Genomic DNA, 72,089 nt, shown 5'->3' with positions numbered 1-72,089 from the left:
TGAAAAGCAATTTATGTTGAAATACTATATAGCGAGTTTTTGAGCGCGAAATTTGACAACGTATCGAGTACTTTTTTAATACTATCTAGGTCAAAAATTCTTTCTCTCTCAGACTGTACTCGGGCAGTGACACTCCTCTCTAGACCCTCAATTCATTTGAATAAGTCCTTGACTAGGTTGAAAAGCAATTTATGTTGAAACACTATAAAGCGAGTTTTTGAGTGCGATATTTGACAACGTATCGAGTAGTTTTTTCGTATACCATCTAGGTCAGAAATTCCTTCCCTCTCAGATTGTACTCAAACAGTGACACTCCTCCCTAGACTCTCAATTCATTTGAATAAGTCCTTGACAAGGTTGAAAAGCAATTCATGTTGAAACACTATATAGCGAGTTTTTGAGTGCGAAATTTGACAACGTATCGAGTACATTTTTTCGTATGCCATCTAGGTCAAAATTTCTTTCACTCTCAGATCGTACTCAAACAGTGACACTCCTCCCTAGACCCTCAATTCATTTGAATAATTCCTTGACTAGGTTGAAAAGCAATTTATGTTGAAACACTATATAGCGAGTTTTTTAGCGCGAAATTTGACAACGTATCGAGTACTTTTTTAATACTATCTAGGTCAAAAATTCTTTCCCTCTCAGACGGTACTTGGGCAGTGACACTCCTCCCTAGACCCTCAATTCATTTGAAATAGACCTTGACTAGGTTGAAAAGCAATTTATGTTGAAACACTATATAGCGAGTTTTTGAGTGCGAAATTTGACAATGTATCGAGTACCTTTTTTGTATACCATCTAGGTCAAAAATTATTCTCCTCTCAGATTGTACTCAAACAGTGACACTCCTCCCTAGACCCTCAATTCATTTGAATAATTCCTTGACTAGGTTGAAAAGCAATTTATGTTGAAATACTATATAGCGAGTTTTTGAGCGCGAAATTTGACAACGTATCGAGTACTTTTTTAATACTATCTAGGTCAAAAATTCTTTCTCTCTCAGACTGTACTCGGGCAGTGACACTCCTCTCTAGACCCTCAATTCATTTGAATAAGTCCTTGACTAGGTTGAAAAGCAATTTATGTTGAAACACTATAAAGCGAGTTTTTGAGTGCGATATTTGACAACGTATCGAGTAGTTTTTTCGTATACCATCTAGGTCAGAAATTCCTTCCCTCTCAGATTGTACTCAAACAGTGACACTCCTCCCTAGACTCTCAATTCATTTGAATAAGTCCTTGACAAGGTTGAAAAGCAATTCATGTTGAAACACTATATAGCGAGTTTTTGAGTGCGAAATTTGACAACGTATCGAGTACATTTTTTCGTATGCCATCTAGGTCAAAATTTCTTTCACTCTCAGATCGTACTCAAACAGTGACACTCCTCCCTAGACCCTCAATTCATTTGAATAATTCCTTGACTAGGTTGAAAAGCAATTTATGTTGAAATACTATATAGCGAGTTTTTGAGCGCGAAATTTGACAACGTATCGAGTACTTTTTTAATACTATCTAGGTCAAAAATTCTTTCTCTCTCAGACTGTACTCGGGCAGTGACACTCCTCTCTAGACCCTCAATTCATTTGAATAAGTCCTTGACTAGGTTGAAAAGCAATTTATGTTGAAACACTACATAGCGAGTTTTGAGTGCGAAATTTGACAACGTATCGAGTACTTTTTTTTGTATACCATCTAGGTCAGAAATTCTTTCTCTCTCAGATTGCACCCAAACCATGACACTCCTCCCTAGACCCTCAACTCATTTGAATAACTCCTTGACAAGGTTGAAAAGCAATTTATGTTGAAACACTATATAGCGAGTTTTTGAGCGCGAAATTTAACAACGTATCCAGTTCTTTTTTCTTATACTATCTTGGTCAAAAATTATTTCTCTCTCAGATTGTACTCGGGCAGTGACATTCCTCCCTAGACCTCAATTCATTTGAAATAGACCTTGACTAGGTTGAAAAGCAATTTATGTTGAAACACTATATAGCGAGTTTTTGAGTGCGAAATTTGACAACGTATCGAGTACTTTTTTCGTATACAATCTAGGTCAGAAATTCTTTCCCTCTCAGACTGTACTCGGGCATTGACACTCCTGCCTAGACCCTCAATTCATTTGAATAAATCCTTGACTAGGTTGAAAAGCAATTTATGTTGAAACACTATATAGCGAGTTTTTGAGTGCGAAATTTGACAACGTATCGAGTACTTTTTTCGTATACCATCTAGGTCAGAAATTCTTTCCCTCTCAGATTGTACTCAAACAGTGACACTCCTCCCTAGACCCTCAATTCATTTGAATAAGTCCTTGACTAGGTTGAAAAGCAATTTATGTTGAAATACTATATAGCGAGTTTTTGAGCGCGAAATTTGACAACGTATCGAGTACTTTTTTAATACTATCTAGGTCAAAAATTCTTTCCCTCTAAGACGGTACTTGGGCAGTGACACTCCTCCCTAGACCCTCAATTCATTTGAAATAGACCTTGACTAGGTTGAAAAGCAATTTATGTTGAAACACTATATAGCGAGTTTTTGAGTGCGAAATTTGACAATGTATCGAGTACCTTTTTTGTATACCATCAAGGTCAAAAATTATTCTCCTCTCAGATTGTACTCAAACAGTGACACTCCTCCCTAGACCCTCAATTCATTTGAATAATTCCTTGACTAGGTTGAAAAGCAATTTATGTTGAAATACTATATAGCGAGTTTTTGAGCGCGAAATTTGACAACGTATCGAGTACTTTTTTAATACTATCTAGGTCAAAAATTCTTTCTCTCTCAGACTGTACTCGGGCAGTGACACTCCTCTCTAGACCCTCAATTCATTTGAATAAGTCCTTGACTAGGTTGAAAAGCAATTTATGTTGAAACACTATAAAGCGAGTTTTTGAGTGCGATATTTGACAACGTATCGAGTAGTTTTTTCGTATACCATCTAGGTCAGAAATTCCTTCCCTCTCAGATTGTACTCAAACAGTGACACTCCTCCCTAGACTCTCAATTCATTTGAATAAGTCCTTGACAAGGTTGAAAAGCAATTCATGTTGAAACACTATATAGCGAGTTTTTGAGTGCGAAATTTGACAACGTATCGAGTACATTTTTTCGTATGCCATCTAGGTCAAAATTTCTTTCACTCTCAGATTGTACTCAAACAGTGACACTCCTCCCTAGACCCTCAATTCATTTGAATAATTCCTTGACTAGGTTGAAAAGCAATTTATGTTGAAATACTATATAGCGAGTTTTTGAGCGCGAAATTTGACAACGTATCGAGTAATTTTTTAATACTATCTAGGTCAAAAATTCTTTCTCTCTCAGACTGTTCTCGGGCAGTGACACTCCTCTCTAGACCCTCAATTCATTTGAATAAGTCCTTGACTAGGTTGAAAAGCAATTTATGTTGAAACACTACATAGCGAGTTTTGAGTGCGAAATTTGACAACGTATCGAGTACTTTTTTTTGTATACCATCTAGGTCAGAAATTCTTTCTCTCTCAGATTGCACCCAAACCATGACACTCCTCCCTAGACCCTCAACTCATTTGAATAACTCCTTGACAAGGTTGAAAAGCAATTTATGTTGAAACACTATATAGCGAGTTTTTGAGCGCGAAATTTAACAACGTATCCAGTTCTTTTTTCTTATACTATCTTGGTCAAAAATTATTTCTCTCTCAGATTGTACTCGGGCAGTGACATTCCTCCCTAGACCTCAATTCATTTGAAACAGACCTTGACTAAGTTGAAAAGCAATTTATGCTGAAACACTATATAGCGAGTTTTTGAGAGCGAAATTTGACAACTTATCGAGTACTTTTTTTTGTATACCATCTAGGTCAAAAATTATTCTCCTCTCAGACTGTACTCGGGCAGTGACTCTCCTCCCTAGACCCTCAATTCATTTGAATACGTCCTTGACTAGGTTGAAAAGCAATTTATGTTGAAACACTATATAGCGAGTTTTTGAGTGCGAAATTTGACAACGTATCGAGTAATTGTTTCGTATACCATCTAGATCAGAAATTCTTTCCCTCTCAGATTGTACTCAAACAGTGACACTCCTCCCTAGACCCTCAATTCATTTGAATAAGTCCTTGACTAGGTTTAAAAGCAATTTATTTTGAAACAATATATATAGCGAGTTTTTGAGCGCGAAATTTGACAACGTATCGATAAATTTTTTTATACTATCTAGGTCAAAAATTCTTTCCCTCTCAGACTATAATCGGGCAGTGACACTCCTCCCTAGACCCTCAATTCATTTGAATAAGTCCTTGACTATGTTGAAAAGCAAATTATGTTGAAACACTATATAGCGAGTTTTTGAGTGCAAAATTTAAAATTTGACAATGTATCGAGTACTTTTTTTGTATACCATCTAGGTCAAAAATTATTCTCCTCTCAGACTGTACTCGGGTAGTGACATTCCTCCTTAGACCCTCAATTCATTTGAATAAGTCCTTGACTAGGTTGAAAAGCATTATAAATTGAAACACTATGTAGCGAGTTTTTGAGTGCGATATTTGACAACGTATCGAGTACTTTTTTTCGTATACCATCTACGTCAGAAATTCCTTCCCTCTCAGATTGTACTCAAACAGTGAAACCCTCCCCTAGACCCTCAATTCATTTGAATCAGTCCTTGACTAGGTTGAAAAGCAATTTATGTTGAAACACTATATAGCGAATTTTTGAGCGCGAAATTTGACAACGTATCGAGTACTTTTTTCTTATACTATCTAGGTCAAAAATTTTTCCCTCTCTGACTGTACTCGGGCAGTGACACTCCTCCCTGGGCCCTCAATTCATTTGAAATAGACCTTGACTAAGTTGAAAAGCAATTTATGTTGAAACACTATATAGCGAGTTTTTGAGTGCGAAATTTGACAACGTATCGAGTAATTGTTTCGTATACCATCTAGATCAGAAATTCTTTCCCTCTCAGATTGTACTCAAACAGTGACACTCCTCCCTAGACCCTCAATTCATTTGAATAAGTCCTTGACTAGGTTTAAAAGCAATTTATTTTGAAACAATATATATAGCGAGTTTTTGAGCGCGAAATTTGACAACGTATCGATAAATTTTTTTATACTATCTAGGTCAAAAATTCTTTCCCTCTCAGACTATAATCGGGCAGTGACACTCCTCCCTAGACCCTCAATTCATTTGAATAAGTCCTTGACTATGTTGAAAAGCAAATTATGTTGAAACACTATATAGCGAGTTTTTGAGTGCAAAATTTAAAATTTGACAATGTATCGAGTACTTTTTTTGTATACCATCTAGGTCAAAAATTATTCTCCTCTCAGACTGTACTCGGGTAGTGACATTCCTCCTTAGACCCTCAATTCATTTGAATAAGTCCTTGACTAGGTTGAAAAGCATTATAAATTGAAACACTATGTAGCGAGTTTTTGAGTGCGATATTTGACAACGTATCGAGTACTTTTTTTCGTATACCATCTACGTCAGAAATTCCTTCCCTCTCAGATTGTACTCAAACAGTGAAACCCTCCCCTAGACCCTCAATTCATTTGAATCAGTCCTTGACTAGGTTGAAAAGCAATTTATGTTGAAACACTATATAGCGAATTTTTGAGCGCGAAATTTGACAACGTATCGAGTACTTTTTTCTTATACTATCTAGGTCAAAAATTTTTCCCTCTCTGACTGTACTCGGGCAGTGACACTCCTCCCTGGGCCCTCAATTCATTTGAAATAGACCTTGACTAAGTTGAAAAGCAATTTATGTTGAAACACTATATAGCGAGTTTTTGAGAGCGAAATTTGACAACTTATCGAGAACTTTTTTTGTGTACCATCTAGGTCAAAAATTATTCTTGTCTCAGACTTTACTCGGGCAGTGACACTCCTCCCTAGACCCTCAAATCATTTGAATAAGTCCTTGACTAGGTTGAAAAGCAATTTTTTTTGAAACACTATATAGCGAGTTTTTGAGCGCGAAATTTGACAACGTATCGAGAATTTTTTTTTATACTATCTAGGTCAAAAATTATTCTCCTCTCAGAGTTTACTCGGGCAGTGACATTCCTCCTTAGACCCTCAATTCATTTGAATAAGTCCTTGACTAGGTTGAAAAGCAATTTATGTTGAAACAATATATAAAGAGTATTTGAGTGCGAAATTTGACAATGTATCGAGTACTTTTTTGTTTACAATCTAGGTGAAAAACTCTTTCCCTCTCAGACGGTACTCGGACAGTGGCACTCCTCCCTAGACCCTCAAATCATTTGAATAAGTCCTTGACTAGGTTGAAAAGCAATTTATGTTGAAACACTATATAAAGAGTTTTTGAGTGCGAAATTTGACAATGTATCGAGTACTTTTTTGTTTACAATCTAGGTGAAAAACTCTTTCCCTCTCAGACGGTACTCGGACAGTGGCAGTCCTCCCTAGACCCTCAATACATTTGAATAAGTCCTTGACTAGGTTGAAAAGCAATTTATGTTGAAACACTACATAGCGAGTTTTGAGTGCGAAATATGACAACGTATCGAGTACTTTTTTTTGTATACCATCTAGGTCAGAAATTCTTTCCCTCTCAGACTGTACTCGGGCAGTGACACTCCTCCCTAGGTCCTCAATTCATTTGAAATAGACCTTGACTAAGTTGAAAAGCAATTTATGTTGAAACACTATATAGCGAGTTTTTGAGCGCGAAATTTGACAACGTATCGAGTACTTTTTTCTTATACTATCTAGGTCAAAAATTTTTTCCCTCGCAGACTGTACTCGGGCAGTGACACTCCTCCCTAGGCCCTCAATTCATTTGAAATAGACCTTGACTAAGTTGAAAAGCAATTTATGTTGAAACACTATATAGCGAGTTTTTGAGAGCGAAATTTGACAACTTATCGAGAACTTTTTTTGTGTACCATCTAGGTCAAAAATTATTCTTGTCTCAGACTGTACTCGGGCAGTGACACTCCTCCCTAGACCCTCAATTCATTTGAATAAGTCCTTGACTAGGTTGAAAAGCAATTTTTTTTGAAACACTATATAGCGAGTTTTTGAGCCCGAAATTTGACAACGTATCGAGAATTTTTTTTATACTATCTAGGTCAAAAATTATTCTCCTCTCAGAGTTTACTCGGGCAGTTACATTCCTCCTTAGACCCTCAATTCATTTGAATAAGTCCTTGACTAGGTTGAAAAGCAATTTATGTTGAAACACTATATAAAGAGTTTTTGAGTGCGAAATTTGACAATTTATCGAGTACTTTTTTGTTTACAATCTAGGTGAAAAACTCTTTCCCTCTCAGACGGTACTCGGACAGTGGCACTCCTCCCTAGACCCTCAATACATTTGAATAAGTCCTTGACTAGGTTGAAAAGCAATTTATGTTGAAACACTACATAGCGAGTTTTGAGTGCGAAATTTGACAACGTATCGAGTACTTTTTTTTGTATACCATCTAGGTCAGAAATTCTTTCCCTCTCAGACTGTACTCGGGCAGTGACACTCCTCCCTAGGTCCTCAATTCATTTGAAATAGACCTTGACTAAGTTGAAAAGCAATTTATGTTGAAACATTATATAGCGAGTTTTTGAGCGCGAAATTTGACAACGTATCGAGTACTTTTTTCTTATACTATCTAGGTCAAAATTTTTTTCCCTCGCAGACTGTACTCGGGCAGTGACACTCCTCCCTAGGCCCTCAATTCATTTGAAATAGACCTTGACTAAGTTGAAAAGCAATTTATGTTGAAACACTATATAGCGAGTTTTTGAGAGCGAAATTTGACAACTTATCGAGAACTTTTTTTGTGTACCATCTAGGTCAAAAATTATTCTTGTCTCAGACTGTACTCGGGCAGTGACACTCCTCCTAGACCCTCAATTCATTTGAATAAGTCCTTGACTAGGTTGAAAAGCAATTTTTTTTGAAACACTATATAGCGAGTTTTTGAGCGCGAAATTTGACAACGTATCGAGAATTTTTTTTTATACTATCTAGGTCAAAAATTATTCTCCTCTCAGAGTTTACTCGGGCAGTTACAATCCTCCTTAGACCCTCAATTCATTTGAATAAGTCCTTGACTAGGTTGAAAAGCAATTTATGTTGAAACACTATATAGCGAATTTTTGAGCGCGAAATTTGACAACGTATCGAGTACTTTTTTCTTATACTATCTAGGTCAAAAATTTTTTCCCTCTCAGACTGTACTCGGGCAGTGACACTCCTCCCTAGGCCCTCAATTCATTTGAAATAGACCTTGACTAAGTTGAAAAGCAATTTATGTTGAAACACTATATAGCGAGTTTTTGAGAGCGAAATTTCACAACTTATCGAGAACTTTTTTTGTGTACCATCTAGGTCAAAAATTATTCTTGTCTCAGACTGTACTCGGGCAGTGACACTCCTCCCTAGACCCTCAATTCATTTGAATAAGTCCTTGACTAGGTTGAAAAGCAATTTTTTTTGAAACACTATATAGCGAGTTTTTGAGCGCGAAATTTGACAACGTATCGAGAATCTTTTATACTATCTAGGTCAAAAATTATTCTCCTCTCAGTGTTTACTCGGGCAGTGACATTCCTCCTTAGACCCTCAATTCATTTTGAATAGGTCCTTGACTATGTTGAAAAGCAATTTATGTTGAAACACTATATAGCGAGTTTTTGAGAGCGAAATTTGACAACTTATCGAGAACTTTTTTTGTGTACCATCTAGGTCAAAAATTATTCTTGTCTCAGACTGTACTCGGGCAGTGACACTCCTCCCTAGACCCTCAATTCATTTGAATAAGTCCTTGACTAGGTTGAAAAGCAATTTTTTTTGAAACACTATATAGCGAGTTTTTGAGCGCGAAATTTGACAACGTATCGAGAATTTTTTTTATACTATCTGGGTCAAAAATTATTCTCCTCTCAGAGTTTACTCGGGCAGTTACAATCCTCCTTAGACCCTCAATTCATTTGAATAAGTCCTTGACTAGGTTGAAAAGCAATTTATGTTGAAACACTATATAGCGAATTTTTGAGCGCGAAATTTGACAACGTATCGAGTACTTTTTTCTTATACTATCTAGGTCAAAAATTTTTTCCCTCTCAGACTGTACTCGGGCAGTGACCCTCCTCCCTAGACCCTCAATTCATTTGAATAAGTCCTTGACTAGGTTGAAAAGCAATTTTTTTTGAAACACTATATAGCGAGTTTTTGAGCGCGAAATTTGACAACGTATCGAGAATTTTTTTTATACTATCTAGGTCAAAAATTATTCTCCTCTCAGTGTTTACTCGTTCAGTGACATTCCTCCTTAGACCCTCAATTCATTTGAATAGGTCCTTGACTAGGTTGAAAAGCAATTTATGTTGAAACACTATATAAAGAGTTTTTGAGTGCGAAATTTGACAATGTATCGAGTACTTTTTTGTTTACAATCTAGGTCAAAAACTCTTTCCCTCTCAGACGGTACTCGGACAGTGGCACTCCTCCCTAGACCCTCAATACATTTGAATAAGTCCTTGACTAGGTTGAAAAGCAATTTATGTTGAAACACTACATAGCGAGTTTTGAGTGCGAAATTTGACAACGTATCGAGTACTTTTTTTTGTATACCATCTAGGTCAGAAATTCTTTCCCTCTCAGATTGCACCCAAACCATGACACTCCTCCCTAGACCCTCAACTCATTTGAATAAGTCCTTGACAAGGTTGAAAAGCAATTTATGTTGAAACACTATATAGCGAGTTTTTGAGAGCGAAATTTCACAACTTATCGAGAACTTTTTTTGTGTACCATCTAGGTCAAAAATTATTCTTGTCTCAGACTGTACTCGGGCAGTGACACTCCTCCCTAGACCCTCAATTCATTTGAATAAGTCCTTGACTAGGTTGAAAAGCAATTTTTTTTGAAACACTATATAGCGAGTTTTTGAGCGCGAAATTTGCCAACGTATCGAGAATTTTTTTTATACTATCTAGGTCAAAAATTATTCTCCTCTCAGTGTTTACTCGGGCAGTGACATTCCTCCTTAGACCCTCAATTCATTTTGAATAGGTCCTTGACTAGGTTGAAAAGCAATTTATGTTGAAACACTATATAGCGAGTTTTTGAGAGCGAAATTTGACAACTTATCGAGAACTTTTTTTGTGTACCATCTAGGTCAAAAATTATTCTTGTCTCAGACTGTACTCGGGCAGTGACACTCCTCCCTAGACCCTCAATTCATTTGAATAAGTCCTTGACTAGGTTGAAAAGCAATTTTTTTTGAAACACTATATAGCGAGTTTTTGAGCGCGAAATTTGACAACGTATCGAGAATTTTTTTTATACTATCTGGGTCAAAAATTATTCTCCTCTCAGAGTTTACTCGGGCAGTTACAATCCTCCTTAGACCCTCAATTCATTTGAGTAGGTCCTTGACTAGGTTGAAAAGCAATTTATGTTGAAACACTATATAGCGAATTTTTGAGCGCGAAATTTGACAACGTATCGAGTACTTTTTTCTTATACTATCTAGGTCAAAAATTTTTTCCCTCTCAGACTGTACTCGGGCAGTGACACTCCTCCCTAGACCCTCAATTCATTTGAATAAGTCCTTGACTAGGTTGAAAAGCAATTTTTTTTGAAACACTATATAGCGAGTTTTTGAGCGCGAAATTTGACAACGTATCGAGAATTTTTTTTATACTATCTAGGTCAAAAATTATTCTCCTCTCAGTGTTTACTCGGGCAGTGACATTCCTCCTTAGACCCTCAATTCATTTGAATAGGTCCTTGACTAGGTTGAAAAGCAATTTATGTTGAAACACTATATAAAGAGTTTTTGAGTGCGAAATTTGACAATGTATCGAGTACTTTTTTGTTTACAATCTAGGTCAAAAACTCTTTCCCTCTCAGACGGTACTCGGACAGTGGCACTCCTCCCTAGACCCTCAATACATTTGAATAAGTCCTTGACTAGGTTGAAAAGCAATTTATGTTGAAACACTACATAGCGAGTTTTGAGTGCGAAATTTGACAACGTATCGAGTACTTTTTTTTGTATACCATCTAGGTCAGAAATTCTTTCCCTCTCAGATTGCACCCAAACCATGACACTCCTCCCTAGACCCTCAACTCATTTGAATAAGTCCTTGACAAGGTTGAAAAGCAATTTATGTTGAAACACTATATAGCGAGTTTTTGAGCGCGAAATTTGACAACTTATCGAGTACTTTTTTTTATATACCATCTAGGTCAAAAATTATTCTCCTCTCAGACTGTACTCGGGCAGTGACACTCCTCCCTAGACCCTCAATTCATTTGAATACGTCCTTGACTAGGTTGAAAAGCAATTTATTTTGAAACACTAAATAGCGAGTTTTTGAGTGCGAAATTTGACAACGTATCGAGTAATTTTTTCGTATACCATCTAGATCAGAAATTCTTTCCCTCTCAGATTGTACTCAAACAGTGACCCTCCTCCCTAGACCCTCAATTCATTTGAATAAGTCCTTGACTAGGTTGAAAAGCAATTTATGTTGAAACATTATATAGCGAGTTTTTGAGCGCGAAATTTGACAACGTATCGAGTACTTTTTTCTTATACTATCCAGGTGAAAAACTCTTTCCCTCTCAGACGGTACTCGGACAGTGGCACTCCTCCCTAGACCCTCAATACATTTGAATAAGTCCTTGACTAGGTTGAAAAGCATTTTAAATTGAAACACTATATAGCGAGTTTTTGAGTGCGATATTTGACAACGTATCGAGTACTTTTTCGTATACCATCTACGTCAGAAAATCCTTCCCTCTCAGATTGTACTCAGACAGTGAAACTCCTCCCTAGACCCTCAATTCATTTGAATAAGTCCTTGACTAGGTTGAAAAGCATTTTAAATTGAAACACTATATAGCGAGTTTTTGAGTGCGATATTTGACAACGTATCGAGTACTTTTTCGTATACCATCTAGGTCAGAAATTCTTTCCCTCTCAGATTGCACCCAAACCATGACACTCCTCCCTAGACCCTCAACTCATTTGAATAAGTCCTTGACAAGGTTGAAAAGCAATTTATGTTGAAACACTATATAGCGAGTTTTTGAGCGCGAAATTTGACAACTTATCGAGTACTTTTTTTTATATACCATCTAGGTCAAAAATTATTCTCCTCTCAGACTGTACTCGGGCAGTGACACTCCTCCCTAGACCCTCAATTCATTTGAATACGTCCTTGACTAGGTTGAAAAGCAATTTATTTTGAAACACTATATAGCGAGTTTTTGAGTGCGATATTTGACAACGTATCGAGTACTTTTTCGTATACCATCTAGGTCAGAAATTCTTTCCCTCTCAGATTGCACCCAAACCATGACACTCCTCCCTAGACCCTCAACTCATTTGAATAAGTCCTTGACAAGGTTGAAAAGCAATTTATGTTGAAACACTATATAGCGAGTTTTTGAGCGCGAAATTTGACAACTTATCGAGTACTTTTTTTATATACCATCTAGGTCAAAAATTATTCTCCTCTCAGACTGTACTCGGGCAGTGACACTCCTCCCTAGACCCTCAACTCATTTGAATAAGTCCTTGACAAGGTTGAAAAGCAATTTATGTTGAAACACTATATAGCGAGTTTTTGAGCGCGAAATTTGACAACTTATCGAGTACTTTTTTTTATATACCATCTAGGTCAAAAATTATTCTCCTCTCAGACTGTACTCGGGCAGTGACACTCCTCCCTAGACCCTCAATTCATTTGAATAAGTCCTTGACTAGGTTGAAAAGCAATTTATGTTGAAACATTATATAGCGAGTTTTTGAGCGCGAAATTTGACAACGTATCGAGTACTTTTTTCTTATACTATCCAGGTGAAAAACTCTTTCCCTCTCAGACGGTACTCGGACAGTGGCACTCCTCCCTAGACCCTCAATACATTTGAATAAGTCCTTGACTAGGTTGAAAAGCATTTTAAATTGAAACACTATATAGCGAGTTTTTGAGTGCGATATTTGACAACGTATCGAGTACTTTTTCGTATACCATCTACGTCAGAAAATCCTTCCCTCTCAGATTGTACTCAAACAGTGAAACTCCTCCCTAGACCCTCAATTCATTTGAATAAGTCCTTGACTAGGTTGATAAGCAATTTATGTTGAAACACTATATAAAGAGTTTTTGAGTGCGAAATTTGACCATATATCGAGTACTTTTTTGTTTACAATCTAGGTCAAAAACTCTTTCCCTCTCAGACGGTACTCGGACAGTGGCACTCCTCCCTAAACCCTCAATACATTTGGATAAGTCCTTGACTAGGTTGAAAAGCAAATTATGTTGAAACACTATATAGCGAGTTTTTGAGTGCGAAATTTGACAATGTATCGAGAACTTTTTTTGTGTACCATCTAGCTCAAAAATTATTCTTGTCTCAGACTGTACTCGGGCAGTGACACTCCTCCCTAGACCCTCAATTCATTTGAATAAGTCCTTGACTAGGTTGAAAAGCAATTTTTTTAGAAACACTATATAGCGAGTTTTTGAGCGCGAAATTTGACAACGTATCGAGAATTTTTTTTTATACTATCTAGGTCAAAAATTATTCTCCTCTCAGAGTTTACTCGAGCAGTGACATTCCTCCTTAGACCCTCAATTCATTTGCATAAGTCCTTGACTAGGTTGAAAAGCAATTTATGTTGAAACACTATGTAAAGAGTTTTTGAGTGCGAAATTTGACAATGTATCGAGTACTTTTTTGTTTACAATCTAGGTCAAAAACTCTTTCCCTCTCAGACGGTACTCGGACAGTGGCACTCCTCCCTAGACCCTCAATTCATTTGAATAAGTCCTTGACTAGGTTGAAAAGCAATTTTTTTGAAACACTATATAGCAAGTTTTTGAGCGCGAAATTTGACAACGTATCGAGAATTTTTTTTATACTATCTAGGTTAAAAATTATTCTCCTCTCAGAGTTTACTCGGGCAGTGTCATTCCTCCTTAGACCCTCAATTCATTTGAATAAGTCCTTGACTAGGTTGAAAAGCCATTTATGTTGAAACACTATATAAAGAGTTTTTGAGTGCGAAATTTGACGATGTATCGAGTACTTTTTTGTTTACAATCTAGGTCAAAAACTCTTTCCCTCTCAGACGGTACTCGGACAGTGGCACTCCTCCCTAGACCCTCAATACATTTGAATAAGTCCTTGACTAAGTTGAAAAGCAATTTTTGTTGAAACACTACATAGCGAGTTTTGAGTGCGAAATTTGACAACGTATCGAGTACTTTTTTTTGTATACCATCTAGGTCAGAAATTCTTTCCCTCTCAGATTGCATTCAAACCATGACACTCCTCCCTAGACCCTCAACTCATTTGAATAAGTCCTTGACAAGGTTGAAAAGCAATTTATGTTGAAACACTATATAGCGAGTTTTTGAGCGCGAAATTTGACAACTTATCGAGTAATTTTTTTTGTATACCATCTAGGTCAAAAATTTTTCTCCTCTCAGACTGTACTCGGGCAGTGACACTCCTCCCTAGACCCTCAATTCATTTGAATACGTCCTTGACTAGGTTGAAAAGCAATTTATGTTGAAACACTATATAGCGAGTTTTTGAGTGCGAAATTTGACAACGTATCGGGTAATTTTTTCGTATACCATCTAGATCAGAAATTCTTTCCCTCTCAGATTGTACTCAAACAGTGACACTCCTCCCTAGACCCTCAATTCATTTGAATAAGTCCTTGACTAGGTTGAAAAGCAATTTATGTTGAAACAATATATATAGCGAGTTTTTGAGCGCGAAATTTGACAACGTAACGATGATTTTTTTTATACTATCTAGGTCAAAAATTCTTTCCCTCTCAGACTGTACTTGGGCAGTGACACTCCTCCCTAGACCCTCAATTCATTTGAATAACTCCTTGACTAGGTTGAAAAGCAAATTATGTTGAAACACTACATAGCGAGTTTTTGAGTGCGAAATTTGACAATGTATCGAGTACTTTTTTTGTATACCATCTAGGTCAAAAATTATTCTCCTCTCAGACTGTACTCGGGCAGTGACATTCCTCCTTAGACCCTCAATTCATTTGAATAAGTCCTTGACTAGGTTGAAAAGCATTTTAAATTGAAACACTGTATAGCGAGTTTTTGAGTGCGATATTTGACAACGTATCGAGTACTATTTTCGTATACCATCTACGTCAGAAATTCCTTCCCTCTCAGATTGTACTCAAACAGTGAAACTCCTCCCTAGACCCTCAATTCATTTGAATAAGTCCTTGACTAGGTTGAAAAGCAATTTATGTTGAAACACTATATAGCGAATTTTTGAGCGCAAAATTTGACAACGTATCGAGTACTTTTTTCTTATACTATCTAGGTCAAAATTTTTTTCCCTCTCAGACTGTACTCGGGCAGTGACACTCCTCCCTAGACCCTCAATTCATTTGAAATAGACCTTGACTAAGTTGAAAAGCAATTTATGTTGAAACACTATATAGCGAGTTTTTGAGAGCGAAATTTGACAACTTATCGAGAACTTTTTTTTGTGTACCATCTAGGTCAAAAATTATCCTTCTCTCAGACTGTACTCGGGCAGTGACACTCCTCCCTAGACCCTCAATTCATTTGAATAAGTCCTTGACTAGGTTGAAAAGCAATTTTTTTTGAAACACTATATAGCGAGTTTTTGAGCGCGAAATTTGACAACGTATCGAGAATTTTTTTTATACTATCTAGGTCAAAAATTATTCTCCTCTCAGACTTTACTCGGGCAGTGACATTCCTCCTTAGACCCTCAATTCATTTGAATAAGTCCTTGACTAGGTTGAAAAGCAATTTAAGTTGAAACACTATATAGCGAGTTTTTGAGTGCGATATTTGACAACGTATCGAGTACTTTTTTCGCATACCATCTAGGTCAGAAATTCCTTCCCTCTCAGATTGTACTCAAACAGTGACACTCCTCCCTAGACCCTCAATTCATTTGAATAAGTCCTTGAATAGGTTGAAAATCAATTTATGTTGAAACACTATATAGCGAGTTTTTCAGCGCGAAATATGACAACGTAACGATGATTATTTTTATACTATCTAGGTCAAAAATTCTTTCCCTCTCAGACTGTACTCGGGCAGTGACACTCCTCCCTAGACCCTCAATTCATTTGAATAAGTCCTTGACTAGGTTGAAGAGCAAATTATGTTGAAACACTACATAGCGAGTTTTTGAGTGCGAAATTTGACAATGTATCGAGTACTTTTTTTGTATACCATCTAGGTCAAAAATTATTCTCCTCTCAGACTGTACTCGGGCAGTGACATTCCTCCTTAGACCCTCAATTCATTTGATTAAGTCCTTGACTAGGTTGAAAAGCATTTTAAATTGAAACACTATATAGCGAGTTTTTGAGTGCGATATTTGACAACGTATCGAGTACTTTTTTCGTATACCATCTACGTCAGAAATTCCTTCCCTCTCAGATTGTACTCAAACAGTGAAACTCCTCCCTAGACCCTCAATTCATTTGAATAAGTCCTTGACTAGGTTGAAAAGCAATTTATGTTGAAACACAATATAGCGAATTTTTGAGCGCGAAATTTGACAACGTATCGAGTACTTTTTTCCTATACTATCTAGGTCAAAATTTTTTTCCCTCTCAGACTGTAATCGGGCAGTGACACTCCTCCCTAGACCCTCAATTCATTTGAAATAGACCTTGACTAAGTTGAAAAGCAATTTATGTTGAAACACTATATAGCGAGTTTTTGAGAGCGAAATTTGACAACTTATCGAGAATTTTTTTTATACTAGCTAGGTCAAAAATTATTCTCCTCTCAGACTTTACTCGGGCAGTGACATTCCTCCTTAGACCCTCAATTCATTTGAATAAGTCCTTGACTAGGTTGAAAAGCAATTTTTTTTGAAACACTATATAGCGAGTTTTTGAGCGCGAAATTTGACAACGTATCGAGAATTTTTTTTATACTATCTAGGTCAAAAATTATTCTCCTCTCAGACTTTACTCGGGCAGTGACATTCCTCCTTAGACCCTCAATTCATTTGAATAAGTCCTTGACTAGGTTGAAAAGCAATTTAAGTTGAAACACTATATAGCGAGTTTTTGAGTGCGATATTTGACAACGTATCGAGTACTTTTTCGCATACCATCTAGGTCAGAAATTCCTTCCCTCTCAGATTGTACTCAAACAGTGACACTCCTCCCTAGACCCTCAATTCATTTGAATAAGTCCTTGAATAGGTTGAAAAGCAATTTATGTTGAAACACTATATAGCGAGTTTTTGAGCGCGAAATTTGACAACATATCGAGTACTTTTTTTCTGATACTATCTAGGTCAAAAATTGTTCTCCTCTCAGACTGTACTCGGGCAGTGACACTCCTCCCTAGACCCTCAATTCATTTGAATAAGTCCTTGACTAGATTGAAAAGCAATTTATGTTGAAACACTATATAGCGAGTTTTTGAGTGCGAAATTTGACAACGTATCGAGTACTTTTTCGTATACCATCTAGATCAGAAATTTTAATCCCTCTCAGATTGTACTCAAACAGTGACACTCCTCCCTAGACCCTCAATTCATTTGAATAAGTCGTTGACTAGTTGAAAAGCAATTTATGTTGAAACACTTTATAGCGAGTTTTTGAGCGCGAAATTTGACAACGTATCGAGTACTTTTTTTCTTATACTATCTAGGTCAAAAATTCTTTCCCTCTCAAACTGTACTCGGGCAGTGACACTCCTCCCTAGACCCTCAATTCATTTGAATAAGTCCTTGACTCGGTTGAAAAGCAAATTATGTTGAAACACTATATAGCGAGTTTCTGAGCGCGAAATTTGACAACGTATCGAGTAATTTTTTCGTATACCATCTAGGTCAAAAATTCTTTCCCTCTCAGACTTTACTCGAGCAGTGACACCCCTCCCTAGACCCTCAATTCGTTTGAATAGGTCCTTGACTATGTTGAAAAGCAATTTATGTTGAAACAGAATATAGCGAGTTTTTGAGCGCAATTTTGACAACGTATCGAGTAATTTTTTCGTATACTATCTCGGTCAAAAATTCTTTCCCTCTCAGACTGTACTCGGGCAATGACACTCCTCCCTAAACCCTCAATTCATTTGAATAAGACCTTGACAAGGTTGAAAAGCAATTTATGTTGAAACACTATATATCGATTTTTCGAGCGCGAAATTTGACAACGTGTCGAGTACTATTTTCGTATACACCCTAGATCAAAAATTCTTTCCCTCTCAGACTGTACTCGGACAGTGAAACTCCTCCCTAGACCCTCAATTCATTTGATTAAGTCCTTGACTAGGTTGAAAAGCAATTTATGTTGAAACACTATATATCGAGTTTTCGAGCGCGAAATTTGACAACGTGTCGAGTACTATTTTCGTATACACCCCAGATCAAAAATTCTTTCCCTCTCAGACTGTACTCGGACAGTGAAACTCCTCCCTAGACCCTCAATCCATTTGATTAAGTCCTTGACTAGGTTGAAAAGCAATTTATGTTGAAACACTATATATCGAGTTTTCGAGCGCGAAATTTGACAACGTGTCGAGTACTATTTTCGTATACACCCTAGATCAAAAATTCTTTCCCTCTCAGACTGTACTCGGACAGTGAAACTCCTCCCTAGACCCTAAATTCATTTGATTAGGTCCTTGACTAGGTTGAAAAGCAATTTATGTTGAAACCCTATATATCGAGTTTTCGAGCGCGAAATTTGACAACGTGTCGAGTACTATTTTCGTATACACCCTAGATCAAAATTCTTTCCCTCTCAGACTGTACTCGGACAGTGAAACTCCTCCCTAGACCCTCAATTCATTTGATTAAGTCCTTGACTAGGTTGAAAAGCAATTTATGTTGAAACACTATATATCGAGTTTTCGAGCGCGAAATTTGACAACGTGTCGAGTACTATTTTCGTATACACCCTAGATCAAAAATTCTTTCCCTCTCAGACTGTACTCGGACAGTGAAACTCCTTCCTAGACCCTCAATTCATTTGATTAAGTCCTTGACTAGGTTGAAAAGCAATTTATGTTGAAACACTATATATCGAGTTTTCGAGCGCGAAATTTGACAACGTGTCGAGTACTATTTTCGTATACACCCTAGATCAAAAATTCTTTCCCTCTCAGACTGTACTCGGACAGTGAAACTCCTCCCTAGACCCTCAATTCATTTGATTAAGTCCTTGACTAGGTTGAAAAGCAATTTATGTTGAAACACTACATAGCGAGTTTTTGAGAGCGAAATTTGACAACGTATCGAGTACTTTTTTTGTATACCATCTAGATGAAAAAATTATTCTCCTCTCGGACTGTACTCGGGCAGTGAAACTCCTCCCTAGACCCTCAATTCATTTGATATAAGACTTTGACAAGGTTGAAAAGCAATTTATGTTGAAACACTATATATCGAGTTTTCGAGCGCGAAATTTGACAACGTGTCGAGTACTATTTTCGTATACACCCTAGATCAAAAATTCTTTCCCTCTCAGACTGTACTCGGACAGTGAAACTCCTCCCTAGACCCTCAATTCATTTGATTAAGTCCTTGACTAGGTTGAAAAGCAATTTATGTTGAAACACTATATATCGAGTTTTCGAGCGCGAAATTTGACAACGTGTCGAGTACTATTTTCGTATACACCCTAGATCATAAATTCTTTCCCTCTCAGACTGTACTCTGACAGTGAAACTCCTCCCTAGACCCTCAATTCATTTGATTAAGTCCTTGAATAGGTTGAAAAGCAATTTATGTTGAAACACTATATAGCGAGTTTTTGAGAGCGAAATTTGACAACGTATCGAGTACTTTTTTTGTATACCATCTAGATGAAAAAATTATTCTCCTCTCGGACCGTACTCGGACAGTGAAACTCCTCCCTAGACCCTCAATTCATTTGATTAAGTCCTTGACTAGGTTGAAAAGCAATTTATGTTGAAACACTATATATCGAGTTTTCGAGCGCGAAATTTGACAACGTGTCGAGTACTATTTTCGTATACACCCTAGATCAAAAATTCTTTCCCTCTCAGACTGTACTCGGACAGTGAAACTCCTTCCTAGACCCTCAATTCATTTGATTAAGTCCTTGACTAGGTTGAAAAGCAATTTATGTTGAAACACTATATATCGAGTTTTCGAGCGCGAAATTTGACAACGTGTCGAGTACTATTTTCGCATACACCCTAGATCAAAAATTCTTTCCCTCTCAGACTGTACTCGGACAGTGAAACTCCTCCCTAGACCCTCAATTCATTTGATTAAGTCCTTGACTAGGTTGAAAAGCAATTTATGTTGAAACACTACATAGCGAGTTTTTGAGAGCGAAATTTGACAACGTATCGAGTACTTTTTTTGTATACCATCTAGATGAAAAAATTATTCTCCTCTCGGACTGTACTCGGGCAGTGAAACTCCTCCCTAGACCCTCAATTCATTTGATATAAGACTTTGACAAGGTTGAAAAGCAATTTATGTTGAAACACTATATATCAAGTTTTCGAGCGCGAAATTTGACAACGTGTCGAGTACTATTTTCGTATACACCCTAGATCAAAAATTCTTTCCCTCTCAGACTGTACTCGGACAGTGAAACTCCTCCCTAGACCCTCAATTCATTTGATTAAGTCCTTGACTAGGTTGAAAAGCAATTTATGTTGAAACACTATATATCGAGTTTTCGAGCGCGAAATTTGACAACGTGTCGAGTACTATTTTCGTATACACCCTAGATCAAAAATTCTTTCCCTCTCAGACTGTACTCGGACAGTGAAACTCCTCCCTAGACCCTCAATTCATTTGATTAAGTCCTTGAATAGGTTGAAAAGCAATTTATGTTGAAACACTATATAGCGAGTTTTTGAGAGCGAAATTTGACAACGTATCGAGTACTTTTTTTGTATACCATCTAGATGAAAAAATTATTCTCCTCTCGGACTGTACTCGGGCAGTGACACTCCTCCCTAAACCCTCAATTCATTTGATATAAAACTTTGACAAGGTTGAAAAGCAATTTATGTTGAAACACTATATATCGAGTTTTCGAGCGCGAAATTTGACAACGTGTCGAGTACTATTTTCGTATACACCCTAGATCAAAAATTATTTCTCTCTCAGACTGTACTCAAACAGGTGGCACTGCTCCCTAGACCCTCAATTCATTTGAATAAGTCCTTGACTAGGTTGAAAAGCAATTTATGTTGAAACACCATACAGCGAGTTTTTGAGCGCGAAAGTTGACAACGTATCGAGTACTTTTTTCGTATACACCCTAGATCAAAAATTCTTTCCCTCTCAGACTGTACTCGGACAGTGAAACTCCTCCCTAGACCCTCAATTCATTTGATTAAGTCCTTGACTAGGTTGAAAAGCAATTTATGTTGAAACACTATATAGCGAGTTTTTGAGAGCGAAATTTGACAACCTATCGAGTACTTTTTTGTATACCATCTTGGTAAAAAAATATTCTCCTCTCAGACTGTACACGGGCACTGACACTCCTCCCTAGACCCTCAATTCATTTGAATAAGTCCTTGACTAGTTTGAAAAGCAATTTATGTTGAAACACTATATAGCGAGTTTTTGAGAGCGAAATTTGACAACGTATCGAGTACTTTTTTGTACACCATCTAGGTGAAAAAATTATTCTCCTCTCGGACTGTACTAGGGCAGTGACACTCCTCCCTGGACCCTCAATTCATTTGAATAAGTCCTTGACTAGGTTGAAAGGCAATTTATGTTGAAACACCATACAGCGAGTTTTGGAGCGCGAAAGTTGACAACGTATCGAGTACTTTTTTCGTATACACCCTAGATCAAAAATTATTCTCCTCTCAGATTGTACTCGGGCAGTGACACTCCTCCCTAGACCCTCAATTCATTTGAATAAGTCCTTGACTAGGTTGAAAAGCAATTTATGTTGAAACACTATATAGCGAGTTTTTGAGAGCGAAATTTGACAACGTATCGAGTACTTTTTTGGGTACCATCTAGATGAAAAAATTATTCTCCTCTCGGATTGTACTCGGGCAGTGACACTCCTCCCTAAACCCTCAATTCATTTGATATAAGACTTTGACAAGGTTGAAAAGCAATTTATGTTGAAACACTATATATCGAGTTTTCGAGCGCGAAATTTGACAACGTGTCGAGTACTATTTTCGTATACACCCTAGATCAAAAATTGTTTCTCTCTCAGACTGTACTCAAACAGGTGGCACTGCTCCATAGACCCTCAATTCATTTGAATAAGTCCTTGACTAGGTTGAAAAGCAATTTATGTTGAAACACCATACAGCGAGTTTTTGAGCGCGAAAGTTGACAACGTATCGAGTACTTTTTTCGTATACACCCTAGATCAAAAATTCTTTCCCTCTCAGACTGTACTCGGACAGTGAAACTCCTCCCTAGACTCTCCATTCATTTGATTAAGTCCTTGTCTAGGTTGAAAAGCAATTTATGTTGAAACACTATATAGCGAATTTTTGAGAGCGAAATTTGACAACGTATCGAGTACTTTTTTGTATACCATCTCGGTAAAAAAATATTCTCCTCTCAGACTGTACTCGGGCAGTGACACTCCTCCCTAGACCCTCAATTCATTTGATTAAGTCCTTGACTAGTTTGAAAAGCAATTTATGTTGAAACACTATATAGCGAGTTTTTGAGAGCGAAATTTGACAACGTATCGAGTACTTTTTTCGTATACACCCTAGATCAAAAATTCTTTCCCTCTCAGACTGTACTCGGACAGTGAAACTCCTCCCTAGACTCTCCATTCATTTGATTAAGTCCTTGACTAGTTTGAAAAGCAATTTATGTTGAAACACTATATAGCGAGTTTTTGAGAGCGAAATTTGACAACGTATCGAGTACTTTTTTGTACACCATCTAGGTGAAAAAATTATTCTCCTCTCGGACTGTACTAGGGCAGTGACACTCCTCCCTGGACCCTCAATTCATTTGAATAAGTCCTTGACTAGGTTGAAAGGCAATTTATGTTGAAACACCATACAGCGAGTTTTGGAGCGCGAAAGTTGACAACGTATCGAGTACTTTTTTCGTATACACCCTAGATCAAAAATTATTCTCCTCTCAGATTGTACTCGGGCAGTGACACTCCTCCCTAGACCCTCAATTCATTTGAATAAGTCCTTGACTAGGTTGAAAAGCAATTTATGTTGAAACACTATATAGCGAGTTTGAGAGCGAAATTTGACAACGTATCGAGTACTTTTTTGGGTACCATCTAGATGAAAAAATTATTCTCCTCTCGGACTGTACTCGGGCAGTGACACCCCTCCCTAAACCCTCAATTCATTTGATATAAGACTTTGACAAGGTTGAAAAGCAATTTATGTTGAAACACTATATATCGAGTTTTCGAGCGCGAAATTTGACAACGTGTCGAGTACTATTTTCGTATACACCCTAGATCAAAAATTCTTTCTCTCTCAGACTGTACTCAAACAGGTGGCACTGCTCCATAGACCCTCAATTCATTTGAATAAGTCCTTGACTAGGTTGAAAAGCAATTTATGTTGAAACACCATACAGCGAGTTTTTGAGCGCGAAAGTTGACAACGTATCGAGTAATTTTTTCGTATACACCCTAGATCAAAAATTCTTTCCCTCTCAGACTGTACTCGGACAGTGAAACTCCTCCCTAGACCCTCAATTCATTTGATTAAGTCCTTGACTAGGTTGAAAAGCAATTTATGTTGAAACACTATATAGCGAGTTTTTGAGAGCGAAATTTGACAACGTATCGAGTACTTTTTTGTATACCATCTTGGTAAAAAAATATTCTCCTCTCAGACTGTACTCGGGCAGTGACACTCCTCCCTAGACCCTCAATTCATTTGAATAAGTCCTTGACTAGTTTGAAAAGCAATTTATGTTGAAACACTATATAGCGAGTTTTTGAGAGCGAAATTTGACAACGTATCGAGTACTTTTTTGTATACCATCTAGGTGAAAAAATTATTCTCCTCTCGGACTGTACTAGGGCAGTGACACTCCTCCCTGGACCCTCAATTCATTTGAATAAGTCCTTGACTAGGTTGAAAAGCAATTTATGTTGAAACACTATATAGCGAGTTTTTGAGAGCGAAATTTGACAACGTATCGAGTACTATTTTTGTGTACCATCTTGGTAAAAATTTATTCTCCTCTCGGAATGTACCCGGACAGTGACACTCCTCCCTAGACCCTCAATTCATTTGATTAAGTCCTTGACTAGGTTGAAAAGCAATTTATGTTGAAACACTATATGGCGAGTTTTTGAGAGCGAAATTTGACAACGTATCGAGTACTTTTTTGTATACCATCTTGGTAAAAAAATATTCTCCTCTCAGACTGTACTCGGGCAGTGACACTCCTCCCTAGACCCTCAATTCATTTGAATAAGTCCTTGACTAGGTTGAAAAGCAATTTATGTTGAAACACTATATAGCGAATTTTTTGAGAGCGAAATTTGACAACGTATCGAGTACTTTTTTTTGTATACCATCTATGTGAAAAAATTATTCTCCTCTCGGACTGTACTAGGGCAGTGACACTCCTCCCTGGACCCTCAATTCATTTGAATAAGTCCTTGACTAGGTTGAAAAGCAATTTATGTTGAAACACTATATAGCGAGTTTCTGAGAGCGAAATTTGACAACGTATCGAGTACTTTTTTTGTATACCATCTAGGTAAAAATTTATTCTCCTCTCGGAATGTACTCGGGCAGTGACACTCCTCCCTAGACCCTCGATTCATTTGAATAAGTCCTTGACTAGGTTGAAAAGCAATTTGTGTTGAAACACCATACAGCGAGTTTTTGAGCGCGAAAGTTGACAACGTATCGAGTACTTTTTTCGTATACACCCTAGATCAAAAATTTTTTCCCTCTCAGACTGTACTCGGACAGTGACACTCCTCCCTAGACCCTCAATTCATTTGAATAAGTCCTTGACTAGGTTGAAAAGCAATTTATGTTGAAACACTATATAGCGAGTTTTTGAGAGCGAAATTTGACAACGTATCGAGTACTTTTTTGCATGCCATCTAGGTAAAAAAATTTTTCTCCTCTCGGACTGTACTCGGGCAGTGACACTCCTCCCTAGACCCTCAATTCATTTGAATAAGTCCTTGACTAGGTTGAAAAGCAATTTATGTTGAAACACTATATAGCGAATTTTTTGAGAGCGAAATTTGACAACGTATCGAGTACTTTTTTTTGTATACAATCTAGGTAAAAATTTATTCTCCTCTCGGAATGTACTCGGGCAGTGACACTCCTCCCTAGACCCTCGATTCATTTGAATAAGTCCTTGACTAGGTTGAAAAGCAATTTGTGTTGAAACACCATACAGCGAGTTTTTGAGCGCGAAAGTTGACAACGTATCGAGTACTTTTTTCGTATACACCCTAGATCAAAAATTTTTCCCTCTCAGACTGTACTCGGACAGTGACACTCCTCCCTAGACCCTCAATTCATTTGAATAAGTCCTTGACTAGGTTGAAAAGCAATTTATGTTGAAAAACTATATAGCGAGTTTTTGAGAGCGAAATTTGACAACGTATCGAGTACTTTTTTTGTATAGCATCTAGGTGAAAAAATTATTCTCCTCTCGGACTGTACTAGGGCAGTGACACTCCTCCCTAGACCCTCAATTCATTTGAATAAGTCCTTGACTAGGTTGAAAAGCAATTTACGTTGAAACACTATATAGCGAATTTTTTGAGAGCGAAATTTGACAACGTATCGAGTACTTTTTTTGTATACCATCTAGGTGAAAAAATTATTCTCCTCTCGGACTGTACTAGGGCAGTGACACTCCTCCCTGGACCCTCTATTCATTTGAATAAGTCCTTGACTAGGTTGAAAAGCAATTTATGTTGAAACACTATATAGCGAGTTTTTGAGAGCGAAATTTGACAACGTATCGAGTACTTTTTTTGTATACCATCTGGGTAAAAATTTATTCTCCTATCGGAATGTACTCGGGCAGTGACACTCCTCCCTAGACCCTCGATTCATTTGAATAGTCCTTGACTAGGTTGAAAAGCAATTTGTGTTGAAACACCATACAGCGAGTTTTTGAGCGCGAAAGTTGACAACGTATCGAGTACTTTTTTCGTATACACCCTAAATCAAAAAATCTTTCCCTCTCAGACTGTACTCGGACAGTGACACTCCTCCCTAGACCCTCAATTCATTTGAATAAGTCCTTGACTAGGTTGAAAAGCAATTTATGTTGAAACACTATATAGCGAGTTTTTGAGAGCGAAATTTGACAACGTAACGAGTACTTTTTTGTATGCCATCTAGGTAAAAAAAAATTTCTCCTCTCGGACTGTACTCGGGCAGTGACACTTCTCCCTAGACCTTCAATTCATTTGAATAAGTCCTTGACTCGGTTGAAAAGCAATTTATGTTGAAACACCATACAGCGAGTTTTTGAGCGCGAAAGTTGACAACGTATCGAGTACTTTTTTCATATACACCCTAGATCAAAAATTCTTTCCCTCTCAGACTGTACTCGGACAGTGAAACTCCTCCCTAGACCCTCAATTCATTTGATTAAGTCCTTGACTAGGTTGAAAAGCAATTTATGTTGAAACACTATATAGCGAGTTTTTGAGAGCGAAATTTGACAACGTATCAAGTACTTTTTTGTATACCATCTTGGTAAAAAATTATTCTCCTCTCAGACTGTACTCGGGCAGTGACACTCCTCCCTGGACCCTCAATTCATTTGAATAAGTCCTTGACTAGGTTGAAAAGCAATATATGTTGAAACACTATATAGCGAGTTTTTGAGAGCGAAATTTGAGAACGTATCGAGTACTTTTTTTGTATACTATCTAGGTAAAAATTTATTCTCCTCTCGGAATGTACTCGGGCATTGACACTCCTCCCTAGACCCTCGATTCATTTGAATAAGTCCTTGACTAGGTTGAAAAGCAATTTGTGTTGAAACACCATACAGCGAGTTTTTGAGCGCGAAAGTTGACAACGTATCGAGTACTTTTTTCGTATACACCCTAGATCAAAAATTCTTTCCCTCTCAGACTGTACTCGGACAGTGACACTCCTCCCTAGACCCTCAATTCATTTGAATAAGTCCTTGACTAGGTTGAAAAGCAATTTATGTTGAAACACTATATAGCGAGTTTTTGAGAGCGAAATTTGACAACGTATCGAGTACTTTTTTGTATGCCATCTAGGTAAAAAAATTTTCTCCTCTCGGACTGTACTCGGGCAGTGACACTCCTCCCTAGACCCTCAATTCATTTGAATAAGTCCTTGACTAGGTTGAAAAGCAGTTTATGTTGAAACACTATATAACGAGTTTTTGAGTGCGAAATTTGACAACGTATCGAGTACTTTTTTCGTATACTATCTAGGTCAAAAATTCTGTCCCTCTCAGACTGTACTCGGACAGTGACACTCCTCCTTAGGCCCTCAACTCATTTGAATAAGTCATTGACTAGGTTGAAAAGCAGTTTTTGTTGAAACACTATATAGCGAGTTTTTGAGAGCGAAATTTGACAACGTATCGAGTACTTTTTTGTATGCCATCTAGGTAAAAAAAATTTTCTCTTCTCGGACTGTACTCGGGCAGTGACACTCTCCCCTAGATCCTCAATTCATTTGAATAAGTCCTTGACTAGGTTGAAAAGCAATTTATGTTGAAACACTATATAACGAGTTTTTGAGTGCGAAATTTGACAACGTATCGAGTACCTTTTTCGTATACTATCTAGGTCAAAAATTCTTTCCCTCTCAGACTGTACTCGGACAGTGACACTCCTCCTTAGGCCCTCAACTCATTTGAATAAGTCATTGACTAGGTTGAAAAGCAGTTCATGTTGAAACACTATATAGCGAGTTTTTGAGCGCGAAATTTGACAGCGTATCGAGTACTTTTTTCGTATACACCATAGATCAAAATTTTTTTCCCTCTCAGACTGTACTCGGACAGTGACACTCCTCCCTAGACCCACAATTCATTTGAATAAGTCCTTGACTAAATTGAGAAGCAGTTTATATTGAAACACTATATAGCGAGTTTTTGAGAACGAAATTTGACAACGTATCGAGTACTTTTTTTGCATACCATCTAGGTCAAAAATTATTTTCCTCTCAAACTGTACCTGGGCAGTGACACTCCTCCCTAGACCCTCAAATCATTTGATTAAGTCCTTGACTAGGTTGATAAGCAATTTATGTTGAAAGACTATATAACGAGTTTTTGAGTGCGAAATTTGACAACGTATCGATTACTTTTTTCGTATACTATCTAGGTCAAAAAACCTTTCCCTCTCAGACTGTACTTGGACAGTGACGCCCCTCCCTAGAACCTCAATTCATTTGAATAAGTCCTTGACTAGGTTGAAAAGCAATTTATGTTGAAACACTATATAGCGAGTTTTTGAGAGCGAAATTTGACAACGTATCGAGTAATTTTTTCGTAAACACCCTAGGTCAAAAATTCTTTCCCTCCCAGACTGTACTCGGACAGTGACACTCCTCCCTAGACCCTCAATTCATTTGAAAAACTACTTGACTAGGTTGAGAAGCAATTTATGTTGAAACACTATATAGCGAGTTTTTGTGCGCGAAATTTGACAACGTATTGAGTACTTTTTTCGTATACACCCTTGATAAAAAATTTGTTCCCTCTCAGACTGTACTCGGACAAGGACACTCCTCCCTAGACCCGCAATTCATTTGAATAAGTCCTTGACTAAATTGAGAAGCAATTTATGTTGAAACACTATATAGCGAGTTTTTGAGAGCGAAATTTGACAACGTATCGAGTACTTTTTTTGTATGCCATCTAAGTCAAAAATTATTTTCCTTTCGAACTGTACCTGGGCAGTGACACTCCTCCCTAGACTCTCAAATCATTTAAATAAGTCCTTGACTAGGTTGAAAAGCAATTTATGTTGAAAGACTATATAACGAGTTTTTGAGTGCGAAATTTGACAACGTATCGAGTACTTTTTTCGTATGCTATCTAGGTCAAAAATACTTTCCCTCTCAGACTGTACTTGGACAGTGACACTCCTCCCTAGAACCTCAATTCATTTGAATAAGTTCTTGACTAGGTTGAAAAGCACTTTATGTTGAAACACTATATAGCGAGTTTTTGAGAGCGAAATTTGACAACGTATCGAGTACTTTTTTCGTAAACAACCTAGATCAAAAATTCTTTCCCTCTCAGACTGTACTTGGACAGTGACACTCCTCCCTAGACCCTCAATTCATTTGAAAAAGTCCTTGACTAGGTTGAGAAGCAATTTATGTTGAAACACCATGTAGCGAGTTTTTGTGCGCGAAATTTGACAACGTTTCGAGTACTTTTTTCGTAAACACCCTAGGTCAAAATTTCTTTCCCTCTCAGACTGTACTCGGACAGTGACACTCCTCCCTAGACCCTCAATCCATTTGAAAAATTACTTGACTAGGTTGAGAAGCAATTTATGTTGAAACACCATGTAGCGAGTTTTTGTGCGCGAAATTTGACAACGTTTCGAGTACTTTTTTCGTATACGCCCTAGATCAAAAATTTGTTCCCTCTCAGACTCTACTCCGACAAAGACACTACTGCCTAGATCCTCAATTCATTTGAATAAGTCCTTGACTAGGTTGAAAAGCAATTTAAATAGAAACACTATATAGCGAGTTTTTGAGAGCGAAATTTGACAACGTATCGAGTTTTTTTTTGTATACCATCGAGGTCAAAATTTATTTTCCTCTCAGACTGTACTTGGGCAGTGATACTCCTCCCTAGATCCTCAATTCATTTGAATAAGTCCTTGACTAGGTTGAAAAGCAATTTATGTTGAAACACTATATAAGAAGTTTTTGAGTGCGAAATTTGACAACATATCGAGTATTTTTTTTCGTATACTATCCAGGTCGAAAATTCTTTCCTTCTCAGACTGTACTCGGAGGACAGTGACACTCCTCCTTAGATCCTCAATTAATTTGAATAAGTCCTTGACTAGGTTGAAAAGCAATTTATGTTGAAACAATATATAAGAAGTTTTTGAGTGCGAAATTTGACAACATATCGAGTACTTTTTTCGTATACTATCTAGGTCAAAAAACCTTTCCCTCTCAGACTGTACTTGGACAGTGACACCCCTCCCTAGAACCTCAATTCATTTGAATAAGTCCTTGACTAGGTTGAAAAGCAATTTATGTTGAAACACTATATAGCGAGTTTTTGAGAGCGAAATTTGACAACGTATCGAGTAATTTTTTCGTAAACACCCTAGGTCAAAAATTCTTTCCCTCCCAGACTGTACTCGGACAGTGACACTCCTCCCTAGACCCTCAATTCATTTGAAAAACTACTTGACTAGGTTGAGAAGCAATTTATGTTGAAACACTATATAGCGAGTTTTTGTGCGCGAAATTTGACAACGTATTGAGTACTTTTTTCGTATACACCCTTGATAAAAAATTTGTTCCCTCTCAGACTGTACTCAGACAAGGACACTCCTCCCTAGACCCTCAATTCATTTGAATAAGTCCTTGACTAAATTGAGAAGCAATTTATGTTGAAACACTATATAGCGAGTTTTTGAGAGCGAAATTTGACAACGTATCGAGTACTTTTTTTGTATGCCATCTAAGTCAAAAATTATTTTCCTTTCGAACTGTACCTGGGCAGTGACACTCCTCCCTAGACTCTCAAATCATTTAAATAAGTCCTTGACTAGGTTGAAAAGCAATTTATGTTGAAAGACTATATAACGAGTTTTTGAGTGCGAAATTTGACAACGTATCGAGTACCTTTCGTATGCTATCTAGGTCAAAAATACTTTCCCTCTCAGACTGTACTTGGACAGTGACACTCCTCCCTAGAACCTCAATTCATTTGAATAAGTTCTTGACTAGGTTGAAAAGCACTTTATGTTGAAACACTATATAGCGAGTTTTTGAGAGCGAAATTTGACAACGTATCGAGTACTTTTTTCGTAAACAACCTAGATCAAAAATTCTTTCCCTCTCAGACTGTACTTGGACAGTGACACTCCTCCCTAGACCCTCAATTCATTTGAAAAAGTCCTTGACTAGGTTGAGAAGCAATTTATGTTGAAACACTATATAGCGAGTTTTTGTGCGCGAAATTTGACAACGTATCAAGTACTTTTTTCATATACGCCCTAGATCAAAAATTTGTTCCCTCTCAGACTGTACTCGGACAAGTACACTACTCGCTAGACCCTCAACTCATTTGAATAAGTCTTTGACAATGTTGAAAAGCGATTTATTTAGAAACACTATATAGCGAGTTTTTGAGAGCGAAATTTGACAACGTATCGAGTACTTTTTTCGTAAACACCCTAGGTCAAAATTTCTTTCCCTCTCAGACTGTACTCGGACAGTGACACTCCTCCCTAGACCCTCAATCCATTTGAAAAATTACTTGACTAGGTTGAGAAGCAATTTATGTTGAAACACCATGTAGCGAGTTTTTGTGCGCGAAATTTGACAACGTTTCGAGTACTTTTTTCGTATACGCCCTAGATCAAAAATTTGTTCCCTCTCAGATTCTACTCCGACAAAGACACTACTGCCTAGATCCTTAATTCATTTGAATAAGTCCTTGACTAGGTTGAAAAGCAATTTAAATAGAAACACTATATAGCGAGTTTTTGAGAGCGAAATTTGACAACGTATCGAGTTTTTTTGTATACCATCGAGGTCAAAATTTATTTTCCTCTCAGACTGTACTTGGGCAGTGATACTCCTCCCTAGATCCTCAATTCATTTGAATAAGTCCTTGACTAGGTTGAAAAGCAATTTATGTTGAAACACTATATAAGAAGTTTTTGAGTGCGAAATTTGACAACATATCGAGTACTTTTTTCGTATACTATCCAGGTCGAAAATTCTTTCCTTCTCAGACTGTACTCGGAGGACAGTGACACTCCTCCTTAGATCCTCAATTAATTTGAATAAGTCCTTGACTAGGTTGAAAAGCAATTTATGTTGAAACACTATTTAAAGAGTTTTTGAGTGCGAAATTTGACAACGTATCGAGTACTTTTTTCGTATACTATCAAGTTCAAATATTCTTTCCCTCTCAGACTGTACTCGGAAGACAGTGACACTCCTCCTCAGACCCTCAATTCATTTGAATAAGTCCTTGACTAGGTTGAAAAGCAATTTATATTGAAACACAATATAGCGAGTTTTTTTGCGCGAAGTTTGACAACGTATCGAGTACTTTTTTCGTATACTATTAAGTTCAAATATTCCTTCCCTCTCAGACTGTACTCGGAAGACAGTGACACTCCTCCTCAGACCCTCAATTCATTTGAATAAGTCCTTGACTAGGTTGAAAAGCAATTTATATTGAAACACAATATAGCGAGTTTTTTTGCGCGAAGTTTGACAACGTATCGAGTACTTTTTTCGTATACTATCATGGTCAAAAATTTATTCCCTCTCAGAGTGTACTCGGAGGACAGTGACACTCTCCTTAGACCCTCAATTCATTTGAATAAGTCCTTGACTAGGTTGAAAAGCAGTTTATGTAGAAACACTATATAGCGAGTTTTTGAGAGCGAAATTTGACAACGTATCGAGTATTTTTTGTATACCATCGAGGTCAAAAATTATTTTTCTCTCAGACTGTACTTGGGCAGTGATACTCCTCCATAGACCCTCAATTCATTTGAAAAACTACTTGACTAGGTTGAGAAGCAATTTATGTTGAAACACTATATAGCGAGTTTTTGTGCGCGAAATTTGACAACGTATCGAGTACTTTTTTCGTATACTATCAAGTTCAAATATTCTTTCCCTCTCAGACTGTACTCGGAAGACAGTGACACTCCTCCTCAGACCCTCAATTCATTTGAATAAGTCCTTGACTAGGTTGAAAAGCAATTTATATTGAAACACAATATAGCGAGTTTTTTTGCGCGAAGTTTCACAACGTATCGAGTACTTTTTTCGTATACTATCATGGTCAAAAATTTATTCCCTCTCAGAGTGTACTCGGAGGACAGTGACACTCTCCTTAGACCCTCAATTCATTTGAATAAGTCCTTGACTAGGTTGAAAAGCAGTTTATGTAGAAACACTATATAGCGAGTTTTTGAGAGCGAAATTTGACAACGTATCGAGTATTTTTTGTATACCATCGAGGTCAAAAATTATTTTTCTCTCAGACTGTACTTGGGCAGTGATACTCCTCCCTAGACCCTCAATTCATTTGAAAAACTACTTGACTAGGTTGAGAAGCAATTTATGTTGAAACACTATATAGCGAGTTTTTGTGCGCGAAATTTGACAACGTATCGAGTACTGTTTTCGTATACTATCATGGTCAAAAATTCTTTCCCTCTCAGACTGTACTCGGAGGACAGTGACACTCTCCTTAGACCCTCAATTCATTTGAATAAGTCCTTGACTAGGTTGAAAAGCAATTTATATTGAAACACTATACAACGAGTTTTTGAGTGCGAAATATGACAACGTATCGAGTACTTTTTTCGTATTCTATCAAGGTCAAAAATTCTTTCCCTCTCAGACTGTACTCGGACAGTGACACTCCTCCCTAGACCCTCAATTCATTTGAAAAACTACTTGATTAGTTTGAGAAGCAATTTATGTTGAAACACTATATAGCGAGTTTTTGAGAGCGAAATTTGACAACGTATCTAGTTTTTTATTGTATACCATCGAGTTCAAAAATTATTTTTTTCTCTCAGACTGTACTTGGGCAGTGATACTCCTCCCTAGACCCTCAGTTCATTTGAATAAGTCCTTGACTAGGTTGAAAAGCAATTTATGTTGAAACACTATATAAGGAGTTTTTGAGAGCGAAATTTGCGAAATTTGGCAATTTATGTAGAAACACTATATAGCGAGTTTTTGAGAGCAAAATTTGACAACGTATCTAGTTTTTTTTTGTATACCATCGAGTTCAAAAATTATTTTTTTTCTCTCAGACTGTACTTGGGCAGTGATACTCCTCCCTAGACCCTCAGTTGATTTGAATAAGTCCTTGACTAGGTTGAAAAGCAATTTATGTTGAAACACTATATAAGGAGTTTTTGAGTGCGAAATTTGACAACGTATCGAGTACTTTTTTCGTATACTATCCAGGTCGAAAATTCTTTCCCTCTCAGACTGTACTCGGAGGACAGTGACACTCCTCCTTAGACCCTCAATTCATTTGAATAAGTCCTTGACTAGGTTGAAAAGCAATTTATGGTGAAACACTATATAACGAGTTTTTGAGTGCGAAATTTGACAACGTATCGAGTACTTTTTTCGTATACTATCAAGGTCAAAAAATCTTTCCCTCTCAGACTGTATTCGGAGGACAGTGACACTCCTCCTTAGACCCTTTATCCATTCGAATAAGTCCTTGACTAGGTTGAAAAGCAATTTATATTTAAACACTATATAACGAGTTTTTGAGTGCGAAATTTGACAACGTATCGAGTACTTTTTTCGTATACTATCAAAGTCAAAAATTCTTTCCCTCTCACACTGTACTCAGAGGATAGTGACACTCCTCCTTAGACCCTCAATTCATTTGAATAAGTCCTTGACTAGGTTGAAAAGCAATTTATATTGAAACACTATATAGCGATTTTTTGTGCGCGAAATTTGACAACGTATCGAGTGCTTTTTTCGTATACAATTAAAGTCAAAAATTCTTTCCCTCTCATACTGTACACTCGGAGGACAGTGACACTCTCCTTAGACCCTCAATTCATTTGAATAAGTCCTTGACTAGGTTGAAAAGCAGTTTATGTAGAAACACTATATAGCGAGTTTTTGAGAGCGAAATTTGACAACGTATTGAGTATTTTTTGTTTATCATCCAGGTCAAAAATTATTTTCCTCTCAGACTGTACTTGGGCAGTGATACTCCTCCCTAGACCCTCAATTCATTTGAATAAGTCCTTGACTAGGTTGAAAAGCAATTTATGTTGAAACACTATATAACGAGTTTTTGAGTGCGAAATTTGACAACGTATCGAGTACTTTTTTTGTATACTATCAAGGTCAAAATTTCTTTCCCTCTCAGACTGTACTCAGAGGACAGTGACACTCCTCCTTAGACCCTCAATTCATTTGAATAAGTCCTTGACTAGGTTGAAAAGCAATTTATATTGAAACACTATATAGCGAGTTTTTGTGCGCGAAATTTGACAACGCATCGAGTACTTTTTTCGTATACTATCAAGGTCAAAATTTCTTTCCCTCTCAGACTGTACACTCGAAGGACAGTGACACTCTCCTTAGACCCTCAATTCAATTGAATAAGTCCTTGACTAGGTTGAAAAGCAGTTTATGTAGAAACACTATATAGCGAGTTTTTGAGAGCGAAACTTGACAACGTATCGAGTATTTTTTGTATGCCATCGTAGTCAAAAATTATTTTCCTCTCAGACTGTACTTGGGCAGTGATACTCCTCCCTAGACCCTCAATTCATTTGAATAAGTCCTTGACTAGGTTGAAAAGCAATTTATGTTGAAACACTATGTAACGAGTTTTTGAGTGCGAAATTTGACAACGTATCGAGTATTTTTTTCGTATACTATCCAGGTCAAAAATTCTTTTCATCTCAGACTGTACTCGGAGGACAGTGACACTCTCTTTATACCCTCAATTCATTTGAATAAGTCCTTGACTAGGTTGAAAAGCAATTTATGTTAAAACACTATATAGCGAGTTTCTTAGCGCGAAATTTGATAGCGTATCGAGTACTTTTTTTCGTATACACCCTAGATCAAAAATTCTTTCCCTCTCAGACTGTACTTGGACAGTGACTCTCGTCCCTGGACCCTCAATTCATTTGGTTATGTCCTTGACTAGGTTGAAAAGCAATTTATGTTGAAACACTATATAACGAGTTTTTGAGTGCGAAATTTGACAATGTATCGAGTACTTTTTTGTATACAATCTAGCTCAAAAACTCTTCCCCTCTCAGACGGTACGCGGACAGTGGCACTCATCCCTAGACCCTCAATTCATTTGATTAAGTCCTTGACTAGGTTGAGGGGCAATTTTTGTTGAAACTCTATATAGCGAGTTTTTGAGCGCAAAATTTGATAGCGTATCGAGTACTTTTTTCGTATACACCCTAGATCAAAAATTCTCTTTTTCTCAGACTGTACTTGTACAGTGACTCTCGTCCCTAGACCCTCAATTCATTTGAATAAGTCCTTGACTAGGTTGGTAAGCAATTTATGTTGAAACACTATATAAAGAGTTTTTGAGTGCGAAATTTGACAATGTATCGAGTACTTTTTTGTTTACAATCTAGGTCAAAAACTCTTTCCCTCTCAGACGGTACTCGGACAGTGGCACTCCTCCGTAGACCCTCAATACATTTGAATAAGTCATTGACTAGGTTGAAAAGCAATTTATGTTGAAACACTATATAGCGAGTTTTTGAGCGCAAAATTTGATAGCGTATCGAGTACTTTTTTCGTATGCACCCTCGATCAAAAAATCTCTTTTTCTCAGACTGTACTTGGACAGTCACTCTCGTCCCTAGACCCTCAATTCATTTGAATAAGTCCTTGACCAGGTTGAAAGGCAATTTATGTTGAAACACTATATAACGAGTTTTTGAGTGCTTAATTTGACAACGTATCGAGTACTTTTTTGTATACCATCGAGGTCAATTTTTTTTTTCCTCTCAGACTGTACTTGGGCAGTGATACTCCTCCCTAGACCCTCAATTCTTTTGAATAAGTCCTTGACTAGGTTGAAAAGCAATTTACGTTGAAACACTATATAACGAGTTTTTGAGTGCGAAATTTGACAACGTATCGAGTAATTTTTTGTATACCATCGAGGTCAAAAATTATTTTCCTCTCAGACTGTACTTGGGCAGTGATACTCCTCCCTAGACCCTCAATTCATTTGAATAATTCCTTGACTAGGTTGAAAAGCAATTTATGTTGAAACACTATATAACGAGTTTTTGAGTGCGAAATTTGACAACGTATCGAGTACTTTTTTGTATACAATCGAAGTCAAAAATTATTTTCCTCTCAGACTGTACTTGGGCAGTGATACTCCTCCCTAGACCCTCAATTCATTTGAATAAGTCCTTGACTAGGTTGAAAAGCAATTTATGTTGAAACACTATATAACGAGTTTTTGAGTGCGAAATTTGACAATGTATCAAGTACTTTTTTGTATACAATCTAGCTCAAAAACTCTTTCCCCCTCAGACGGTACGCGGACAGTGGCACTCCTCCCTAGACCCTCAATTCATTTGAATAATTCCTTGACTAGGTTGAGGGCAATTTATGTTGAAACACTATATAGCGCGTTTTGGAGAGCGAAATTTGACACCGTGTCGAGTACTTTTTTTGTATACCATCTAGGTCGAAAATTATTTTTCTCTCAGACTGTACTCGGGCAGTGACACTCCTCCCTAGACCCTCAATATATTTGAATAAGTCCTTGACTAGGTTGAAAAGCAATTTATGTTGAAACACTATATAGCGAGTTTTTGAGCGCAAAATTTGATAGCGTATCGAGTACTTTTTTCGTATACACCCTAGATCAAAAATTCTCTTTTCTCAGACTGTACTTGGACAGTGATTCTCGTCCCTAGACCCTCAATTCATTTGAATAAGTCTTTGACTAGGTTGAAAAGCAATTTATGTTGAAAATCTATATAAAGAATTTTTGAGTGCGATATTTGACAATGTAAAGAGTACTTTTTTGTATACAATCTAGGTCAAAAACTCTTTCCCTCTCAGACGGTACTCAGACAGTGGCACTCCTCCCTAGACTCTCAATTCATTTGAATAAGTCCTTGACTAGGTTGAAAGGCAATTTATGTTGAAACACTATATAACGAGTTTTTGAGTGCGAAATTTGACAACGTATCGAGTACTTTTTTCGTATGATATCTAGGTCAAAAATTCTTTCCCTCTCAGACTGTACTCGGACAGTGAAACTCCTCCTTAGACCCTCAATTCATTTGAATAAGTCCTTGACTAGGTTGAAAGGCAATTTATGTTGAAGCACTATATAACGAGTTTTTGAGTGCGAAATTTGACAACGTATCGAGTACTTTTTTCGTATACTATCTGGGTCGAAAATTCTTTCCCTCTCAGACTGTACTTGGACAGTGACTCTTGTCCCTAGACCCTCAATTCATTTGAATAAGTCCTTGACTAGGTTGAAAGGCAATTTATGTTGAAACACTATATAACGAGTTTTTGAGTGCGAAATTTGACAACGTATCGAGTACTTTTTTCGTATACTATCTAGGTCAAAAATTCTTTCCCTCTCAGACTGTACTTGGACAGTGACTCTTGTCCCGAGACCCTCAATTCATTTGAATAAGTCTTTGACTATGTTGAAACGCAATTTATGTTGAAACACTATATAGCGAGTTTTTGAGCGCGAAATTTGATAGCGTATCGAGTACTTTTTTCGTATACACCCTAGAACAAAAATTCTTTCCTTCTCAGACTGTACTTGGACAGTGACTTTCGTCCCTAGACCCTCAATTCATTTGAATAAGTCCTTGACTATGTTGAAAAGCTATTTATGTTGAAACACTATATAACGAATATTTGAGTGCGAAATTTGACAATCTATCGAGTACTTTTTTGTATACAATCTAGGTCAAAAACTCTTTCCCTCTCAGACGGTACTTGGACAGTGGCACTCCTCCCTAGACCCCCAATTCATTTGAATAAGTCCTTGATTAGGTTGAAAGGCAATTTATGTTGAAACACTATATAACGAGTTTTTGAGTGCGAAATTTGACAACGTATCGAGTACTTTTTTCGTATACTATCTAGGTTAAAAATTCTTTCCCTCTCAGACTGAACTCGGACAGTGAAAATCCTCCTTAGACCCTCAATTCATTTGAATAAGTCCTTGACTAGGTTGAAAGGCAATTTATGTTGAAACACTATATAACGAGTTTTTGAGTGCGAAATTTGACAACGTATCGAGTACTTTTTTCGTATACTATCTAGGTCAAAAATTCTCTCCCTCTCAGACTGTACTCGGACAGTGACACTCCTCCCTAGACCCTCAATTCATTTGAAAAACTACTTGACTAGGTTGAGAAGCAATTTATGTTGAAACACTATGTAGCGAGTTTTTGTGCGCGAAATTTGACAACGTGTCGAGTACTTTTTTCGTATACTAACTAGGTCAAAAATTCTTCCCCTCTCAGACTGTACTCGGACAGTGACACTCCTCCTTAGACCCTCAGTTCATTTGAATAAGTCCTTGACTAGGTTGAAAAGCAATTTATGTTGAAACACTATATAGCGAGTTTTTGAGCGCGAAATTTGATAGCGTATCGAGTACTTTTTTCGTATACACCCTAGATCAAAAATTCTTTCTTCCTCAGACTGTACTTGGCAGTGACTTTCGTCCCTAGACCCTCAATTCATTTGAATAAGTCCTTGACTAGGTTGAAAAGCAATTTATGTTGAAACACTATATAGCGAGTTTTTGTGTGCGAAATTTGACAACGTGTCGAGTACTTTTTTCGTATACTATCTAGGTTAAAAATTCTTTCCCTCTCAGACTGTACTCGGACAGTGAAAATCCTCCTTAGACCCTCAATTCATTTGAACAGGTCCTTGACTAGGTTGAAAGGCAATTTATGTTGAAACACTATATAACGAGTTTTTGAGTGCGAAATTTGACAACGTATCGAGTACTTTTTTCGTATACTATCTAGGTCAAAAATTCTTTCCCTCTCAGACTGTACTCGGACAGTGACACTCCTCCCTAGACCCTCAATTCATTTGAAAAACTACTTGACTAGGTTGAGAAGCAATTTATGTTGAAACACTATATAGCGAGTTTTTGTGCGCGAAATTTGACAACGTGTCGAGTAATTTTTTCGTATACTAACTAGGTCAAAAATTCTTCCCCTCTCAGACTGTACTCGGACAGTGACACTCCTCTTTAGACCCTCAGTTCATTTGAATAAGTCCTTTACTAGGTTGAAAAGCAATTTATGTTGAAACACTATATAGCGAGTTTTTGAGTGCAAAATTTGACAACGTATCGAGTACTTTTTTCGTATACTATCTAGGTCAAAAATTCTTTCCCTCTCAGACTGTACTTGGACAGTGACTCTTGTCCCTAGACCCTCAATTCATTTGAATAAGTCCTTGACTAGGTTGAAAAGCAATTTATGTTGAAACACTATATAGCTGGTTTTTGAGCGCGAAATTTGATAGCGTATCGAGTACTTTTTTCGTATACACCCTAGATCAAAAATTCTTTCCTTCTCAGACTGTACTTGGACAGTGACTTTCGTCCTAGACCCTCAATTCATTTGAATAAGTCCTTGACCAGGTTGAAAAGCAATTTATGTTGAAACACTATATAACGAATTTTTGAGTGCGAAATTTGACAATCTATCGAGTACTTATTTGTATACAATCTAGGTCAAAAACTCTTTCCCTCTCAGACGGTACTCGGACAGTGGCAATCCTCCCTAGACCCTCAATTCATTTGAATAAGTCCTTGATTAGGTTGAAAAGCAATTTATGTTGAAACACTATATAACGAGTTTTTGAGTGCGAATTTTGACAACGTATCGAGTACTTTTTTCGTATACTATCTAGGTTAAAAATTCTTTCCCTCTCAGACTGTACTCGGACAGTGACACTCCTCCCTAGACCCTCAATTCATTTGAATAAGTCCTTGACTAGGTTGAAAGGCAATTTATGTTGAAACACTGTATAACGAGTTTTTGAGTGCGAAATTTGACAACGTATCGAGTACTTTTTTCGTATACTATCTAGGTCAAAAAATTCTTTCCCTCTCAGACTGTACTCGAACAGTGACACTCCTCCCTAGACCCTCAGTTCATTTGAAAAAGTCCTCGACTAGGCTGAAAGGCAATTTATGTTGAAACACTATATAACGAGTTTTTGAGTGCGAAATTTGACAACGTATCGAGTACTTTTTTCGTATACTATCTAGGTCAAAAAATTTTTTCCCTCTCAGACTGTACTCGGACAGTGACACTCCTCCCTAGACCCTCAATTCATTTGAAAAACTACTTGACTAGGTTGAGAAGCAATTTATGTTGAAACACTATATAGCGAGTTTTTGTGCGCGAAATTTGACAACGTGTCGAGTACTTTTTTCGTATACTATCTAGGTCAAAAATTCTTTCCCTCTCAGACTGTACTCGGACAGTGACACTCCTCCTTAGACCCTCAGTTCATTTGAAAAAGTCCTCGACTAGGCTGAAAGGCAATTTATGTTGAAACACTATATAACGAGTTTTTGAGTGCGAAATTTGACAACGTATCGAGTACTTTTTTCGTATACTATCTAGGTCAAAAAATTTTTTCCCTCTCAGACTGTACTCGGACAGTGACACTCCTCCCTAGACCCTCAATTCATTTGAAAAACTACTTGACTAGGTTGAGAAGCAATTTATGTTGAAACACTATATAGCGAGTTCTTGTGCGCGAAATTTGACAACGTGTCGAGTAACTTTTTCGTATACTAACTAGGTCAAAAATTCTTGCCCTCTCAGACTGTACTCAGACAGTGACACTTCTCCTTAGACCCTCAATTCATTTGAATAAGTCCTTGACTAGGTTGAAAAGCAATTTATGTTGAAACACTATATAGCGAGTTTTTGAGTGCAAAATTTGACAACGTATCGAGTACTTTTTTCGTATACTATCTAGGTCAAAAATTCTTTCCCTCTCAGACTGTACTTGGACAGTGACTCTTGTCCCTAGACCCTCAATTCATTTGAATAAGTCCTTGACTAGGTTGAAAAGCAGTTTATGTTGAAACACTATATAGCGAGTTTTTGAGCGCGAAATTTGATAGCGTATCGAGTACTTTTTTCGTATACACCCTAGATCAAAAATTCTTTCCTTCTCAGACTGTACTTGGACAGTGACTTTCGTCCCTAGACCCTCAATTCATTTGAATAAGTCCTTGACCAGGTTGAAAAGCAATTTATGTTGAAACACTATATAACGAATTTTTGAGTGCGAAATTTGACAATCTATCGAGTACTTTTTTGTATACAATCTAGGTCAAAAACTCTTTCCCTCTCAGACGGTACTCGGACAGTGGCACTCCTCCCTAGACCCTCAATTCATTTGAATAAGTCCTTGATTAGGTTGAAAAGCAATTTATGTTGAAACACTATATAACGAGTTTTTGAGTGCGAATTTTGACAACGTATCGAGTACTTTTTTCGTATACTATCTAGGTTAAAAATTCTTTCCCTCTCAGACTGTACTCGGACAGTGAAAATCCTCCTTAGAGCCTCAATTCATTTGAATAAGTCCTTGACTAGGTTGAAAGGCAATTTATGTTGAAACACTATATAGCGAGTTTTTGAGCGCGAAATTTGATAGCGTATCGAGTACTTTTTTCGTATACACCCTAGATCAAAAATTCTTTCCTTCTCAGACTGTACTTGGACAGTGACTTTCGTCCCTAGACCCTCAATTCATTTGAATAAGTCCTTGACCAGGTTGAAAAGCAATTTATGTTGAAACACTATATAACGAATTTTTGAGTGCGAAATTTGACAATCTATCGAGTACTTTTTTGTATACAATCTAGGTCAAAAACTCTTTCCCTCTCAGACGGTACTCGGACAGTGGCACTCCTCCCTAGACCCTCAATTCATTTGAATAAGTCCTTGATTAGGTTGAAAAGCAATTTATGTTGAAACACTATATAACGAGTTTTTGAGTGCGAATTTTGTCAACGTATCGAGTACTTTTTTCGTATACTATCTAGGTTAAAAATTCTTTCCCTCTCAGACTGTACTCGGACAGTGAAAATCCTCCTTAGAGCCTCAATTCATTTGAATAAGTCCTTGACTAGGTTGAAAGGCAATTTATGTTGAAACATCATATAGCGCGTTTTTGAGAGCGAAATTTGACACCGTATCGCGTACTTTTTTTGTGTACCATCTAGGTCAAAAATTATTTTTCTCTCAGACTGTACTCGGGTAGTGACACTCCTCCCTAGACCCTCAATTCATTTGAATAAGTCCTTGACTAGGTTGAAAAGCAATTTATGTTGAAACACTATATAGCGAGTTTTTGAGCGCGAAATTTGATAGCGTATCGAGTACTTTTTTCGTATACACCCTAGATCAAAAATTCTTTCCTTCTCAGACTGTACTTGGACAGTGACTTTCGTCCCTAGACCCTCAATTCATTTGAATAAGTCCTTGACCAGGTTGAAAAGCAATTTATGTTGAAACACTATATAACGAATTTTTGAGTGCGAAATTTGACAATCTATCGAGTACTTTTTTGTATACAATCTAGGTCAAAAACTCTTTCCCTCTCAGACGGTACTCGGACAGTGGCACTCCTCCCTAGACCCTCAATTCATTTGAATAAGTCCTTGATTAGGTTGAAAAGCAATTTATGTTGAAACACTATATAACGAGTTTTTGAGTGCGAATTTTGACAACGTATCGAGTACTTTTTTCGTATACCATCTAGGTTAAAAATTCTTTCCCTCTCAAACTGTACTCGGACAGTTAAAATCCTCCTTAGAGCCTCAATTCATTTGAATAAGTCCTTGACTAGGTTGAAAGGCAATTTATGTTGAAACACTATATAACGAGTTTTTGAGTGCGAAATTTGACAACGTATCGAGTACTTTTCTCGTATACTATCTAGGTCAAAAATTCTTTCCCTCTCAGACTGTACTCGGACAGTGACACTCCTCCCTAGACCCTCAATTCATTTGAAAAACTACTTGACTAGGTTGAGAAGCAATTTATGTTGAAACACTATATAGCGAGTTTTTGTGCGCGAAATTTGACAACGTGTCGAGTACTTTTTTCGTATACTATCTAGGTCAAAAATTCTTTCCCTCTCAGACTGTACTCGGACAGTGACACTCCTCCTTAGACCCTCAGTTCATTTGAAAAAGTCCTCGACTAGGCTGAAAGGCAATTTATGTTGAAACACTATATAACGAGTTTTTGAGTGCGAAATTTGACAACGTATCGAGTACTTTTTTCGTATACTATCTAGGTCAAAAATTCTTTTCTCTCAGACTGTACTCGGACAGTTACACTCCTCCTTAGACCCTCAGTTCTTTTGAAAAAGTCCTCGACTAGGCTGAAAAGCAATTTATGTTGAAACATCATATAGCGCGTTTTTGAGAGCGAAATTTGACACCGTATCGCGTACTTTTTTTGTGTACCATCTAGGTCAAAAATTATTTTTCTCTCAGACTGTACTCGGGTAGTGACACTCCTCCCTAGACCCTCAATACATTTGAATAAGTCCTTGACTAGGTTGAGAAGCAATTTATGTTGAAACACTATATAGCGAGTTTTTGAGTGCAAAATTTGACAACGTGTCGAGTACTTTTTTCGTATACTATCTAGGTCAAAAATTCTTTCCCTCTCAGACTGTACTCCGACAGTGACACTCCTCCCTAGACCCTCAATTCATTTGAAAAACTACTTGACTAGGTTGAGAAGCAATTTATGTTGAAACACTATATAGCGAGTTTTTGTGCGCGAAATTTGACAACGTGTCGAGTACTTTTTTTGTATACTATCTAGGTCAAAAATTTTTTTCCCTCTCAGACTGTACTCGGAAATTGACACTCCTCCTTAGACCCTCAGTTCATTTGAAAAAGTCCTCGACTAGGCTGAAAGTCAATTTATGTTGAAACACTATATAACGAGTTTTTGAGTGCGAAATTTGACAACGTATCGAGTACTTTTTTCGTATACTATCTAGGTCAAAAATTCTTTTCTCTCAGACTGTACTCGGACAGTTACACTCCTCCTTAGACCCTCAGTTCATTTGAAACTTCCTCGACTAGGCTGAAAAGCAATTTATGTTGAAACATCATATAGCGCGTTTTTGAGTGCGAAATTTGACAACGTATCGAGTACTTTTTTCGTATACTATCTAGGTCAAAAATTCTTTCCCTCTCAGACTGTACTCGGACAGTGACACTCCTCCCTAGACCCTCAATTCATTTGAAAAACTACTTGACTAGGTTGAGAAGCAATTTATGTTGAAACACTATATAGCGAGTTTTTGAGTGCAAAATTTGACAACGTATCGAGTACTTTTTTCGTATACTATCTAGGTCAAAAATTCTTTCCCTCTCAGACTGTACTTGGACAGTGACTCTTGTCCCTAGACCCTCAATTCATTTGAATAAGTCCTTGACTAGGTTGAAAAGCAATTTATGTTGAAACACTATATAGCGAGTTTTTGAGCGCGAAATTTGATAGCGTATCGAGTACTTTTTTCGTATACACCCTAGATCAAAAATTCTTTCCTTCTCAGACTGTACTTGGACAGTGACTTTCGTCCCTAGACCCTCAATTCATTTGAATAAGTCCTTGACCAGGTTGAAAATCAATTTATGTTGAAACACTATATAACGAATTTTTGAGTGCGAAATTTGACAATCTATCGAGTACTTTTTTGTATACAATCTAGGTCAAAAACTCTTTCCCTCTCAGACGGCACTCGGACAGTGGCACTCCTCCCTAGACCCTCAATTCATTTGAATAAGTCCTTGATTAGGTTGGAAAGCAATTTATGTTGAAACACTATATAACGTGTTTTTGAGTGCAAATTTTGACAACGTATCGAGTACTTTTTTCGTATACTATCTAGGTTGAAAACTCTTTCCCTCTCAGACTGTACTCGGACAGTGAAAATCCTCCTTAGAGCCTCAATTCATTTGAAAAATCCTTGACTAGGTTGAAAGGCAATTTATTTTGAAACACTATATAACGAGTTTTTGAGTGCGAAATTTGACAACGTATCGAGTACTTTTTTCGTATACTATCTAGGTCAAAAATTCTTTCCCTCTCAGACTGTACTCGGACAGTGACACTCCTCCCTAGACCCTCAATTCATTTGAAAAACTACTTGACTAGGTTGAGAAGCAATTTATGTTGAAACACTATATAGAGAGTTTTTGTGCGCGAAATTTGACAACGTGTCGAGTACTTTTTTCGTATACTATCTAGGTCAAAAATTCTTTCCCTCTCAGTCTGTACTCGGACAGTGACACTCCTCCCTAGACCCTCAATTCATTTGAATAAGTCCTTGATTAGGTTGAAAAGCAATTTATGTTGAAACACTATATAACGAGTTTTTGAGTGCGAATTTTGACAACGTACCGAGTACTTTTTTCGTATACTATCTAGGTTAAAATTTCTTTCCCTCTCAGACTGTACTCGGACAGTGAAAATCCTCCTTAGAGCCTCAATTCATTTGAATAAGTCCTTGACTAGGTTGAAAGGCAATTTATGTTGAAACACTATATAACGATTTTTTGAGTGCGAAATTTGACAACGTATCGAGTACTTTTTTCGTATACTATCTAGGTCAAAAATTCTTTCCCTCTCAGACTGTACTCGGACAGTGACACTCCTCCCTAGACCCTCAATTCATTCAAAAAACTACTTGACTAGGTTGAGAAGCAATTTGTGTTGAAACACTATATAGAGAGTTTTTGTGCGCGAATTTTGACAACGTGTCGAGTACTTTTTTCGTATACTATCTAGGTCAAAAATTCTTTCCCTCTCAGACTGTACTCGGACAGTAACACTCCTTCTTAGACCCTCAGTTCATTTGAAAAAGTCCTCGATTAGGCTGAAAGGCAATTTATGTTGAAACACTATATAACGATTTTTTGGGTGCGAAATTTGACAACGTATCGAGTACTTTTTTCGTATACTATCTAGGTCAAAAATTCTTTTCTCTCAGACTGTACTCGGACAGTTACACTCCTCCTTAGACCCTCAGTTCATTTGAAAAAGTCCTCGACTAGGCTGAAAAGCAATTTATGTTGAAACATCATATAGCGCGTTTTTGAGAGCGAAATTTGACAACGTATCGAGTACTTTTTTTGTATACCATCTAGCTAAAAAAATTATTTTCCTCACAGACGGTACTCGGGCAGTGACACTCCTCCCTAGACCCTCAATGCATTTGAAAAAGTCCTTGACTAGGTTGAAAAGCAATTTATGTTGGAACACTATATAACGAGTTTTTGAGTGCGAATTTTGACAACGTATCGAGTACTTTTTTCGTATACCATCTAGGTTAAAAATTCTTTCCCTCTCAGACTGTACTCGGACAGTGAAAATCCTCCTTAGACCCTCAATTCATTTGAATAAGTCCTTGACTAGGTTGAAAGGCAATTTATGTTGAAACACTATATAACGAGTTTTTGAGTGCGAAATTTGACAACGTATCGAGTACTTTTTTCGTATACTATCTAGGTCAAAAATTCTTTCCCTCTCAGACTGTACTCGGACCGTGACACTCCTCCCTAGACCCTCAATTCATTTGAAAAACTACTTGACTAGGTTGAGAAGCAATTTATGTTGAAACACTATATAGCGAGTTTTTGTGCGCGAAATTTGACAACGTGTCGAGTACTTTTTTCGTATACTATCTAGGCAAAAATTCTTTCCCTCTCAGACTGTACTCGGACAGTGACACTCCTCCTTAGACCCTCAGTTCATTTGAAAAAGTCCTCGACTAGGCTGAAAGGCAAATTATGTTGAAACACTATATAACGAGTTTTTGAGTGCGAAATTTGACAACGTATCGAGTACTTTTTTCGTATACTATCTAGGTCAAAAATTGTTTACTCTCAGACTGTACTCGGACAGTTACACTCCTCCTTAGACCCTCAGTTCATTTGAAAAAGTCCTCGACTAGGCTGAAAAGCAATTTTTGTTGAAACAACATATAGCGCGTTTTTGAGAGCGAAATTTGACACCGTATCGCGTACTTTTTTTTGTACCATCTAGGTCAAAAGTTATTTTTCTCTCAGACTGTACTCGGGTAGTGACACTCCTCCGTAGACCCTCAATACATTTGAATAAGTCCTTGACTAGGTTGAAAAGCAATTTATGTTGAAACACTATATAGCGCGTTTTTGAGAGCGAAATTTGACAACGTATCGAGTACTTTTTTTGTATACCATCTAGGTAAAAAAATTATTTTCCTCTCAGACGGTACTCGGGCAGTGACACTCCTCCCTAGACCCTCAATGCATTTGAATAAGTCCTTGACTAGGTTGAAAAGCAATTTATGTTGAAACACTATATAGCGAATTTTGAGCGCGAAGTTTGACTACGTATCGAGTACTTTTTTCGTATACTATCTAGGTCAAAAGTTCCTTCCCTCTCAGACTGTACTCGAACAGTGACACTCCTCCTTAGACCCTCAATTCCTTTGAATACGTCCTTGACTAGTTTGAAAAGCAATTTATGTTGAAACACTAAATAGCGAGTTTTTGAGCGCGAAATTTGACAGCTTATCGAGTACTTTTTTCGTGTACACCCTAGATCAAAAATTGTTTCCCTCTCAGACTGTACTAGGACAGTGACACTCCTCCCTAGACCCTCAATTCATTTGAGTGCGAAATTTGACAATGTATCGAGTACTTTTTTGTATACAATCTAGATCAAAAACTCGAAATTTGACAATGTATCGAGAACTTTTTTGTATACAATCTAGGTCAAAAACTCTTTCCCTCTCATACGGTACTCGGACAGTGGCACTCCTCCCTAGACCCTCAATTCATTTGAATAAGTCCTTGACTAGGTTGAAAGGCAATTTATATTGAAACACTATATAACGAGTTTTTGAGTGCGAAATTTGACAACGTATCGAGTACTTTTTTCGTATACTATATAGGTCAAAAATTCTTTCCCTCTCAGACTGTACTCGGACAGTGACACTCCTCCTTAGACCCTCAGTTCATTGGAATAAGTCCTCGACTAGGCTGAAAAGCAATTTATTTTGAAACATCATATAGCGCGTTTTTGAGAGCAAAAATTGACACCGTATCGCGTACTTTTTTTGTATACCATCTAGGTCAAAAATTATTTTTCTCTCAGACTGTACTCGGGCAGTGACACTCCTCCCTAGACCCTCAATACATTTGAATAAGTCCTTGACTAGGCTGAAAAGCAATTTATGTTGAAACACTATATAGCGCGTTTTTGAGAGCGAAATTTGATAACCTATCGAGTACTTTTTTAGTATACCATCTAGAAAAAAAATTATTTTCCTCTCAGACGGTACTCGGGCAGTGGCACTCCTCCCTAGACCCTCAATGCATTTGAATAAGTCCTTGACTAGGTTGAAAAGCAATTTATGTTGAAACACTATATAGCGAATTTTGAGCGCGAAGTTTGACAACGTATCGAGTACTTTTTTTCGTATACTATCTAGGTCAAAAATTCATTCCCTCTCGGACTGTACTCGAACAGTGACACTCCTCTTAGACCCTCAATTCATTTGAATAAGTCCTTGACTGCTTTGAAAAGCAATTTCTGTTGAAACACTATATAGCGAGTTTTTGAGCGCGAAATTTGACAGCGTATCGAGTACTTTTTTCTTATACACCCTAGATCAAAAATTCTTTCCCTCTCAGACTGTACTAGGACAGTGACGCTCCTCCCCAGACCCTCAATTCATTTGATTAAGTCGTTGACTAGGCTGAAAAGCAATTTATGTTGAAACACTATATAGCGCGTTTTTGAGAGCGAAATTTGACAACCTATCGAGTACTTTTTTAGTATACCATCTAGAAAAAAAATTATTTTCCTCTCAGACGGTACTCGGGCAGTGGCACTCCTCCCTAGACCCTCAATGCATTTGAATAAGTCCTTGACTAGGTTGAAAAGCAATTTATGTTGAAACACTATATAGCGAATTTTGAGCGCGAAGTTTGACAACGTATCGAGTACTTTTTATCGTATACTATCTAGGTCAAAAATTCATTCCCTCTCGGACTGTACTCGAACAGTGACACTCCTCTTAGACCCTCAATTCATTTGAATAAGTCCTTGACTGCTTTGAAAAGCAATTTCTGTTGAAACACTATATAGCGAGTTTTTGAGCGCGAAATTTGACAGCGTATCGAGTACTTTTTTCTTATACACCCTAGATCAAAAATTCTTTCCCTCTCAGACTGTACTAGGACAGTGACGCTCCTCCCCAGACCCTCAATTCATTTGATTAAGTCGTTGACTAGGCTGAAAAGCAATTTATGTTGAAACACTATATAGCGCGTTTTTGAGAGCGAAATTTGACAACCTATCGAGTACTTTTTTAGTATACCATCTAGAAAAAAAATTATTTTCCTCTCAGACGGTACTCGGGCAGTGGCACTCCTCCCTAGACCCTCAATGCATTTGAATAAGTCCTTGACTAGGTTGAAAAGCAATTTATGTTGAAACACTATATAGCGAATTTTGAGCGCGAAGTTTGACAACGTATCGAGTACTTTTTTCGTATACTATCTAGGTCAAAAATTCATTCCCTCTCGGACTGTACTCGAACAGTGACACTCCTCTTAGACCCTCAATTCATTTGAATAAGTCCTTGACTGCTTTGAAAAGCAATTTCTGTTGAAACACTATATAGCGAGTTTTTGAGCGCGAAATTTGACAGCGTATCGAGTACTTTTTTCTTATACACCCTAGATCAAAAATTCTTTCCCTCTCAGACTGTACTAGGACAGTGACGCACCTCCCCAGACCCTCAATTCATTTGATTAAGTCGTTGACTAGTTTGAAAAGCAATTTATGTTGAAACAGTATATAGCAAGTTTTTGAGAGCAAAATTTGACAACGTATCGAGTACTTTTTTTGTATACCATCTAGGTCAAAAATTATTTTCTTCTCAGACTGTACTCGGGCAGTGACACTCCTCCCTAGACCCTCAATTCATTTGAATAAATCCTTGACTAGGTTGAGAAGCAATTTATGTTAAAACACTATATAACGAGTTTTTGAGTGCGAAATTTGACAGCGTATCGAGTACTTTTTTTCGTATACACCCTAGATCAAAAATTCTTTCCCTCTCAGACTGCAGTCGGACAGTGACACTCCTCCTTAGACCCTCAAATCATTTGAATAAGTCCTTGACTGGTTTGAAAAGCAATTTATGTTGAAACACTATATAGCGAGTTTTTGAGCGCGAAATTTGACAGCGTATCGAGTAATTTTTTCGTATACACCCTAGATCAAAAGTTCTTTCCCTCTCAGGCTGTAGTCGGACAGTGACACTCCTCCTTAGACCCTCAATTCATTTGAATAAGTCCTTATCTGGTTTGAAAAGCAATTTATGTTGAAACACTATATAGCGAGTTTTTGAGCGCGAAAACTGACAGCGTATCGAGTACTTTTTTGTACACACCCTAGATCAAAAATTCTTTCCCTCTCAGACAGTACTAGGACAGTGACACTCCTCCCCAGACCCTCAATTCATTTGATTAAGTCGTTGACTAGTTTGAAAAGCAATTTATGTTGAAACAGTATATAGCGAGTTTTTGGAGCGAAATTTGACAACGTATCGAGTAATTTTTTTGTATACCATCTAGGTCAAAAATTACTTTCTTCTCACACTGTACTCAGGCAGTGACACTCCTCCCTAGACCCTCAATTCATTTGAATAAGTCCTTGACTAGGTTGAGAAGCAATTTATGTTAAAACACTATATAACGAATTTTTGAGTGCGAAATTTGACAGCGTATCGAGTACTTTTTTTCGTATACACCCAGATCAAAAATTCTTTCCCTCTCAGACTGCAGTCGGACAGTGACACTCCTCCTTAGACCCTCAATTCATTTGAATAAGTCCTTGACTGGTTTGAAAAGCAATTTATGTTGAAACACTATATAGCGAGTTTTTGAGCGCGAAATTTGACAGCGTATCGAGTACTTTTTTCGTATACTCCCTAGATCAAAAATTCTTTCCCTCTCAGACTGTACTCGGACAGTGACACTCCTCCCTAGACCCTCAATTCATTTGAATAAGTCCTTGAATAGGTTGAAAATCAATTTATGTTGAAACACTATATAGCGAGTTTTTGAGAGCGAAATTTGACAACGTATCGAGTACTTTTTTCGTATACTATCTGGGTCAAAAATTCTTTCCCTCTCAGACTGTACTCGGGAAATGACACTCCTCCTTAGACCCTCAGTTCATTTGAATAAGTCATTGACTAGTTTGAAAAGCAATTTAAGTTGAAACACTATATAGCGAGTTCTTGAGCGCGAAATTTTACAACGTACCGAGTACTTTCTTCGTATACACCCTAGATCAAAAACTTTTCCCTCTCAGACTGTACTCGGACAGTGACACTCCTCCCTAGACCCTCAATTCATTTGAATAAGTCCTTGAATAGGTTGAAAAGCAATTTATCTTGAAACACTATATAGCAAGTTTTTGAGAGCAAAATTTGACAACGTATCGAGTACTTTTTTCGTATACTATCTAGGTCAAAAATTCTTTCCCTCTCAGACTGTACTCGGAAAGGGACACTCCTCCCTAGACCCTCAATTCATTTGAATAAATCCTTGACTAGGTTGAGAAGCAATTTATGTTAAAACACTATATAACGAGTTTTTGAGTGCGAAATTTGACAGCGTATCGAGTACTTTTTTTCGTATACACCCTAGATCAAAAATTCTTTCCCTCTCAGACTGCAGTCGGACAGTGACACTCCTCCTTAGACCCTCAAATCATTTGAATAAGTCCTTGACTGGTTTGAAAAGCAATTTATGTTGAAACACTATATAGCGAGTTTTTGAGCGCGAAATTTGACAGCGTATCGAGTAATTTTTTCGTATACACCCTAGATCAAAAATTCTTTCCCTCTCAGGCTGTAGTCGGACAGTGACACTCCTCCTTAGACCCTCAATTCATTTGAATAAGTCCTTATCTGGTTTGAAAAGCAATTTATGTTGAAACACTATATAGCGAGTTTTTGAGCGCGAAAACTGACAGCGTATCGAGTAATTTTTTGTACACACCCTAGATCAAAAATTCTTTCCCTCTCAGACAGTACTAGGACAGTGACACTCCTCCCCAGACCCTCAATTCATTTGATTAAGTCGTTGACTAGTTTGAAAAGCAATTTATGTTGAAACAGTATATAGCGAGTTTTTGGAGCGAAATTTGACAACGTATCGAGTAATTTTTTTGTATACCATCTAGGTCAAAAATTACTTTCTTCTCAGACTGTACTCGGGCAGTGACACTCCTCCCTAGACCCTCAATTCATTTGAATAAGTCCTTGACTAGGTTGAGAAGCAATTTATGTTAAAACACTATATAGCGAGTTTTTGAGCGCGAAATTTGACAACGTATCGAGTACTTTTTTCTTATACTATCTAGGTCAAAAATTTTTTCCCTCTCAGACAGTACTAGGACAGTGACACTCCTCCCCAGACCCTCAATTCATTTGATTAAGTCGTTGACTAGTTTGAGAAGCAATTTATGTTAAAACACTATATAGCGAGTTTTTGAGCGCGAAATTTGACAACGTATCGAGTACTTTTTTCGTATACTCCCTAGATCAAAAATTCTTTCCCTCTCAGACTGTACTCGGACAGTGACACTCCTCCCTAGACCCTCAATTCATTTGAATAAGTCCTTGAATAGGTTGAAAATCAATTTATGTTGAAACACTATATAGCGAGTTTTTGAGAGCGAAATTTGACAACGTATCGAGTACTTTTTTCGTATACTATCTGGGTCAAAAATTCTTTCCCTCTCAGACTGTACTCGGGAAATGACACTCCTCCTTAGACCCTCAGTTCATTTGAATAAGTCATTGACTAGTTTGAAAAGCAATTTAAGTTGAAACACTATATAGCGAGTTCTTGAGCGCGAAATTTTACAACGTACCGAGTACTTTCTTCGTATACACCCTAGATCAAAAACTTTTCCCTCTCAGACTGTACTCGGACAGTGAAACTCCTCCCTACACCCTCAATTGAATTGAAAAAGACCTTGACCAGGTTGAAAAGCAATTTATCTTGAAACACTATATAGCAAGTTTTTGAGAGCAAAATTTGACAACGTATCGAGTACTTTTTTCGTATACTATCTAGGTCAAAAATTCTTTCCCTCTCAGACTGTACTCGGAAAGGGACACTCCTCCCTAGACCCTCAATTCATTTGAATAAATCCTTGACTAGGTTGAGAAGCAATTTATGTTAAAACACTATATAACGAGTTTTTGAGTGCGAAATTTGACAGCGTATCGAGTACTTTTTTTCGTATACACCCTAGATCAAAAATTCTTTCCCTCTCAGACTGCAGTCGGACAGTGACACTCCTCCTTAGACCCTCAAATCATTTGAATAAGTCCTTGACTGGTTTGAAAAGCAATTTATGTTGAAACACTATATAGCGAGTTTTTGAGCGCGAAATTTGACAGCGTATCGAGTAATTTTTTCGTATACACCCTAGATCAAAAATTCTTTCCCTCTCAGGCTGTAGTCGGACAGTGACACTCCTCCTTAGACCCTCAATTCATTTGAATAAGTCCTTATCTGGTTTGAAAAGCAATTTATGTTGAAACACTATATAGCGAGTTTTTGAGCGCGAAAACTGACAGCGTATCGAGTAATTTTTTGTACACACCCTAGATCAAAAATTCTTTCCCTCTCAGACAGTACTAGGACAGTGACACTCCTCCCCAGACCCTCAATTCATTTGATTAAGTCGTTGACTAGTTTGAAAAGCAATTTATGTTGAAACAGTATATAGCGAGTTTTTGGAGCGAAATTTGACAACGTATCGAGTAATTTTTTTGTATACCATCTAGGTCAAAAATTACTTTCTTCTCAGACTGTACTCGGGCAGTGACACTCCTCCCTAGACCCTCAATTCATTTGAATAAGTCCTTGACTAGGTTGAGAAGCAATTTATGTTAAAACACTATATAGCGAGTTTTTGAGCGCGAAATTTGACAACGTATCGAGTACTTTTTTCTTATACTATCTAGGTCAAAAATTTTTTCCCTCTCAGACAGTACTAGGACAGTGACACTCCTCCCCAGACCCTCAATTCATTTGATTAAGTCGTTGACTAGTTTGAAAAGCAATTTATGTTGAAACAGTATATAGCGAGTTTTTGGAGCGAAATTTGACAACGTATCGAGTAATTTTTTTGTATACCATCTAGGTCAAAAATTACTTTCTTCTCAGACTGTACTCGGGCAGTGACACTCCTCCCTAGACCCTCAATTCATTTGAATAAGTCCTTGACTAGGTTGAGAAGCAATTTATGTTAAAACACTATGTAACGAGTTTTTGAGTGCGAAATTTGACAGCGTATCGAGTACTTTTTTTCGTATACACCCTAGATCAAAAATTCTTTCCCTCTCAGACTGCAGTCGGACAGTGACACTCCTCCTTAGACCCTCAATTCATTTGAATAAGTCCTTGACTGGTTTGAAAAGCAATTTATGTTGAAACACTATATAGCGAGTTTTTGAGCGCGAAATTTGACAGCGTATCGAGTACTTTTTTCGTATACTCCCTAGATCAAAAATTCTTTCCCTCTCAGACTGTACTCGGACAGTGACACTCCTCCCTAGACCCTCAATTCATTTGAATAAGTCCTTGAATAGGTTGAAAATCAATTTATGTTGAAACACTATATAGCGAGTTTTTGAGAGCGAAATTTGACAACGTATCGAGTACTTTTTTCGTATACTATCTGGGTCCAAAATTCTTTCCCTCTCAGACTGTACTCGGGAAATGACACTCCTCCTTAGACCCTCAGTTCATTTGAATAAGTCATTGACTAGTTTGAAAAGCAATTTAAGTTGAAACACTATATAGCGAGTTCTTGAGCGCGAAATTTTACAACGTACCGAGTACTTTCTTCGTATACACCCTAGATCAAAAACTTTTCCCTCTCAGACTGTACTCGGACAGTGAAACTCCTCCCTACACCCTCAATTGAATTGAAAAAGACCTTGACTAGGTTGAAAAGCAATTTATCTTGAAACACTATATAGCGAGTTTTTGAGAGCAAAATTTGACAACGTATCGAGTACTTTTTTCGTATACTATCTAGGTCAAAAATTCTTTCCCTCTCAGACTGTACTCGGAAAGGGACACTCCTCCCTAGACCCTCAATTCAATTGAAAAAGACCTTGACAAGGTTGAAAAGCAATTTATCTTGAAACACTATATTGCGAGTTTTTGAGAGCGAAATTTGACAACGTATCGAGTACTTTTTTCGTATACTATCTAGGTCAAAAACTCTTTCCCTCTCAGACTGTACTCGGAAAGTGACACTCCTCCTTAGACCCTTAATTCATTTGAATAAGTCATTGACTAGTTTGAAATGCAATTTATGTTGAAACACTATATAGCGAGTTTTTGAGCGCGAAATTTGACAGCGTATCGAGTACTTTTTTCGTATACACCATAGATCAAAATTTTTTCCCTCTCAGACTGTACTCGGACAGTGACACTCCTCCCTAGACCCTCAATTCATTTGAATAAGTCCTTGACTAGGTTGAAAAGCAATTTATGTTGAAACACTATATAGCGAGTTTTTGAGAGCGAACTTTGACAACGTATCGAGTACTTTTTTCGTATACTATCTCGGTCAAAAATTCTTTCCCTCTAAGACTGTACTCGAACAGTGACACTCCTCCTAGATCCTCAATTCATTTGAAAAAGACCTTGACTAGGTTGAAAAGCAATTTATGTTGAAATACTATATAGCGCGTTTTTTAGAGCGAAGTTTGACAACGTATCGAGTACTTTTTTGTATACAATCTAGGTCAAAAATTATTTTCCTCTCAGACTGAACTCGGGCAGTGACACTCCTACCTAGACCCTCAATTCATGTGAATAAATCCTTGACTAGGTTGAAAAGCAAATTATGTTGAAACAATATACAGCGAGTTTTTGAGCGCGAAATTTGACAGCTTATCGAGTACTTCTTTCGTATACACCCTAGATCAAGAAATCCTTTCGTCTCCGACTGTACTCCGGCAATGACACTCTTCCTTGGACTCTCAATTCATTTGAATAGGTCCTTGACTAGGTTGAAAAGAAATTTATGTTGAAATATTATATAGCGAGTTTTTGAGCTTGAAATTTGACAATGTACCGAGTAATTTTTTCGTATGCCACCTAGGTCAAAAAATCTTTCCCTTTAAGACTGTACTCGAACAGCGACACTCCTCCCTAAACCCTCAATTCATTTGAATAAGACCATGACAAGATTGAAAAGCAATATATGTTGAAACACTATATATCGAGTTTTGTAGCGCGAAATTTGACAACGTACCGAGTACCTTTTTTGGTATACACCCTAGATCAAAAATTCTTTCATTCTCAGACTGTACTCGAACAGTGAAACTCCTCCTAGACCCTCAATTCATTTGAAAAAGACCTTGACTATGTTGAAAAGCAATTTATGTTGAAATACTATATAGCGCGTTTTTTAGAGCGAAATTTGACAACGTATCGAGTACTTTTTTTGTATACCATCTAGGTCAAAAATTATTTTCCTCTCAGTTTGAACTCGGGCAGTGACACTCCTACCTAGACCCTAAATTCATTTGAATAAATCCTTGACTAGGTTGAAAAGCAAATTATATTGAAACAATATACAGCGAGTTTTTAAGCGCGAAATTTGACAACGTATCGAGTACTTTTTTCGTATACACCCTAGATCAAGAATTCTTTTCGTCTCTGACTGTACTCCGGCAATGACACTCCTCCTTAGACCCTCAATTCATTTGAATAGGTACTTGACTAGGTTGAAAAGAAATTTATGTTGAAACATTATATAGCGAGTTTTTGAGTGCGAAATTTGACAATGTACCGAGTACTTCTTTCGTATACACCCTAGATCAAGAATTCTTTTCGTCTCTGACTGTACTCCGGCAATGACACTCCTCCCTAGACCCTCAATTCATTTGAATAAATCCTTGACTAGGTTGAAAAGCAAATTATGTTGAAACACTATACAGCGAGTTTTTGAGCGCGAAATTTGACAACGTATCGAGTACTTCTTTCGTATACACCCTAGATCAAGAATTCTTTCCCTCTCCGACTGTACTCCAGCAATGACACTCCTCCCTAGACCCTCAATTCATTTGAATAGGTCCTTGGCTAGGTTGAAAAGAAATTTATGTTGAAACATTTTATAGCGAGTTTTTGAGCGCGAAATCTGACAACGTATCGAGTAATTTTTTCGTATACACCCTAGATCAAAAGTTCTTCCCCTCTCAGACTGTACTCGGACAGTGACACTCCTCCCTAGACCCTCAATTCATTTGAAAAAGACATTGACTAGGTTGAATAGCAATATATGTTGAAACGCTATATAGCGCGTTTTTGAGAGCAAAATTTGACAACGTATCGATATTTTTATGTATACCATCTAGGTCAAAAATTATTTTCCTCTCAGACTGAACTCGGGCTGTGACACTCCTCCCTAGACCCTCAATTCATTTGAATAGGTCCTTGGCTAGGTTGAAAAGCAAATTATGTTGAAACACTATACAGCGAGTTTCTGAGCGCGAAATTTGACAACGTATCGAGTACTTCTTTCGTATACACCCTAGATCAAGAATTCTTTCCCTCTCCGACTGTACTCCAGCAATGACACTCCTCCTTAGACCCTCAATTCATTTGAAAAAGACATTGACTAGGTTGAAAAGCAATATATGTTGAAACGCTATATAGCGCGTTTTTGAGAGCAAAATTTGACAACGTATCGATATTTTTATGTATACCATCTAGGTCAAAAATTATTTTCCTCTCAGACTGAACTCGGGCTGTGACACTCCTCCCTAGACCCTCAATTCATTTGAATAAGTCCTTGACTAGGTTGAAAAGCAATTTATATTGAAACGCTATATAGCGAGTTTTTGAGCACGAAATTTGACAATGTAGAGAGCAATTTTTTCGTATACACCCTAGATCAAAAATTCTTTCCCTCTCAGACTGTACTCGGGCAATGACACTTCTCCCTAGACCCTCAATTCATTTGAAAAAGACCTTGACTAGGTTGAAAAGCAATTTATGTTGAAACACTATACCGCGCGTTTTTGAGAGCGAAATTTGACAACGTATCGAGTATTTTTTTGTATACCATCTAGGTGAAAAATCATTCTCCTCTAAGACTGAACTCGGGCAGTGACACTCCTCCCTAGACCCTCAATTCATTTTAATAAGTCCTTGACTAGGTTGAAGAGCAGTTTATGTTGAAACACTATATTGAGTTTTTGAGCGCGAAATTTGACAATGTACCGGGTACTTTTTTCGTGTACACCCTAGATCAAAAATTCTTTCCCTCCCAGACTGTACTCGGACAATGACACTCCTCCTTTGACCCTCAATTCATTTGAATAGTTCCTTGACTTGGTTGAAAAGCAATTTATGTTGAAACACTATATAGCGAGTTTTTGAGCGCGAAATCTGACAACTTATCGAGTAATTTTTTCGTATACACCCTAGACCAAAAGTTCTTCCCCTCTCAGACTGTACTCGGACAGTGACACTCCTCCCTAGACCCTCAATTTGAAAAAGGCATTGACTAGGTTGAAAGGCAATATATGTTGAAACGCTATTTAGCGCGTTTTTGAGAGCAAAATTTGACAACGTATCGATATTTTTATGTATACCATCTAGGTCAAAAATTCTTTCCCTCCCAGACTGAACTCGGGCAGTGACACTCCTCCCTAGACCCTCAATTCATTTGAATAAGTCCTTGACTAGGTTGAAGAGCAGTTTATGTTGAAACACTATATTAAGTTTTTGAGCGCGAAATTTGACAATGTACCGGGTACTTTTTTCGTGTACAGCCTAGATCAAAAATTCTTTCCCTTCCAGACTGTACTTGGACAAAGACACTCCTCCTTTGACCCTCAATTCATTTGAATAGTTCCTTGACCTGGTTGAAAAGCAATTTATGTTGAAACACTATATAGCGGGTTTTTGAGTGCGAAATTTGACAACGTATCGAGCACTTTTTTCGTACACCATCTAGGTCAGAAATTTTTTCCCTCTCAGATTGTACTCAAACAGTTACACTCCTCCCTAGACCCTCAATTCAATTGAATAAGTCCTTGACTAGTTTGAAAAGCAATTTATGTCGAAACACTATATAGCGAGTTTTTGAGCGCGAAATCTGACAACGTATCGAGTAATTTTTTCGTATACACCCTAGATCAAAAGTTCTTCCCCTCTCAGACTGTACTCGGACAGTGACACTCCTCCCTAGACCCTCAATTCATTTGAAAAAGACATTGACTAGGTTGAAAAGCAATATATGTTGAAACGCTATATAGCGCGTTTTTGAGAGCAAAATTTGACAACGTATCGATATTTTTATGTATACCGTCTAGGTCAAAAACTATTTTCCTCTCAGACTGAACTCGGGCTGTGACACTCCTCCCTAGACCCTCAATTCATTTGAAAAAGGCATTGACTAGGTTGAAAGGCAATATATGTTGAAACGCTATATAGCGCGTTTTTGAGAGCAAAATTTGACAACGTATCGATATTTTTATGTATACCATCTAGGTCAAAAATTCTTTCCCTCCCAGACTGAACTCGGGCAGTGACACTCCTCCCTAGACCCTCAATTCATTTGAATAAGTCCTTGACTAGGTTGAAGAGCAGTTTATGTTGAAACACTATATTGAGTTTTTGAGCGCGAAATTTGACAATGTACCGGGTACTTTTTTCGTGTACACCCTAGATCAAAAATTCTTTCCCTTCCAGACTGTACTTGGACAAAGACACTCCTCCTTTGACCCTCAATTCATTTGAATAGTTCCTTGACCTGGTTGAAAAGCAATTTATGTTGAAACACTATATAGCGGGTTTTTGAGTGCGAAATTTGACAACGTATCGAGCACTTTTTTCGTACACCATCTAGGTCAGAAATTCTTTCCCTCTCAGATTGTACTCAAACAGTGACACTCCTCCCTAGACCCTCAATTCATTTGAATAAGTCCTTGACTAGGTTGAAAAGCAATTTATGTCGAAACACTATATAGCGAGTTTTTGAGCGCGAAATCTGACAACGTATCGAGTAATTTTTTCGTATACACCCTAGATCAAAAGTTCTTCCCCTCTCAGACTGTACTCGGACAGTGACACTCCTCCCTAGACCCTCAATTCATTTGAAAAAGACATTGACTAGGTTGAAAAGCAATATATGTTGAAACGCTATATAGCGCGTTTTTGAGAGCAAAATTTGACAACGTATCGATATTTTTATGTATACCATCTAGGTCAAAAATTATTTTCCTCTCATACTGAACTCGGGCTGTGACACTCCTCCCTAGACCCTCAATTCATTTGAATAAGTCCTTGGCTAGGTTGAAAAGCAAATTATGTTGAAACACTATACAGCGAGTTTTTGAGCGCGAAATTTGACAACGTATCGAGTACTTCTTTCGTATACATCCTAGATCAAGAATTCATTCCCTCTCCGACTGTACTCCAGCAATGACACTCCTAGTTAGACCCTCAATTCATTTGAAAAAGACATTGACTAGGTTGAAAAGCAAAATATGTTGAAACGCTATATAGCGCGTTTTTGAGAGCAAAATTTGACAACGTATCGATATTTTTATGTATACCATCTAGGTCAAAAATTATTTTCCTCTCAGACTGAACTCGGGCTGTGACACTCCTCCCTAGACCCTCAATTCATTTGAATAAGTCCTTGGCTAGGTTTAAAAGCAATTTATATTGAAACGCTATATAGCGAGTTTTTGAGCACGAAATTTGACAATGTACAGAGTAATTTTTTCGTATACACCCTAGATCAAAAATTCTTTCCCTCTCAGACTGTACTCGGGCAATGACACTCCTCCCTAGACCCTCAGTTCATTTGAAAAAGACCTTGACTAGGTTGAAAAGCAATTTATGTTGAAACACTATACCGCGCGTTTTTGAGAGCGAAATTTGACAACGTATCGAGTATTTTTTTTGTATACCATCTAGGTGAAAAATCATTTTCCTCTAAGACTGAACTCGGGCAGTGACACTCCTCCCTAGACCCTCAATTCATTTGAATAAGTCCTTGACTAGGTTGAAGAGCAGTTTATGTTGAAACACTATATTGAGTTTTTGAGCGCGAAATTTGACAATGTACCGGGTACTTTTTTCGTGTACACCCTAGATCGAAAAGTCTTTCCCTCCCAGACTGTACTCGGACAATGACACTCCTCCTTTGACCCTCAGTTCATTTGAATAGTTCCTTGACTTGGTTGAAAAGCAATTTATGTTGAAACACTATATAGCGAGTTTTTGAGCGCGAAATCTGACAACGTATCGAGTAATTTTTTCGTATACACCCTAGATCAAAAGTTCTTCCCCTCTCAGACTGTACTCGGACAGTGACACTCCTCCCTACACCCTCAATTCATTTGAAAAAGGCATTGACTAGGTTGAAAGGCAAAATATTTTGAAACGTTATATAGCGCGTTTTTGAGAGCAAAATTTGACAACGTGTCGATATTTTTATGTATACCATCTAGGTCAAAAATTCTTTCCCTCCCAGACTGAACTCGGGCAGTGACACTCCTCCCTAGACCCTCAATTCATTTGAATAAGTCCTTGACTAGGTTGAAGAGCAGTTTATGTTGAAACACTATATTGAGTTTTTGAGCGCGAAATTTGACAATGTACCGGGTACTTTTTTCGTGTACACCCTGGATCAAAAATTCTTTCCCTTCCAGACTGTACTTGGACAAAGACACTCCTCCTTTGACCCTCAATTCATTTGAATAGTTCCTTGACCTGGTTGAAAAGCAATTTATGTTGAAACACTATATAGCGAGTTTTTGAGCGCGAAATCTGACAACGTATCGAGTTATTTTTTCGTATACACCCTAGATCAAAAGTTCTTCCCCTCTCAGACTGTACTCGGACAGTGACACTCCTCCCTAGACCCTCAATTCATTTGAAAAAGACATTGACTAGATTGAAAAGCAATATATGTTGAAACGCTACATAGCGCGTTTTTGAGAGGAAAATTTGACAACATATCGATATTTTTATGTATACCATCTAGGTCAAAATCTATTTTCCTCTCAGACTGAACTCGGGCACTGACACTCCTCCCTAGACCCTCAATTCATTTGAATAAGTCCTTGACTAGATTGAAAAGCAATTTATATTGAAACGCTATATAGCGAGTTTTTGAGCACGAAATTTGACAATGTACAGAGTACTTTTTTCGTATACACCCTAGATAAAAAATTCTTTCCCTCTCAGACTGTATTCGGGCAATGACACTCCTCCCTAGACCCTCAATTCATTTGAAAAAGACCTTGACTAGGTTGAAAAGCAATTTATGTTGAAACACTATACCGCGCGTTTTTGAGAGCGAAATTTGACAACGTATCGAGTATTTTTCTGTATACCATCTAGTTCAAAAATCATTTTTCTCTAAGACTCAACTCGGGCAGTGACATTACTCCCTAGACCCTCAATTCATTTGAAAAAGACCTTGACTAGGTTGAAAAGCAATTTATGTTGAAACACTATACCGCGCGTTTTTGAGAGCGAAATTTGACAACGTATCGAGTATTTTTCTGTATACCATCTAGGTCAAAAATCATTTTCCTCTAAAACTGAACTCGGGCAGTGACACTCCTCCCTAGACCCTCAATTCATTTGAATAAGTCCTTGACTAGGTTGAAAAGCAGTTTATCTTGAAACACTATATTGAGTTTTTGAGCGCGAAATTTGACAACGTACCGTGTACTTTTTTCGTGTACACCCTAGATCAAAAATTCTTTCCCTCCCAGACTGTACTCGGACAATGACACTCCTCCTTTGACCCTTAATTCATTTGAATAGTTCCTTGACTAGGTTGAAAAGCAAGTTACGTTGAAACACTATATAGCGAGTTTTTGAGCGCGAAATTTGACAACGTACCGAGTATTTTCTTCGTATACACCCTAGATCAAAAATTCTTTCCCTCTCAGACTGTACTCGGACAGTGACACTCCTCCCTAGACCCTCAATTCATTTGAAAAAAACCTTGACTAGATTGAAAAGCAATTTATATTGAAACACTATATAGCGAGTTTTTGAGCGCGAAAATTGACAACGTACCGAGTACTTTTTTCTTATACACCCTAGATCAAAAATTCTTTCCCTCTCAGATTGTATTCGGACAGTGACACTCCTCCCTAGACCCTCAATTCATTTGAATAAGTCCTTGACTAGGTTGAAAAGCAATTTATGTTGAAACAATGTATAGCGAGTCTTTGAGCGCGAAATTTGACAATGTACCGAGTAATTTTTTCGTATACCACCTATGTCAAAAATTCTTTCCCTCTCAGACTGTACTCGGGCAGTGACACTCCTCCCTAGGCCCTCAATTCATTTGAAAAGGACCTTGACTAGGTTGAAAAGCAATTTATGTTGAAACACTATATTGAGTTTTTGAGCGCGAAATTTGACAATGTAGCGAGTACTTTTTTCGTGTACACCCTAGATCAAAAATTCTTTCCCTCCCAGACTGTACTCGGACAATGACACTCCTCCTTTGACCCTTAATTCATTTGAATAGTTCCTTGACTAGGTTGAAAAGCAATTTATGTTGAAACAATGTATAGCGAGTCTTTGAGCGCGAAATCTGACAATGTACCGAGTAATTTTTTCGTATACCACCTATGTCAAAAATTCTTTCCCTCTCAGACTGTACTCGGGCAGTGACACTCCTCCCTAGGCCCTCAATTCATTTGAAAAGGACCTTGACTAGGTTGAAAAGCAATTTATGTTGAAACACTATATTGAGTTTTTGAGCGCGAAATTTGACAATGTAGCGAGTGCTTTTTTCGTGTACACCCTAGATCAAAAATTTTTTCCCTCTCAGACTGTACTCGGACAATGACACTCCTCCTTAGACCCTCAATTCATTTGAATAGGTTCTTGAGTAGGTTGAAAAGCAATTTATGTTGAAACACTATATAGCGAGTTTTTGAGAGCGAAATTTGACAACGTATCGAGTACTTTGTTTGTATACCATCTAGGTTGAAATATTATTTTCCTCTCAGACTGAACACGGGCACTGAAACTCCTCCTTAGACCCTCAATTCATTTGAAAAAGACCTTGACTAGGTTGAAAAGCAATTTATGTTGAAAAACTATATAGCGCGTTTTTGAGAGCGAAATTTGACAACGTATCGAGTACTTTTTTGTATCAAATGAATTGAGGGTCTAGGGAGGAGTTTCACTGCCCGAGTACAGTCTGAGAGGGAAAAAGACTTTTGATCTAGGGAGTATACGAAAAAAGTACTCGTACACTGTCAAATTTCTCGCTCAAAAACTCGCTATATGTTTCACCACAAAATGCTTTTCAACCTAGTCAAAGACTTATTCAGATGAATTGAGGGTCTAGGGAGGAGGGTTAGCGTTAGGGTTAGGGTTAGGGTTAGGGTTAGGGTTAGGGTATGAGTTAGAGTCATAGATAGAACTAGAACCAGTACCAGAACTAGAACTAGAGCTAGAACTAGAACTATAACTAGAACTAGATTCAATTTTTAAAGAACAACCCCATGGGGAAAAATCATTAGCACAAATACCACTTAGTATTATTTTACCACATACACATTTATCAGTTTTATCTTTATGACATGATTCATAATGATATTTTAAAACAGCAATGTTTCCATATTCATAATTACACTGTAAACATTTTAAAAGCATTTATAATAGGTTAAACTATAATATTTACCTAATCATTTCGCAGATCGGTGTAACCGCTTCACGGATAGGACTTTGTCCATCAGTGGAACTGCTTTACAGATGTTTCACCATCGCTGTATCCGCTTCGCGGAGAATATTTAGCCATGATTTCAATTAAATCTTTAGTATTATCTTGTGTGATACACTCTGCTAGATATTTTTTCCTAACGTATTGAGTGTATTAGTTTTACATCTCTTATCTAAAATCAATTCAAGGTCTAATGCTTTTTTATCTCTAACAAAATTTATAATCTCTTCTCTAAATTCTTCATTATTTCCATATAGTCTGGTTAAAAACTTTCCTCCCTTTCTATTCAAAATTCCCATCTCTTTTTTTATATATTCTTCTTGTAGTTTTTCTAAGTGTGTAACAAATTTACGTGCCCCATTAACTAAACTATTTTTTAGATCGGTGAAGCTGCTTCGCAGATAGGACTTTGTCCATGTTTCACCATCGATGTAACCGCTTCGCGGATACGGCTTCGCCCATGTTTCGCTATCAGGATACCTGCTTGGCAGATCTTCTCCATATCCAACGTTAACCAAAGTGTTTGCTCTATTCAACATATTGCTTGCAATCAATGCCACAGCTCCAACAGTTTTTTTTATTGAATCAGGATAAATATAACTAGTTATAACTAAACCCCAACCTATAATTCCATCAATATTTGATAATTGTTTTAAACCTTTTGCTTTAACCATCTCTTTAGTTAGAACATCATTCTGTATTTTAATATTATTTAATTTGAGAAGTTTATTAAAATAGAATATATAGTTATCGTGATTAATAACATTTCTATCTGTTGCATTAATCATGAGTGGTTTCATATATGCTATAAGTTTATTTATATCTTCTCTTTCTAATTCATCTTTAAAACTAAGAGCTTTTAAATCAAGGAAACGAACTCTTGAATCATATATCATTGTTCCATTACTATTAATAATAATAAAAGTATTTTCCTTCTTTTATATTAAATTATACCATAACGAAGTTCATCTGACATTCCATCTGTACAATTATAATGGTTACTATTTAACTCACTAATTATTTTACTAAAGTCATGTTGAGATTTATATATCTCATTAAAGATTTTAAATAGATCAGGTCCATTATAAGTTGTTAAATAAATGTCTCACAACTAATTCTTGCCGTATTAATTATTTGAGCAGGTTTATGACACATTACAATCATTTGAATATTATAATGTCTTCCTTCTGTGAAATAATAAGCAATATCCTTATTTAACCTATCACCCATATCATCAAGTACTATTGCACAATTTTGAAATTTATGCATATTATTTTTTGTGATCATATTTATATCACATTTATCAAACCCAGTATAAAACTTATTAGTCTCAGGATCTATCCAGTCTCTGTCATCTTTACACACTATAACAATATTTTTAGCTGGGTTTTGGTTTTGGTTTTGGTCTCGGTTTTGGTTTTGGTCTTGGTTTTGGTTTTGGTTTTAGGCTTGGTTTTGGTTTTGGTCTTGGTTTTGGACTGAATATATTTTTAAGTATTGTCTAATAAAATATGTTTCCCTGTACCAAATCCAACAAAAACAATAGTATTTAATGGGGACTTTTCATATTCAAATCTAACTAGACTCCTATTCATAAATCCATCAAAGTTTTCTTCTAGTTTTGTGTATTTACTCGGTATTGAATCATATATTATAAAACAAAATATAATTATTTAAAAAAAATTAAAAACTACACTACCCGTCTCCATTTTTATATATAATATATAGACTTGATTTAGACTTAGACTTAGACTTATTAAATTCATTATATAAAAATGCTTATCCTTACTTATGAGGAAATCAATAATAATTTTAATAGTGATAATAGTGCTATGAGCGATATCAGAGTAAAAGATATAGGTAAAGATATAATTGTAACACCAATTGAAATAGTAATGAGAGATCAAAATCCAGATAGTATCGGGGAACCTGCTTCGCTGATTAACAATCCTAACTCCAACATTATTGTAAATTTAGGTACACATTGGGTTTTAGTTATAAGAAGAGAAGGTGGTCCTGTGTAGTACTTTGATAGTTTTGGTGTAGAAAACCCACCATTATTTTTAGAATAATATGTTGATCTAGGCTCTAATGAAAGAATACAACAATATGATGAATCTTATTGTGGGGCTTATTGTTTTTACATGATCTATCTTATTGATAGAGGATTTAGAGTTAAAAGTGCTTTAAAAATTCTAGTTAATCAATATAAATATCCAGTAATATATAATGAGTGTTTTTGTTTAGGCTGTGATGTTAAACAAGGAAGGGACGAAGTCCTTTGTACCCCAACCTGCTTCGCAGATGTTAATGATAATGATGTACGAAGAAGTTTTGCTATTAATGCTAATGATAAAGATAATGTTAAGGATAATGATAATGATAATGTTAATGATAATGATAATGATCTACGAAGTAGCTTGCTAATAATGATAATGTTAATGATAATGTTAATGATAAAGATAATATTAATGATCTACGAAGTAGCTTTGCTAATAAAGATAATGATAATGATCTACGAAGTAGCTTTGAAAAAAATGATAATGTTAATCAGGGAATCTGTTTCGCAGATGATCTACGAAGTAGCTTTGCTAATAATGATAATGATAATGTTAATCAGGGAACCTGCTTCGCAGATGATAATGATAATGATAATGATGATAAAGACAATTATATATATATCTATTGGATGAAAAACATCAAAAAGGTAAACCTAACAATAATACCCCTACTAGTGATATCTCTGTTAATATAAATGATGATCCGCAATCATGTCTAAATGATGATGATATAATTACTGAAGCTGAATTCCCAGATAACTTTAGATGTATAATATCTGGTCCTAGTGAATGTGGTAAGACATTCTTATTAAAAAAACTAATTCTAGCTAGTATTTATTTTGATAAGCTATACATCATTGGACCTACTGGTGATCAATACAATGGATTAGAAAGAATAAATAATAAAGCAATTATAGAATTTATTAAAGATATAAAAGATTTGCCCTCTCCTGATAAACTACCCAAAGACTTTATGAAACTAATGATATTCGATGATATTAGAGCCAAAGAACCAGTTATTAATGAATACTTTTGTAGAGGTAGACATAATAATTGCAATATGATATATCTTAATCAAAACTTGTTCTCTTTTGATAGGCCGAGTGTTAGAGAGAAATGTAATCTATTTATTTTGTTTGAACAGAGAGGTGAAGTCCTGGCATCGATATATCAAGATTTCTTCAATAATGTTGAACTTAGTTATAATGATTTTGCTAATATATGTAATAAGGTATGGAAAGAGCCTTATAATTACATTGTCCTTGATATAACTAAAAATAAAAAAATTAATGGTAAACTAAGAATTAATTGGGATCGGAGAGTATTGTAGTTATTTAATTATAATTATTTATTGATGTTTAATTATAATTTATAACTATAATTTAAATATGATATAGTTATGTTTATAATTATATATTTATTTAATTATAATTATTTATTTATGTTCAATTATAATTTATAACTATTCTAATCTGTGAATATGTACAAAACCTACAATAGAATTGTTTAAATCTAAACTGGGAGATATGTTTATACACTTTAAACTTTCTACATGTTAGATATTGATCGGGATTATTAAAATCTTCTAGTAATTGATTATGTTTATCTCTATATGTTATAACTCTATTACATACAAAACATTGATAAGGTTTGCCCTGACACCAATTACAACTTTGAGCCCAGGACTTAATTCTACATTCATCACATTTGATACTGATAATTTTTTAAAGGAAAAAATACTATTTCAAATATGTTATTATTATTAGGGAAATAGGAACTGTTTGGTCTATGTCTAGGTCTCAGTCTAGGTCTAAGTCTAAGTTTAGCTGTTAACATAAATGTAAAGTAAAACTCAATACAACGTCATTAAAGTCTATCGGTCTCCCATGCTCATCTCTAATATGAATTTCTATATATTCTATTCTATCTTTTGTTACATTTTGATACAAGATAATAGTTGGTATAATAATAATCTGGTAACCTGGTGGTTGGGTTAGAATAAAAGTATATAGTATGTCTGTGTTATTCCCATTATCTTTAACACCAGATATCACATTACAATGAATGTTAATAGCACTAAAACCCATAATATCAACAATCTTCCTTTTTATAGAGATGTATGTTTACCTTTTTTTAAAAATATTTTCTAAATCCTAGTAATTGGGCTATTGAACTTTCTATGTCAAAGTTGATTGCACCTTGTTTTATTTCCATTGAACTTTTCATTGTATTCTTATCAGATTCTATTATAACATTACCATTAGTTTCTTCTTTTATTAATTCTGATATTTCGAGTAATTCATATGCACCTGGTATAACAGCTAAAATACGGGTATCTGTCCATGTTTCACCTTGGGTATCATATAAGAATTGATGATTCCTTCTATTCATATTAAACACGGAGTTATAAACTGATAATCTAATTAAACCTAATTTTGTTGTATTAAGTATAGGTTCATTAAAGTTAAATTTTCTGTTGGCTTTATCATTCTAAAGTTAAATGTATGCTCTTCTTTAGTTTTAGTTAAAGCATCATGTATTCTTTGTAGTTCCCATAAGATTAAACTGTCTGTCATTTTTTGACTTATAAAAATGGACTTTAATTTGGATACAACTTACGGCTATAATAATGACAAACACAAAAGTAAGATTATAAAATATAAACCAAATAATCTGGCAACAATGAATACGGTTAATACCAATATTAATATCTTTCTCAATAGAGAAGAGAATCACTTAAATTTGCGTGATTCATATCTAGAGTGGTGTATTTGCTAATGATGCTAATATCAGATTAGTTAATTATGGTATGATAGCATTGTTTAGTTCAGTTAAGCTTGAAACAAGTGGTGGGAGGACCATTGAATATATAGATCATTGTCATCCTGATCTATTGATGTACAAGTTATTAACTAGTACTGATGATGAATATGAGAGTGGTTTTGTTAGAAATCAGGGTAATAGAGAGAGTCAACTTAAAAATGACCATATTGCTGCACAACGAGGTCATATGTATATGATGATTAAGATGAGTGATCTATTTGGTTTTGTAAATGATTTAGAAAAGATTATATATGGTTTAGGATTTAAACTATTATTAAAAAGAAATAATAATGATAGAGCTCTATTTAGAGTTAATGCTGATCCTGGTGAAGTTGCTAATGATGGTAATATATAAAGTAGAGATATATCATGGTGTGTGCCTAGTATTGATCCTAGTAATGATAATAGAATTTTTGTGCAAAAGGGTTTAATTAAAAAATATAAGGTAGACTTTAGCTAATATGAAAGAAAGACATTTTATAATAATGTACGCAATGCTACTAAGTTCTTGTTTGATCTAGGTATGGAAAGTGGGATGGATAGACCACAATATATAATAGTTGGTTTTGAAAATAATAATGTTAATGAACAAACTCATGATGCAAATACATTTGATTTAATGACTGTTACTAAATGTTTTTGTAAGATTGGTAGTGAGTTTTATCCCGAGGATAGAATGAATATTAATTATGGTACTAATAATTATAATGAGGCTTTTAAAGAGATTGTTAGCTTTAATTAAAAATTTATTGGGTTACCACATAATATAAAACCATATATAAATCATAGAATATTCAAGAGCAATTATAGAATATATGTATTCGATACTAGATATCAAAGTGATCATATAGGCCCAAAACCAATACAACTTAATTATAAATTTAGTGCTGCAGTTGCCGATGTTACAGGTCATGCATTAGTATTAATTAGAAAGGTTATTAGTGTGAATAGTGATGGTAATAAGATGGTTGATACTATATCATAGACATAGTCTTAGTTATAATTAAGTCATAGTTATAATAAATGATATATCTATTGACTTAACCAATGAGTAAACAATTACTAAATCAATGATAATCAAACTATTTCCTACTAGTCTTAATAAAACCCTTAGCATAAATAATATCTAATTGCTTTTTATTCTCTTGAGCTAAGCCTCTAGCTTCAAGTTCAGTTTGGGGTTTGGGTTTGGCTTTTGGTTTAACCCTAGGCTTAGGCTTAATAACAACAAAGGGATTATACTTTTTAACTTCCTATATTTTTTATATACAAAAATGAGTCTTTTAAACAAGTTCAAAACTAATTCATATTGTGTTGGTGGTAGACATTATAGTGGTACTATTAATATAAGTGGAGCTATTACTTCAAAAGGTACTAAAATGTGAAAGGGTAATTGTGTTAACTGTAAGAGAAATAAGTCAATGACTGTTAGTAATGCAACAATAGAAGCTGAAGGATTGAAAGATTTTTTCAAAAGTGTTGGCAGAGCTACGGATAACTTTGGAAAGAAAGTTACTAATAATCAAGTAAGAGCATTAGAAATAGCAAGTAAAATAGGAAGTGCAGCTGCAAGTAGAAACCCTAGAGC

This window comes from Convolutriloba macropyga, chromosome 10, assembly GCF_964194025.1.
Source record: "Convolutriloba macropyga chromosome 10, txConMacr16.3, whole genome shotgun sequence".
Taxonomy (NCBI): domain Eukaryota; kingdom Metazoa; phylum Xenacoelomorpha; order Acoela; family Convolutidae; genus Convolutriloba; species Convolutriloba macropyga.
The sequence above is the reverse complement of the archived record's forward strand: the minus strand, read 5'-3'. Positions refer to the sequence as shown.